Source organism: Pteropus medius, unplaced genomic scaffold, assembly GCF_902729225.1.
Source record: "Pteropus medius unplaced genomic scaffold, Ma_sr-lr_union100, whole genome shotgun sequence".
NCBI classification, from domain to species: domain Eukaryota; kingdom Metazoa; phylum Chordata; class Mammalia; order Chiroptera; family Pteropodidae; genus Pteropus; species Pteropus medius.
In genome coordinates, this window is record NW_024340696.1 from 20,720,704 (window position 1) to 20,789,586 (window position 68,883).

General features: G+C 36.4%; 1 protein-coding gene and 1 pseudogene across 2 annotated transcripts; both read right to left on the minus strand.

Annotated features, from left to right (window-relative positions):
• Positions 1–34,127: 34,127 nt before the first annotated feature.
• MCHR2 (melanin concentrating hormone receptor 2) lies at positions 34,128–58,076 on the minus strand. 2 transcript variants are annotated; one of them, XM_039865145.1, is made up of 7 exons: positions 58,065–58,076; positions 50,602–50,604; positions 49,350–49,541; positions 43,882–44,091; positions 39,215–39,409; positions 36,922–37,041; positions 34,276–34,601 (listed from the first exon to the last, which is right to left on the minus strand). In XM_039865145.1, the coding sequence occupies exons 3-7, from the start codon at positions 49,529–49,531 to the stop codon at positions 34,286–34,288; spliced, it is 1,023 nt and encodes a 340-aa protein (XP_039721079.1). In that variant the 5' UTR covers positions 49,532–49,541; positions 50,602–50,604; positions 58,065–58,076; the 3' UTR covers positions 34,276–34,285. The 2 variants fall into 2 exon arrangements, with proteins under 2 accessions (XP_039721089.1, XP_039721079.1); XM_039865155.1 differs by lacking the exons at positions 50,602–50,604; positions 58,065–58,076 and having other exon boundaries at positions 34,128–34,601; positions 49,350–49,562.
• Positions 58,077–68,484: 10,408 nt separating this feature from the next.
• Positions 68,485–68,603, minus strand: LOC120610862 (uncharacterized; annotated as a pseudogene).
• Positions 68,604–68,883: the final 280 nt, after the last annotated feature.

A 68,883-nucleotide genomic window follows, 5' to 3' on the forward strand; every position in this document is an offset into this window, starting at 1 on the left:
AACTACTTGTGAACCCAGATGTCAACTTAGATTGGAGTGGTGAATATAAATAAGAGAAAAGGAAGGACTAAGGTAAACTGGCTAGCCCAACCCTTATAATATGAAGGTGGATTGGGTATTGTTTTGGGAGAGAGCTGAAATTTGAAGAAACTGATACATGGAACTATAAAAAATAAAAAGTCTTTCTTCTTTTCTTTACTGATAAAAGATCATTTTAGAGTTAGGCAGATGATATTCATACCTACCTCCCATTGAGCTGTGAGCCTCATGGTACCAACAAAATCTCCCAGGGTTCTGTCAGCTTGACCAATACTTGGCCTTCTTTCAAGTAACTACAAGACTCCCAAAGGCTCTATACATCGAAAAGAGGTTTGGGTGACTCATTTCAGTATTACCCAAACAACAACCTTCATGTAAGTCTTCAGGAACCATCATCAGCCACTCGAATTGCTAGTTTGGCAAAAGTCACACCAATTTTGCACGGTCAGATACTGAGATTAAAATACTTTAACCTTTTTCCTAATTACCTCCAACAAATATTGAGTGCCTATTATGGATGAGGTATTGTGTTAGGCACTGAAGATATAAGGGCGAAGAAGATATGGACGTGCCCTCAAAGAGTTTATAGTATAATGAATACAGAAAAGGCAATTATTGAAATGGTGATAGAGATAACTATTGGATTCCACTGAGCACATTTTTGGAAACTTGGGAATGACTTTATGGAGGAAGGACTATTTAAGCTGAGTCATAAAGAGGTAGTAGGAATTAGCCAGGTGAAGAATAAAAAAAAAAAAATGTAAAAAGACCCAAGAAGCATTAGTTCTTCTGGAGAAGTAATAGGCGTACTACTAAAACTTACACCACTACTACTGTATAAACAGGCTTCCATGGGCTATAGTATTGTAAAAAATAGTCCCCAAATCCTGTGGGTAACTCACTAAACCATCTGTAATCTGGAGACTGATGGACCTAGGCTCATACTTTAGCTTTGAGACATTAAAGAATTTATTCAATATCTCTGAGCCTCTGTTTCTTCAACTGTAAAATGAGGATAATAACTTCTTTCAAGAATTAATATGAAGATTAATTGAGATAAGTATGTGAATCACATACATATTTCCCTTCTTTCCTTACTTTAAACAGTAGATGGAGTTCCTCAGCTTTTAGGATATTACTAGGTTTTATCTGTTTTGAAGCTTATAGTAATTAAGTTTTTTTGTTGTTGTTTCTCTAAGAATGCCAAAGTAGACTTTAAGAGTAGGGACCAAGGGAGTGATAAACTTCTTCCACAAGCGATTTTTAGCAGCTAAGACAAGAATGTATTCCTTCTGTTCATCAAAGAACAGAAGAGCTACTCAGGAAAAAGACCAGAAATGACATAATGGGCAATACTCATATAAGGCATATTCTTGCATTTCATGACTTAGGAAGGCAGTGACGATTAATACCTCCATGCTGAGAGGAGGCTTCAGGATTTTTCTCAACATGGTGTTCTCCAGGGAAAACAAGAAAGACTTCCTTGAAGAAAGAAGAGATTTCCTTTTCTACCCAGAGATGTCTTCTTCGGCTTGGAGTCAGCTTCCCGGAGGGGGCTTCTTCTGGGTTGGGTTGCTGTGTTCCAACCTTGATCAGATCAATAGTTGGAGCAGCTTAAGTATGTAATGGGAATTTTTGTTGTAGTTGTTGATTTTGTTTTTGTTTTTATTTTTTATTCAGAGGCCTAATTTTTCTTCTGCCTACTAAATCAAAACCTGATTTACAAATAAAACTTCAAACAAATGAACAGGACAAACAGAGACTCATGGTCATGGACAATAGACTAGTGGTTACCAGAGGGTAAGAGGTAGGGGAGGAGAGGAAGATAGACGGGCTAAAGGGGGTCAAATATGTGGTGACAGAAAGAAATCTAACTATGGGAAGTGAACACACACTTTACATATATATATGTCTTATTGTTAAAGTGTACAGCTGAGACATATGTGAGGTTATGAAAAATTACAATGTTGATATCACATTTCAAAACATGTTATTTAGAAGAAAATTTCTTAAGATAAGATGGTTTTTCTTTCCTATCGAATTATTCATTAAGGTAACAGTCTTATAATTGCATTTTTTATTTTCCTAGGAGTGATTAGAATAGATGACAAAGTCCTCACAGCCTGACGCAGATTTATAACCTATAGTTTCAAATGGATGTGGGTCAAAAATAATTCAACGATTATTCTACTACTCATCACCAGGCAATTACCAAGAAATTCTATAATACTGGAAAGTGATAGTAACTCTTACTAATTGTTTAGAGTCTTCATATTTAAGTCTTCAAGGTTACCCTAAAAAGCTTGTAGTTATTATTCCTAAGTTTATACATTGGGAAACGTTCACACAAACAAATCAGGAACTTGAGACATTCAGAGGACGTATTGATATTTTTTTCTATTCTTGGTGGAATTCATCATAGTTTAATATTTTTAAGTATTGAGAACAAATGTAACAGTCCTTATCATTATTATATTCTAATGGTATGCACTGTACCTTACTATGCTCCCAGAAGTTAGGATTTGCCTGATCCCCAGTTTGCCAGGCCTGACCATAACAGATGCCCTGTAAAACAAACGTGCCCTGAATGGATCTTTCCTGTTCAGTGTTATGGTCAAACTAGGCAACTTCCTGCAGGAGAGGTAGTTTCTAGCCTAAACATTTATATTAAATAAAATATGTAACTTATCTGGCAAAGGCGCAGATGGGAAAGTTAGGTTTTATTTTTGAGAAATGTTGAAACGTTTGCAAAATCAATCTGATTATTACATTTCTCACACCCACTAGTTACAAAGACGTTGATGTATAATAAAGGAATACTTCTGTGTATATATAATTGTACTCATTGCACATTAATTATATCTTAATGAGGTTTATAACTGTGTATCAGGACAGAAATATTGATATTATTTGATGTTTGCTGATTTTTTTTCCTGAAAATTATTCTCCCTGTTGTTATACTACATCTTGTTTGCCTATAATTGTGGGCCTCCCTCCCTTTCTCTTTCTTTCTACCAAAGAGCTTTATTTCAATAAGCGCTACTAGGTGGGATTACAAAGGTGAATACATTGACATGGATGCAGAGCGCTGTAATGAAAGCCATGAAGTGACAACTGCTTTGAGAGGGTTAATCTAATGTGCTTCCAGGATTCTCAGTGTGGTGGGGTTGTTTTAATATAAGCTCCAAACCAGTGTGACTTAGATTATTGTCCTGGTACCAGATTTTTAGCCCAGCTAACCATGATGCCATGAACCTGATCATGAGCTAAAGAATGCTAGGTGCCAGAACATTGCTTAATCTCGCAGAACTTTATTTTCTTCATATTTCAGCAAGATATACTTTTCTTTCATATCACTTATCACAGATACACATTTAATTGTGTGGTATTTAACAGTGTTGGCCAATTTCGCTAAGCCTTAAACCCTACGTGTATAGGGCTTTTGTGTGTTTTTGTTCACCTTGTGATCCCAGTTCCTAGCACAGAGGCTTACATAGAGGAAGTGGTCAGTAAATATTTACTGAGATTACAAATAAATGAACAATAAAAAATTAATAACTTAGAAGTGTTTTTGTGAAGATTAAGGTGAATAACAATTTTTAAGTAAATACATGAATGAATATAAAAAGTCTAGATGCTCCCTGGCTCAGAGTGGGTATTTAATAAGTGGTTATGAGTTTCAGGTTAAATCATGCATGAATTGTGTAAGGGTAAATATCTAAACTAAACACTTTTAAAATTTCTGATCACTTTTTGTTTGATATCGTGCAGTGACACGTAAATGTCACAGAAGCCAACATTTTACTTGTATTATCATTAGGACAGTGTTCATGTTGGAAAACTAGGGAGATTTTTTAGGGATATTGGGTCTTTGGCAGGTGCAGAAATTATCTGGATTAGAAATAGAAATGCTTCTTTTATGAAGGCGTAGATTGACGTCAAATATTTCATAAGTGAATCATTTTACGTTTCTAGTTAAACAACTTTTAGCAATGAAAACCCAGATTCCTGTTGTATGGCTTAGCAAACAACTGGGAAATATGCATTGTAATGCAACTTTGGGACATCAACTTCTACTCACCAAATCCCACTTAGACTGAAAAATCAGTTCATAGACAGAACCATCACATATAACACTGAAGCATTCTATGTGATGGTTCTGTCTATGAACTGATTTAGCAATCTTTTAGTAATGATGATTGTGCATAGAAAATTCCACAGAAGGCTGTCAGCTGGGGTCTCCCACCTGTCAGGACCCTCAGTAGCTGAGGAATATGTCTTTCAATCTAACAGTGAAGTTAGGATGACAAGATGGAGAGTGGTTGGCTGGTGTGCCTGGTAGGTGTGTGGTGACCGGCAGTGGCTCATGGCTAATGATGGGAGGGGCACACTCAGCTGCTCAGTCTCCGCTCAGCACTAACTTAAGAGAAATTAGAGTAGATATGATTTGGAAAAATGTAGTCCCATATATTAAACCTCAAAATATCCATCTCCATCTTCAGTCATCTTATTATGACGATTTTCATCACACTTTTTCAATGACTTGGCCAGGATGGGGTCTGGCCTAAGTCTACACAACAGTTGACCTATCCTTTACTGTCTAGGTATCTCTCACAGTTGTTGTGGCTGTGAGAGTTAGGGTTAGGGGAAATTACTTTCCTTTGTTGTTACTTCTTTCTCTTCTTGAGTACAAAGGATCCCCAAGTGCTCTTGTCTTTGGTGATTCCTCCTTCTATATTCCCTCTTTCTGAGGGAAAGTATTTTTTATTCAAGAATTCCTGATTCTGTCAGAGTCCCAAGAGAAAACTGAAGGTATACTCAAATTAGGATAATTCTAGGAGAGTTTACTTAGGAAAGATCTCAGATAGGTGTGAGTGGAGTCTAGGGGAACCTCAAGGGATGGTATAGGGAAATGGGGCTGGTGTAACTATAGTTGTAACCCCTTGAGTCTGAAGGGACATGGTGAGAGAGTTTACTAGAATCGATAAAGAGAGAGGGGAGTAGATAGAGGAGTGCTGACCGTCTGTGAGGGGCATGGCCAGCCTAAGGCAACTTCATAGGGAGGAAACCTGGGGAATAAACACCTTGACCTAACTCTCCTTCCTCCCTCCAATTTCCTGCTGACAGAGCCCAAAGAGAAGCAGAGGCACCATGATTCACGTGCGTCTGCACAGGTCAGGCTCCTGGAGCAGAAAGCAAAACCAAAGAGGGTGGAGTGGATTTGAGGAACAAACAAGGTATCTGGCAAAACTCCCATATTTACAGTTCTAGCTCCCATCCTTTTCCTGGGCTTGAAGTCCAAAACACCCACAATGCCTTACTCTCCAAACTAACCCTCTTTACAGTTTTCATGGTTCCATTGATAGAGTTTTAATTTCCACAATTCCTTAGGTTCATAACACCAAAGTCTTCTTTAAGGTCAACTCATCTCTTTCACTAAATAGTGAACTTGAGGGCACGAGCCATGCTTTGTCTGCCTTTGTATCTTCCACAGCATCAAGCAATGTTTGCAAATAGTATCTAAGTTATATTTTGAATTTTCCTGACTTAATTGGCTCAGTGTTTATTGCTAAGTAGAATAACCCTGGAGGTATTTTTATGTTTCATTCGGTTGTTGCAAGGTTGCAAAACTGGCAATTGCAACAAAAGGTGACAGTCGGGTAAGAGTATCAGGATTGCACGGAGGACTCCTGTTCAGCCACGATGGAGAGGGGAGAGGAGAGAGTGAGCAGGTCTGAGGGACTCAGTAAGTGGCTGGTGAGTGAAGGTTTCCTCTGTCCGGCTAAATAGGAGGGAGGTTGCTTGCTTTCAAAAATGATTACTTGTGTGTTTACGTTACCTTTTATTAATTCTTTTAAGTACTTTAAAACTAGAAAAAGCTCATCTTGGTTGCCCCAGGGTAGTTTCGAGATGTTTAGCTGTCTCCTTCCTCTTTCCTTCTTATGTCCACATTCCCTCAGACCTTCCACACTTCCTAGCCCCCAGCCGAACCCTCCTTTGGGTCAATATCTTGGGCCATAAATTGCATTCTCTACTCTTGTAGAGATATAGAGTCAGTGGTCAATTCCAGTGGAGTCTGTCCCCAGCAGGTGGCACAAGGGAAGGAAAGTAATTTCCTCTAATCCTAACCCTAACTGTCACAGAGGACACCGATGCCTTAGTTATAGCAGTGAACTTTCCTAATCGCCTGTTGCGGTTTTCCTGCAACATGTAGCACTGTAGAGCCCTGCTTCTTCTATAAACTTGCCCTCTCTCTGCCTCCACGTCAGTGCCTTAGTATGTTTTGCCTCCTATGGCTTTAGTGAACCTTATACTGTCTCCTTTGTCGGCTTTTCTTTCTCCTACCATCCATACTTAAACGTACAGTGGAATCAGAAATGAGGTCATTACCAAAAAGAGGTCGTAACCACAGTCCAGTCTGGAGATAATGACACCTAAAATAAGGCAAAGGCAGAGGACGAAGGGGAGCGGATCTGGGTGGTGGATGCAGGAGCCTCAGCTCTGAGCAGTGTGAGGAACCGAGTGTTAGGGACTCTTAGTTAGGAACTCTTGGTTAGGGAGTTCATGAAAGAGACCCATGTTTGTCTTGTCCGCTGATGTCTGCTTGAGTCTAGCATCTGTCTGGATAAAGGATTTCTCAGTTTCTGTCTGTGAGGGTCAAGGAAAATAAAACAAGAGCCAAACTATTTTGTGCTACAATAATGAAATAATTAATCCCAAGACCTGGAAACAAGAATGTTTTAAATTTTAGTATTATTAAGCTTCTGTAGTACTTTTAAGTATTACTAAGCTTTTTCTTTTAGTTTTAATTTTTAGTATTTATGTTACAATTAAAATTTTTAAATTTCTAAATTTTCGTGCTTTCGAGCTTTGTCTGCTTCAGTGAGATAAGACAGTTGAGAAAATAGACTTTAGTTTCTAACAAGCAGATATTGGAAATAAATTATACAATGAAAAAATAATCACTCTCTTTTGTTGTAACAATCTGGAAGAGGTAGACCAATGGGGAGAGACCAGGCTTCTGACAAATACCAGAGGGAAGCCACCCCTTAAGGACAGAGCCCCAGGTCATGAGACAGTGTTGTAGTGTTGGGTGTATCTTTTCTGCCTGAGTGATGCTAGAAGATCTACATCGGTTTTCTATTCCTTTGATGCTGCCTGGGTTGGAGCCTGGAGGAGGTGGCAGGCCAAGGAGCAAAATCTTAGAGGATTGACTAATACCACATTCTTGGTCCGCTATGAGTTTTCTGAAGAGAATGCTTGAACCAGGAGAGTGAGTGGGGCAAAAAACAGAGGGATACATGTTAATGTTATCTCCTTCTTTGTTCACTGCACCAAATATGAAGGTTTCCCTACTTCTCCGACTTTTATAAAGTCAGCATTGAATGTTCAGTTTAATCAGCCCACGAGGATAGCCGGGAATGCTGAGATTAGCTACTTCCCCATTCCCTCATCTCTCCCTTTCTTTAGCTAGCTCACAGGCATCTAAAACACTGGCACATTGCTTGCGCTTTTTGCTTGCTGGGTGAGCGAATATATATAGAATAGGAATAAAGGATAAAGAAAAATAAAGAGTCTAGTTTGAGGCCCTTATGGGACAATGAGAGAGTCACACTGGGCACAATGTGTCTCATATCCTTGCTTTATTTTTTTCAACTGGAAAATGGCTGAAAAATACCATTTAGTTCAATATCAACTTTTCAATTGTGATCTCAGCACTGAGTTATGCACAGCAGTATGTAGGAGGAAGAAACTAAAGTGGTTATGGGGGTTTGAGATTTCATTTCAGGGAAGTGTTGCTTGGAATGAAAAGTTCCATCAAGGCAAATTATGTTATATGTGACGTGTAATGGAAAAAGTCTAGATACTTTCCCATTAATATTGTCCCATGAACATTAGTCACTATAAATATATTACATGAACAATAAAGCAACAAAATACTTGTCATCATTCTTAATTTTTAAAATGTCGACACTGGATTTTATGGATTTGGGGAATATATTAGGTTGCTGATTTTTAAAGGCAAAGTCAAAGCAACTTATTGCTGAATCAGAGTGAACTTGACAGAAAGGGTGGGTAGGGTAGAGAAACCATCACTATCGCTGCTTCTAAACCTTGGCACATTTTAATCACCTGGGGTGCTTTGAAAAACAGTGATGCCTAGGCCTACTCCTAGAGATCTTGAGTTAGTCGGTCCTGAGGTGGGACCCGGCAACCACACCTACATGCAGATCTATCAGCTGCACATGCTTACCCAGTGGACCAGCTGCTGAAGGAAGGAGAAGTTGCTCCTTATTAACACTAAAAAGTTTCTCTCCCCTCTATCCTCTCTTGGGACAGTAAAAAAGTAATAAAGTGTCTCTTTCCCTTAAAACAATTACACAAAAATCACACAGTTGTATGCTAAAGTTGCAGCCAAAGTGTCTGTTTGACTTATCATTGACCTGGTTGACTTATCATTGACCTGGTTGGCTCATAACTAAATGTGTCATGAGAGCAAGTAACATCAACGGAGAGTGACACACAAAGGACTGACTTATACCAGATGCCCTGCACAAGGAATAGTCGCTTTCTTCTACTGTTTACCATCATGCTGGAGAGTTGGAAATCCAAGACCCACAAACAGAATAGACAATATGAGATAGTTTAGAAATCAGTGTAGAGGTTAGTGATCAAGACAACACTATTAACTATGATGTTGATTTATAATCCCTATGGATATATAGTCAATCCTTATTCTAGACAAAATTTTATTAAAACAAAGGTTTAATTCTTCTAAATTCCACACAAGTCTCAGAAGGAAAAGCTGCACTTGTCCATGACACAGCTGAAACTCAGAGTCCCTAAGAAGTCAGAAGTATGCTGCCACCCCCATATACAATTTAAAACAATTTTTTTTTTTTACCATGATACAAGATTTAATACATGCTGGAATTAAAACAACTTCTTTCTAGATTTTTTTGAAAGTAAAACTCTAGATAAAATTTATGAAAGATGATGATTTAAAAGTTCATTTTATTGGTGGTCTTTTTTTGTCACTGTCTTCAGTATAGGCCTATTAGGTTCAGCACTGGGCCTACTTTAATGGCTTCTGAGGAGGACTGTGTACCATTTAACTACTATACTCGAGTTCCCAGAGGACTGCGACTGTGTCTTGTTCATTTTTGAATGCCCCGCAATGCCTGTTAACTGTATTTATTGACTGAATGTATATATACACAACCTCATTGATTCTGAACAATTTGCTTCTGCATTTAAAGTAAAATTCCATCTTTCAACACTAAAAAGGCCTTCCAGTAATATTTTTTTGAACCATTACTTTTCTGTCGTTTTGCAGCACTAATATTCTAGAGATGAAGTCATACACTTAATGATACAACTGTGATTCATCCTTCACCACAGGTTAATTTCTTTTAGGAAACAATGGGTATTCGTTGCCAGGGAGAGGGGAGGAAATAGGAAGATCAGAGGAGAATATATTCATCAAGATAAATAAAGATCAACTTGTACAAGCTCTCAAAACATGCTGTCTGAAATGGACATTTCTAGAATTGTTCCTCTATTTGTTTTCAGCTTCTATACTTTAATTTATTGAAAGTTTTGCTAGCCAAAACCTGTTTCCACTCCCTGGAAGAACATTGCCTCTAGAATGAAGAACATTTATTGCCAACTGTGCCCTTTGGATTTTCTGCATGTTGTTCATTCTGATGCTCAGCATTAAAATTGGCTTTTAGTTTTTATCTGAGTTTGTGCTGTTGTACTTATGTTTTCTTTTTTTAAAAAATTAAATTTTGTTATCTGAGAAAGCCACTAGTGGGAAAAAGGCTGCTTTGTAAGTATTCTGATATGAATTTAGGTTTTGTAAATAACTTGCCTGTATAAAAAATGTATATTTATTAGTGCAGCTTCTTCCTATATCCTGTATTATTTGTGTACTTGCAACCTAATGTTAAAGAGCAGTGGCTCATAAAAACCAGACTCACACAAAGTTATCATTGGCTCTTAGTAAAATTTAGCAAGTATAAGTAATACTATTTTTTCCCCCATAAGGCTAAATTTTTTCACTTTAAAAGAATATCCTTTATTCTGTGATTTTGGTTGAATAATCGTTTCACACAATGATAACGGTAGGGGGATGACAGCTATTTTTAAAAATGTTCTTATTTAACAAAAAAAGTTGGAAACCTCACGGAAGTAGCTTTTGTGTGTGTTTGTGTTCTAGGCCATGAGAATGCATAGAAACTACTGTAATAACAGCGGCAAAGACTATTTCTAATTCTCGGATTAGCAGTAATAAAATGAAAACTGATTGTTTTCTAAAAGAAATGTTTTGACCAATCCTATTAGCCTTGGAAAAGGTGAAAGAACTGATGGCAACTCAGTTCTTCCTGTAGGCTGGAAATCTTCCCCAAAGATTGAGAATTAGGTCTTTGTGGACAAAAACCCTGGCCCAAGCTAAAGGGAAGTCAGCTCCAGCTGGGAGCACATTCAAAACTAACTGATGCTGGACTCTTATGTGCAACACACGATCCCCTACTGGGGAAAGATGAAAACTTTTGGGTGGGGCTGTGGGTCCCAGATCTGGCTGTGATCCAGGCTTGCAGCTAGGGATAGGACTCCGGATATAAAATGTTACATTAATGTAGTAAGGCGCCTGCGCCTAACTTGTGCAAATATGACTTGGCTTATTGTTTATCATGCATGTGTGGCAGAATGCCACTATTGTTCTCTGACACATATAAAGCTCATGTGGCCTCCTAGTGCAGAAGCCCGCGCTCCCCACAATAAAGGTGGTACCGGCCGTTTCATTCTCATGTCGGCTCCTCATGCATTTTTTTCAACTGGGCATCTCACCACTGAAGCCTTCTCTTCTTGATCAGCTCGGTGCTGACGGGGGGAACAAGTTTTTGGGGGTCAAGTGGTAGCAGAGAAGACAAACAAGAACTTGTGAGCTGGCTGTAGTTTCACCATGGCCCAAGACCTGAGATGGGTATATGACATTTCTATGGGGGGCCCACTGGCCTCAAGAGTAAACAGAGCAGTGGCAGGCCCTGAGTGGCATTATTCATGGAGGACAATTTTCTGCAGCCAGTTCATTTTTCACCACAATTTAATTCCTCCTGGGAGTTGATAAGTCAGTGAGAGAAGTGTAGAAACGTTTTGTCAATAAGAAACTTGAAGCTTTTTAACATTTGCTTTCTGAAAAGGACTTTGTTAACATTGTTTACCTATTAATTTTCTAACTTTGTCTAGATTCGTGGTTAACTCTTAGCATAAAGCCTGCTCCCACAGAGAGAGTAAGCATCTTTCCAAGCACACACCAAGACTATCACCCTCCACAGGCACTCACACAAGCCCACTGTCCTGTGGTGACATATGGTGAGGGGGAGTTGGAGCCCACCAGTTAGTGCCTGGTTGGGGCTATGCTGGGTTGGGGATGGCAAGGGACGTGGAAGATGCTTGGGGCTTCTTGTAGTTCTCCCATTCTCTTCTCAAATGTTCCCCCTGTGGATCTACTGATAAAATATTAGCTGTTCCAGTGGGCTGTGGTTGTCTAGGAGGCCCTGAATATCATAAATACCACTTTTCCTTTGGCTCCAGTTCTGGCGTTCTCTAGTCCAGTCACCCATTTCTGATACAGACTAATGCATTGATGTAACCATAGGTTCCTCCATGTTTCAAGAAGCTTTTTCAGTTGGCCAACCATTTACTTGGTAAAACGAAATCCAGCTGACGATTATGCCAAGAGAACTAAATCCAGGCCATAAAGGCCTGGTACTATTCCCCAAGAGGATCTGACTTTGAACTTTTGTATGTGGTAGGGTAAATGCCCTCCCTTTCTCCCAGCTCCCTATGTCCAACATTTCCAATTTGGATGCTTTTTATTTATTTTTATTCTCTAATTGCTCTGGCTAGGACTACTATGTTGAGTAGGAATAGTGAGAGTAGGCATATTTGCCTTGTTCCGAACCTTAGAGGAAAGAAAAGCTTTCGATTTTTCACTTTTGAGTATGATGTTAGTGGTGGGCTTGTCATTATGACCTTTATTATGTTGAGATAATTTCCCTTTATTCCTAGTTTGTTGAGAGATTTTTTTTGTTTGTTTTAATCAGAAAAGGGTATTAAATTTATCAAAAGCTTTTTCTGAATCTATTGAGATAAGCATGTGATTTTACCTTCAATCTATTAATGTGGAGTATCACACTAATTAATTTTCATATGTTGAACAATCCCTGCATCCCAGGGATAAATTCCACTTGATCATGATATATTATCCTTTTAACACACTGCCGAATTCAGTTTTCTAGTACTTTGTTGAGGACTTTTGCATCCATATTTGTTAGGGTTATTGGCTGTTAATTTTCTTACGATCTCTTTATCTTTCTTTGGTATCAGGTTAATGATGACTTCATAAAATGAGTTTGGACATATTCATTCCTTCCTCTTCAATTTTTTTTCAGACTTTGAGAAGAATTGGTATTAATTCTTCTTTAAATGTTTGGCAGAATTCACCAGTGAAGCCATTCGGTCCTGGAATTTTCTTTGTTGGGATTTTTTTTTACTGATTCAATCTTAGTAGTAACTGGACTGCTCAGATTTTCTATTTCTTCATGATTCAGTCTTAGTAGGCTGTATATTTCTAGAAATTTATCCATTTTTTCTAGGTTATCTGGTTTGTATATAATTGTTCATAGTAGTCTCTTATTCTTTTTTCCCCTGTGGTATCAGTTTTAATGTTTCCTTTTTCATTTCTGATTTTATTTATTTGAGTTTTCTGTTTTTTTTTTTTCTCGGTTAGTCTAATTAAATATAGGTTGATTTTATTATCTTTTTAAGAAACCCACTCTTATGTTTATTAATCTCTTTCTGTTTTTTTTTTACTCTCTATTTTGTTTGTTTCTGCTATAATTTTATGTATATTAGTTTACCCTTTTTCTAGTTTTTTTGAGGTGTAAAATTAGATAGCTTGAGATATTCTTTTTTTAAGGTAGGCATTTATTACTATAAACTTCTCTCATAGTACTGCTTTTGCTGCACACCTATAAGTTTTGCTATGTTATGTTTTTCTTTTCATTTGTATCAAGATATTTTCTATTTTTGCTTTTGATTTCTTCTCTGACCCATTGGTAGTTCAAAAGGACAAACCTATTATTGACCCTCATGGTAACTTTTAGGTCCTGGACAAATCTTGATGCCTGAAGGTACATCCCTCTTAGCAATCAGATATGTCTGTGTGGAAGGCCATCCTGCTGAGAATGTTGACCTAGCCTATGAGCCTTGTATCACCTAACATCTGCTTATAGGTCTAGCACCTATCTGAGTTCCCTCCACTCTTCTTACCCCTCCTGGCCCATATCATAGTACATTCGAGTACATAATACTTTCTAAAACTTCTGTGCACATGATATTCTTTCTTTCTGCCTAGCATGACTTGCCTCATTTTGTTTACCTGGTGAGTGTGTACTCAGCTATCAAGACCAAGTAGTCCCAATTCTTTTCATTCTTTGCTGATGACTTTCCTGCTCTCACTCTTAGGTAGAGGTAGAATTTATTTTCTGTGCCCTAAATCATTTTGCATTTATCTCTAATATATAACATTGATTGATTAGTCGATTGATTGATTATTTTTTACTGGTCTGTTTTGACTTTGAGGGCAGTGACTTATTTATTTTTGAATCTTAGTGCTTAGAACTGTCTTTGCCACAGAGTAAGCACTCAAGACATTTGCTGAAAGTACTCGAGATGCATTTTTTCTTCTACTACTTTTGGGCAGAGAAAAGTCTGAAACATCTAGAACCTCTTTGAACTTCTTCTGAGGACTTCTGTTAAAGAAGAAATTATGACTGTCATTAGAAACCATTTACACTCAGCTGACAACTTTTCCCCAATTAACTGAAATCTCTCACGCTGAAGTTTAAACTGCTTTCTTCTGAATGTATAGGTATGTGTGTGTGTGTATGTGTGTGTGTATATGTATATATGTGTGTATGTATGTATATTCCAACCCCAATATGTTCCACCTGGAGCATATTTTCTTTTCTTCTCCTTCTGTCCCCTCTTTCTCTGCTTCTGCTTCCTCTTTTTCTCATCCTCTTTCTCTTCCACCTCAATCATCTTTTTTGTTTGTTTTCTGAACTCAATAAAATAGAATTGTTAAAGTAAGAAAACAAAAAGCGTGAGCTTGATCCTGTAACTCTCTTGTTGGAGAAATTACTGTGTGTGACACTGAGGCCAAGCCTCTGAGCTTTATGCAGGGTAAGGGGAGTGCCCAGACTCTCTATGAGAGGAGAAAATAGTGGATGTCATGGCACTTTTTTACAGAGTAAATACTCTAAATGAGTTCAGATGGGACATTGTCTTAGCAGGATGCTAACGAGCTTTAGTGTACCTGCTATGTCATCTTTGCTTTCAGAGAACAGTGCCTGAAATTTCCAGCCAGAGGGATTAATATTGTAGCAAAACCTCAGTTTGCTTTAGCCCTGAGTCATGGTAAAATCAGAGTCCTGTGCCTGTCAGCCTGTCTTCTGTGTTCTTCAAAGGCTCGCACAGTTTGTTGGAGAGTACTTTAGAGAGTAACACTCTTTAACAACAAACAAACAAACAAACAAACAAACAAAATATAACAAAACAAAGCTAAAAAACCTCCTTGAATGCTAAGTGTGAGATAAGAAGATTCTATTTTATCTATTCTACTTATTCTTAGGGAATTAATTAAGATTTTGTGCAAAAGAGGAAAGATGAATATCGATAATAACTAAAGCAGAAATCACAAACTCAGATACCTTCAGATGACAGATGTGTAACTTAAAGGGGTAAGGTCCCAAGGGATAATACCAGCAAAAGGTGGCCTCTGAGCGAATGAGTCTATGTTCCACCTAAAAAATTCAAATTCAAACTTTTGAAAAACATCATGCAGGCTATAGCTCATAGTCTGGGGGTTTGGTATTTCTGAACTAAGATGATGCTGTCAAATCAGGCACATGATGATACGTATTCCCTGAGGTCTAGTTAAAAGCGAGAATATTAGGTCTATCACCAGAACTTCAGGGAAGAGTCTTCAGAATTTGTCTATCACTTGTCTGTCTATTATCTATCTATCTATCTATCTATCTATCTATCTATCTATCTCATCTATCATTATCTATCTATCTATCTATCTATCTATCTATCTATCTATCTATCTATCTATCATCTATCTACTATTTATCTAGTACCCAGATGATACTTATGATTGGGAAATATTGGGATGCTCTGAAGTACAATGTATAGTCTAGTGTTCTATAACCAAATTCAGGTCTACCAGATTGGGAAGAGTGGAAGCTGAATGATGGGTTCATTTAGGGTAAGAGTTAGGAGATGACAATGAAGTCAGAAAGGACATCCTGAATAGAGAGATGTGGATACTGTGAATGGTTTGAAAGGTAGTCAAGGAGAGTGATTAAAGCTAGATACTGCATGTTAGATACTGCATGTGAGCCAGTGGGTTTACTAACATTTCCATAGTCACAGGGACAGATTTGAGGTGTTTGACATCCAATAATGGAACTGCCTTTAAAACGCATTTTGTCCTCCACAGGAAATTTATGCTTAGGACAGGGAAATGGAGGCTTCTGCTGATAGACCAACTGCTTTTTGAATGCCTCAGTTGTTGTAAGGTCTATTTGGCATTTTTCTGGATCAAAAGATTCCAGAAGTTGTGTAATTTTTATTTTTCATTTGTAAAGGTCATTGGCAATAGATCACTTGTTCTGCCAACTTTTGAAGGCAAAATTAACTTACCTCATGAAAAATTGATGGTTTTCTCTATTTCTTACTAAAATGTCATGTAGGTGCCAAGACTGAGATTAAAAATGCCCCCACTACAACTTTGCATATCAAAAGTAGAACTGTCGTCAGCTATAGTCACATGTACTTTGCTGAAGAAAGATAAAGGAAGCTCATGATAAATGGAAAGAAGAATCAAATAAATGTAGTATGGTAAATAAAAATATTGAAGAAAATCCTCCCTTTGTAGATTTCATAGATACAGTGCATAAATACAGATATTGGCTGGTCAAGTTTGAAAATTTCAACGTTTTGTTTTGATAACCATATAAATATTGGATAGAGGAAGTAAAGAGAATTAAAGGGAGTCAAGGTGTGGTTTATTATTATTAATGACTAATTTATAATCTTGTTCACAACAGCATGGTTATTAACAATGTTACTTATATTTTTGTTAATTATAGGAGCTACTGCAATTGAGCACTAAGTATATGTCAGCTATTGTCATAATTACTTTGGTATTTCTCTTTTTTCTCACAGCAACCTTCATGATAATTATTATTTTAATTTTATAGTGGAAGGCTGAGACTTAGAAGGGTATACCTAGGGTTTATAACAGTCAGCCTGACCCCAAAGCTTCTACTTTTCACTGACTGCCAAAATCAGTGAACAATTCATTAGTTGCCTACTATGAGCAGGGCATTATGCCCAGTGTCAAAATATAAAATAATAAACTGGGAATATGAGTGTGAATAGGGACAAATAGCAACCCAAAGTGAGATACAAAAGCCAATCAAGCAGTAAAGACAACGAGTGACAGGAAAAGTCAGTAGAAGAAGTTATAATTTAGGAGTAAGGACAGACTTTATTGACCCAGCCTGGAGGGAAAAGCAGGATTTGAACAAATGAAAAGACAAGAGGGGTAAGTGGGGCCATGACGTAGTTTTTGAAAATTAACCTGACTTCAGTGGGAAAATAGATTTTTCCATTTGGAGCAGGTGGGTGGGGAGGTGCCTCTGGAATTTCGCTCCTACAGTACAGCCTTCTTCCTACATCCATGTCATGGGGTCTCGATTATCTAGAAAAGTGAAAATAGAAAAAGAGAGGCTGTGGAAATATAAAGTTATAAACATTGTATATTTTGCCTTAGCCTTGTCTAGGGAATATGTTAGAGCAGAAGCTGCTATCCTTAGTTGATGGCTGTAAGTGAAGAACCTTGGAAAAATGAAGACTGTGGACACAGGTGCTTTGGGAGGACAAGCATGCTGTTAGCCATTACTTATTCTTAGATAAGAATAATATTAGTGAGTGTTTGCATATCTGTCACTAAAAAGTTTAATCGATATTTGTATCCTATTGCTATAAAGTTATATTTCTAAGACTCTTTGCTAATCAGAGGAAAGAGCTTTCCTGTAACAAAAAATATTTTTAAACTGCTGATATATAATCTTTAGATTAGAATGTTTGTTATAAGCAACTCCATTTACGAGAACATTGTTATACAAAATTGTGTTCACCTAAGGTTATAAGCTGTATTTGGTTGTACCCATCAGTTTTATTAATTTTCCATTTCATTACTAGCTTTGATAAACAACCTGGATAAAAACTGTATAAAATTTTTCTTAAAAATAGGCAGATGGCTGAAAGCATATTTTCTCTTTGAAAATGAATTCAGAAGTAAAATGCAGGGTCTTATAGGATGACTTTCAGCCACAACTCAGAATTTGTCAGGGTAGAATGGATTCCAAAGACCTAGGATGGGTAAAGGAATAGGGTGTGTGATTGACTGACTGAGTAGGACACCCTCTGAGTTTCCTGCATGTGGTGACGTGTTCCCAAGATTTCCATCCGCATGCCTGAGGCAGAATAAACTGAGTCAGGACTTTTGGGTTCCTGTCCTGACTGCCCAACTACCTGATGTGGAATAAAACTTTGGATAAATCTTTTAATATCTTGAAAAGATTTCTAAGAGCTGATGAAGTTCAAAAATGCCACAGTTCTTTGATTCTTCTATTTTCTTGGGATTGGTGTATCATATTTGCAGAGTGGTTTGGGTTTGAGAGCAGCCCACTGCCATGAGACAGTGCAACTGACAGGCGCTTACAGGGAATGAGACCATGATTCTGTCACCATATTCTAACTGATTGCTTTCAAATATATCGGAGAGTTCAAAGAAAGGCAGTAATTGGTTCTCAAGACAGCATAATCTCTGACTCCTCAGGCAGCAACACTGTTAGTTGCTTGTTATGGACAAAAAGATGCCTTTGGAAAATATAGTATTGTCATTTTATCAAACAAAACAATTTTTGGTATTATTTACCAAACCGAACAATTCAGGCTCAACTCTAAACACATTTAGACTTGGTTTCAATAGTTTCAGGTTCCACATGTGTCTCCGAGATAATTTAATACCTTACTTCATTTAATGTTCTGCTTTTGCCACACTTCCAGGTTAGCGTTCTAAATTGATTCAGAAGAATTAATCTTCAAACACTCTTGCCTCCTTCTGCCAGCTGGTCCCTTTGTAGGTCCTTTAGAAGATATTGGACTGGTAAAAATGAAGGCTTTACTTTGTTAAGTGGTTATCCTATCATCAGAAGATCAAAACAGATGCTAGTCAATTTTCAGATCAATCAACTGAATCTTCTTGGGCATAAATGGGCAATATGATAGCTATTTGAGAGTTATAAAATTAAGGAATAAGGAATAATTTATTTGCTTAAAGTTTCTTGTAAAAAAGATTGTTTCTTATGGCATTGAAGGGTTAGGCTATATAATCAGGATAATATTTTTAGATGTTTTGGTAAAGATGAAGTTTTCCTCTTCTAGAAAAAGGATACTTTTCAAATCATCATGAGTAGAATGCTTAGCATTAAGCATTCAGCTCAAGCATTCTGTTCTTTTTCTTTAGTCAGAACTACTATACTATATCATATTAAAAAGATGTCCAAGCTCTTAATTTGTTTTAACTGGCCCCTTTAAAGTGACTCAGGATATCTTTCTTCTCGTGAGGAAAAAGTCAGTATCAAGTGGGTATTATGCTAAGTGAAATAAATCAGATGGAGATAGACAAATACCATACGATTTCATTTATATGTGGAATCTAAAAAACAAAATAAATGAACAAACAAGATGGAAATAAAGCTCATAGATACAGAGAACAAATTCATGGTTGCCAGATGGGAGGGGTGTTGTGGAGATAGGTGAAAAAGGTGAAGGAATTATGATGTACAAATTGCCAGTTATAAAAATAGTCATGGGACGTAAAGTACAGCATAAGGAATATAATCGATAATATTATAATAACCATGTATGGTATCAGATGGGTACTAGACTTATGGAGATGATCACTTTATAAGTTATACACAGGTCTGTCTAATCACTATGTTGTACGCCTGAAACTTATATAATATGGTATGTCAATATGTAATTACAAAATAAATTTTAAAAATGGAAAAAAAATAATCACACATTAACTTGTCTCCAACAAGGTCTTTTAGTCATACTATTACATATATAATGGGAAGTATGAACACTTTTATCCTCAGATACCAAATCTTCTCTTGGAGAAAGGATTGGGAAATGATATAATAAAGGCAAAAGGTAAAAGAAATGTGCCTATTTCTGATTCTATAAATTTCATGGGAGTCCTATAAATTTGAACTAAACATTTAATTTGCAAATTAATGAAATATAAGAAATAATGGGGGAAGTTGAGCAATGAGGATAAATACTGTCTGTATTAGTCAGAGTCTGATCAGGAAAATAGAAACCACTTTCTAGTAGAGAGGAATTGTTGCAAGGAGGTGGTGAATAACTTATTGGAAGGATGGAGGAGCAAATCAGAAAAGGGCATGTTACCCAGAGATCAGCTGCTATCCCGTTACTCCTACTGATGTCACTGCTGTTAGAACCCAGCTGCTGAACTGCTGTTGCTGCTGCTTGCAGAGGTACTTACTACCAGGAGGTAAGAAGAGATGAGGTGTTCTAGCTGAGCAGCCAAAGATTCATAAGTGAGACATGTGTGCAGAGAGACTTGGAAGAGTATTCTGATGATAAACTGGGAAATGATGGCTCTGTAGTTCTTATAAATGAGAAATGTTGAAGGAGGTGGACTCAGTGGGACTGAGACATAAGAATTTTTTATGGAAAATTGTTGAATCAATGATGTTGTAGCCCACCTTAAGAATTTGAGAAATTAATTGATTTTGACACTCTAAAGCTTTTTAGCCAGCATGGGGATGTTATACTTCCTATAGTTACAAAATGCAAGCCCTCTCACATGCCCAATGTCTAATCATTTCTTGGAGTTTCTCTCTTTATATAATACTAAGGTTAACTTAAGAGTTAATGAACTAGTCCTTGTCATTCATCTATTGCAACTGTTCAGGAAAGAAGGAACTTTAACACACCTTTGAGGACCAACACATCCTTGAAGTCCACATAACTGCCTGGGCAGTCTGTTTGCTGCTCTCTTCTGCCTCCAATAAACTTTCTGTAGAATCTTTCCTTCCTGGATTTTTCTTTTTTCTGTTTTGTCCCATATATTGGTCCTGAAAAATGGGTGGACACCACACATCCCTGCTCACACTATGATAGAACTGGACCTAACACACTGGCATTAGAAACAAATACTATGAAATCGAATTCTTGCTTTCTTATTTTTTGGAGGTGCTGGAGGTGTGGCTCTATGTAGATGAAGGAATCAACCATTTAAACTGGCTTGGCTTGGTAAGCCAAATAACTACTTGTCTATTTCCTTCTTCGCTAAATTGACCAAATATTTAGCAGAACTGCATGATTAATATAATAAAAATGGTCACTTCAGCACATAAGTTCATCCTACCCCTGTTTGTTACTAGGAATTTTTTTTTATAATCTGAATAACTGAAAGCTGTTTGGAAACGATTTGCTTTGTATGACAAGATAACCACCAGACATTATTATTTTTCCAAAGATTCATCCAAGATATAGGGACTGGCTTGAAATGCAGGTCACTAGCACCTATATTTTCTTTATATTCTTCACTTATCTATCACTTCTTATGGACTCTTCTAAGTCCAGTTGTTTCCCAGTATTTGTCCCCCATATTGTCTGTCCTCCCTCTACTTTTGCCTGGCTCTACAGTTCTACTGGGTGACTGCAGTGCCTATCTATGAATACTCAGATCTCTTTCTCATTAGTTTGGCATTGGGGGAACAGCACTTTGGGTTTACCATTATAGAAAATAGGAGTTATCACAGTCTCATGGCTCCCAGTTAAGAGGCTCTTTCTTTTGTGCAGTTAGTGGGCTTGATTATAGCCTTGAAGGTCCATTGAAATTGAAGGACTAATAGAAAAATTCCGGATATGTTTAATTCCACCAATACCACAAATGATGATAACGCCTTTTCCCCTGACTAAGTCCTTTAGAAATTGTTAGAATGTCAACATGATCTGAGGAAAAATTCCAAGTGCATTTAGACCAGTACACAGATGGAGTTCATTGTACTTGAGGAGCCTCACAGTTTATTCTATGAAGTTTGTAACTTGTTATGAGACTCCACAATCAAATGCATGGCAGTGGTGCATTGAGACACGGTGTGATACAAAAAAGAAATAGTCAGGAAAGCGGGCATAAAGTCAGGAATGGACAGGCACAGGGTAGGGTAGGAAGTGGGGCTGGCTAATATCAGAGGCTCAATCAAGCAAGTCCGGGATGGTGATCTAGGAGTTTGCATTCCCAGCTATAATTTAGGCAAGGATTTCATAACTTATGTCCAAGCCAAAGAGGAAAGGGAAGCATGGCAATGGTGGCTGTATGGGCATTCCTTGGCTTTATCTGTGAGAGATTTACATGAATTGTTGGCACTGCAGATAGTTCATTTCTAGAGAACTGAGACTTGCCTGCTGAGAGAACGAAGCTGAGAATGCCTTTTACATAGATGGTGTTTTATGCTTTCTGAGTCTGTGCTTTGACTTGATCTAAATTGTTCAAGAAATAAATTACCACTGACGTTTTATTCTTAGTTGGAACTCTGAAATCTTGTTTGATGTTCTTTAAAAATCTTTGGTTTGGCACATTAAATTTGGCAGTTACTATCTGTAAAAATGTATTCACTTTAGGTGAAGTTGACAGTGCCATTTAACATAAATCCGGTTCTTCCACACAGGAGAGTTGTGAAGGAATTTAAGATTTTTCTTTGATAGTATATGGTAGAAAAAATTTTCAAGAAAAATATTATTGTGTCTGAATTTTGGTAATAAGGACACAATCCTTTCTTAAATAAGTAAGAATCTAACATTATCTATCAGTCGATTTCTTTATTATCCATTTAATCTAATCTAAAATAGAATGTCTTTCAAATATATTTGACTTTGGCCTAGAATGAGAAATACATTTGACATCACACATTAGTTCATGCATGTGCATACACCACACACGCACAACTCTCCTACATTCTATTAAGGGGGAAAAAAGAGGAAGAACAGCTGTTGAGAGACATTAACTTGGTTTTATGGCCTGGTTGTGATCTGTAGCTTGAAAAACATATTAGTACATATCCTAAATAAATAGATAAGCATCAAAAAATATATATGCCAAAACCCTTTGTAAAGATAATTTAAAGCAGAGCACAAGACTCAGAAAAGTGTTTAACTAGAGCAGAGTTCTTTTCTTTAGGGACCTAAAGGTGGTGGTGAATCTGTAACAGGTTACCTCTGAGTTTATCCTAATTGAGCACTGACTCCTCAATGGGGTTTCTGATTAAACTTTTCCCTTCTTTATTGCTAGGAGTTATGTGGAAATTAACAAGCTAATTCCCATAGCTAGTCTGTATACTATTTTTTTTTAACAAATAATTTTAAAAAGATTGTTTAAAAATAAATATTTAAGGAGATCAAAGTTATTGTATCCATATGCGCATTTGTATTTGAAGATAACAGTACACTCAAATCTGCACTTTCTTCTATTGTTCTATGGGAATTAAGACAACAGTCTCTTTATCCAGTTATAATTTGGTGTTGGGAACCCCCAGATAGCATTCAGACATTTACCATTGGGGAAGTTTCCCAAGAGCGTATCTTTGCTCATTTGCCTGGCCAGTTTTGTGGAAATAGCCTGACATCCTTAATGATCACCTACACAGATTAACTGCTGCCCCTGTTTCCCCAAGTTGGAGGATCTAAACACCAGTATAGCCCGTACTTTACTACATGTTTTGTATAACTTAAATTTTACCTTTACTTCTAAGGAGTATTCTATTCAAAATCTCACACTGTTTCATAAAACTTTCAGCAAGAACCTATATGGAGCAGTGACATGCTGTTTTGATTATGTTTCAGCTCATCCATTTAAGAAGAGAGAAAAGTTGTTTTAGTAAATTTCCTGCAGGTGTGTCTGATTACCCGGGCTCCATTGTTTTAGCAAGATAAATGGAAAACTTAAGTCTTCATGCAATAAGGGTTGGAGGGAGAAATTCTGCAATAAATTGTGTTCAGAAGCAAAGAGCTCCCCATCCCTAGAAATGTTTAATCATAGACTTGGTGATTGCTGTTGGAAATATTTTGGAGAGGTTGGTGATGCAGGATTGTAAGGCTTATAGGCTTGTAAGGTCTTATCCAGTTGGGAGATTCTATGAGTCTAGATTGTGTGAAAAGATTGACAGATTAGGCCTTAGGATCTATTGAATTTTCAATGACATAAATGTAGGCTGGCACCCATGTAAAACTGGCATCCAGCGTTCTATGGTATCACTGGTATAGTTTGGGTTCTGCATGACAGCAGCTTCACAAATACTTGTGCTGAATTTATTCTTCAGCTTAGAAACTTGAGTTACTATTCTTCAGCCTATTCTTCCTTTTCATGGATGTCAAACACTGGATTTGAAATTCGTTTGTTAAAATTTAAAGATTAGAGAATCCAGGTAGTGTCAGACATGAAAATTCTTCAAAGAACTCCTAATGATTCTTAATTATTTTGAAATCGCAGATCTTTTCAGACTCTACCCAGAAAAGTGCACACTGAATTTTATAGGCTCAGAGGACTCACTCCAGATTAAGAATACTTGTAAGGAAAAGTGTATCTTCTCCAGTCGCACATTCTCACTTCTTAGGGACTGCCGGGACACTAACTAGTCCTCAAGTTAGTCTCGCAAGGCACTGAATCTCTTAGTACAAATTAAGCACATTTACAGAAGTTATAAATACCCTCCCCCAACAACAATAACTGAATTATGTGAATTACGTTTCTCGAGATTGAAAAAGAGTTCATAAAGCATAAAAACAATCGAAGAAGTCGCAAAGTAAAAAAGCCAGTGGATGACTACATGAAAATGAAAGCTTGCTCATCAAAAACACCAAGATTAAAAAGAAAATGAGAAATTGGTGGAAAATAATTGGAACAGACATTTAGTGTATAAATGATTTTTAGAAATCAACAAGAAAAACATTAACAATTAAAGTAACAATGAAAATACCTTGTCCCCACAGAAGTTAGTAAGTGGTTCTAAGTGGCAGACGTAGAGGGTCTTGGAAGAGACAAACACCCCTGTCCTCAAAGAGCTTAATTCACAGTAAATGAAACACAAATGTCCAATCGACATGTGAAAAATGCCTAACTTCACTTCACAATTAAAGAAAAGTGCAACATGATTGCAAAACAAAGTTGGCCTATAATATTAGTAGGAATGAAAAATAATAATATTGAATGTTATTGAGGAGGTGGGAAGCAGATGCTCTTATCTATTGCAGGTAGGAGGTCCCATGGTAGAAACTTTTTGGAAAGCATCTTTTCAACATGTATTAAGGGTTTTAAAAAGTGAGTATTCTTTGATCTATTTATTGCTCCTTAATGAATCTGTTCCAAAAAAAGTAGTTAAGAACTCAAATACTAACACACAAAGTCTATTGCAATATTAATTATAATCTCAAAAAGCTGGGAGTAACCTAAGTTCTATTTCAAAATATATACCCTGGTCCAAACTGAGTTAAAATATTATGTATAAAACTAATGTAGAAAACATTGTGATTTTCATTTTATTTATTTCTAAATTTTCTATTTATATTATTTTTTAATGAAATTTTATAATACAATATTAACGATAATTATCTTGGGCTGTTGAATTTAAAATGACTTTTATTTCCTCCTAAAGAAAATTACTTATTTGTTTTTGAAATTCTCTATGGTGAGCATTTTTATATCTTTTACACATTTGAAGAAAAAAAGCATTATTTAAAAACACATCTTGACTGCAAGAATATATTTAAATCATTTTTCAAATGCCCATTAAATTATAATAATTTCATGGAAGCAAGAAAAAACATATTCATGTAGGAAGACACCCAGTAGAACCAGCCTATCTTTAAAACTTATAGTTATTTGCTTGATGACATTAATAGGATTTTTATGCATTAAAAAAATAAGACAGAAGTGAATGTTTTCCACTTGATACTTGATGTAATTACATAATTTTGGAAAGGTTATTCTTTGAACTTTCAAATGTTCTTAAAATGTACTAGGCATTTTTGAAGCTTAGAAATTGGTTTATAGAGATGCAGGTTTAAAGTTAAGCACTTGCATCATTTATTAAATATTCTCATAGATTCACAGTAAGGCCTTTGAAACCACATTAAAACATTTGATCTCAATTATTTATTTATTTTTCTTATTAAGTCTTAAAGAGTGCAAATCAGTTTCCTTTTAGAAAAATCTACTTAAAACCTAAGGGCAAATTGTCTGAAAGTATTTTAATACACTTTAATACAGTGCTTTATTACTACATTCAGAATAAAAAAATAAAAAGAGATTTAAAGAGATTTGTAAGGCATCTCAATCACAAAAGTCTTTTCATAGCTTATGTGAGAAATCTTCCTATTTGTTAATATCTAGATATACATCTTTCCATATCCATGTATAACTATGACTATAGATAAAAATATGAATATTTATACATAGCACATGCACTCAGACACATACTTTAACATCCTTCAAACATTTTTTGTCTTTTCTTCTTTCTCATTAATTAATTTATATATTCCATCAATTGGATGTTTTCTGAATACTTGTTATATGACAGATACTTAAACACCACCGGTACCAAGATGAGTCAGATATATTCTGGGTCAGAGGAGCTTACAATGTGCTGGGTAAGACAAGAACACAAATGCTATTACTGGTTAAGCTTTAACAGATGCAACTACAAAGTAGTATCAAGTACCAACAAGGGGATGATGACTAATTTGGTTTGCTTGGGAGTATAAAGAAATAACATTTAAATTGGGTCTAAAGAGTAGGAATTTGTTAGGTGGAGGGGAAAAGGATATTCTAGATAGCAGGAATGGCACATAAAAAAGCATGGGTTTGTGAATGTATACCCCTTGTGCAAGACGGAATAAACTGTAGGGTAAGTGAGAGGAATGGCTACTGGGGTTCAGTTGTGAAGGGCTTTGTACACCAGGCTATATTTAAGTCTCGATTACGGTGGCCTGAGACAAAACCATTATCAAACTCTTCAAGGCCAAGGGTCCTTTGTTTATCTGTCTGATCCAATTATCCAGAGCTTTTCCCTTGGGTATGCAAATAAGGCTAGCTCTGTGCGGAAGGCAACCCTCCATTCCTGCTGAAGAAGTGCTTTGCCTAAGCCCATTGGTCTGTTCAGGTGTTTGATTCTTTCAGAATCAAATAGTAAACAACACCCAGAGTGCTTTTACAAGACCTTCTCATTTGCAGTGACCCAGGAAACCCAAGCTCTGTTAATAAGCAGTGAACACCTACTCAGGCTGGCAACTGGGTCAAAACGTTAATTACTCTCCAGTAGCCACATTTTTTCCTCTTCATTTGCTCTTTCACCTCTTCAGAGACTTTAATCGAGTTTGAATTTTCCTTACTGCTGAGACTACTGTGGTGTTAAAAATAACTTAGCCCTTTGCCTGTCTCCTGGGCTCCTATGATCTCAGGCATCATTGGCTTCTCTCCCTTTCCAAGTTAATTATATTCAGTGTGAGCTTGAATTTTCAAATCCATCTGTTTTCTCCATATCTGTAGATTACTTACTTACTTCTATCTACTCTTTTAAATAAAAAAGAGATGGAAAAACAGTTTCCTCATACTTTAAACATTTTGAGTTTCATGCAATTGCCATTTCTTTTAGAATAAAATCAATGGGAGAGCATTTATTTCATAGCTGTGTCTAAGCACAAACAAAAGTCTATCCAATACAGCTAAGGCATGTCTCTGTTATTCTCTTCTCTAGGCACCTATTACAACTTATAATTATACACTTATATGTTAGCATTCTTAATGCTAACTGGACTGTAAGTAAACTCTGTAAAAGGGCAGGAAATATCTCATTCATCAATCTATACCTTAAACTCAACATATTACCTGGGATATGCTAGGTGCTCAATAAATAGTAAGAGTGAAGGAAGAAACAAATGAAGATTAGTAATAACCGTAATACTTTAGAGACACAACTTTTTTTAATTACTAAGGACCATTTTATTAATTTTTACTTTCATGGATGCTATTTCATTTACCTATTGCTGTGGAATAAATCGCCCAAAAGCTTATGGCTTAAAACAACAAAAATTTATTATTTCTCCTAATTCTGTGGCTTGGTTGGATGGTTCCTCTGTTGCTTTCACCTGGGTCATGCACATGACTGCAAATGCTGGACAGTCAGCTGAGCTATAGGATCCAACATGGTCTTTCTTGCATGTCTGACAGTTGGTGTTGGTTACCTGCTGGGGTGCCTCAGTAGTCCATGTGGCCTCTCATCTTCCAGCAGGTTAGACTGGCTTTCTTACATGGTGCTTTGTTAGAAATGGGAGTTGGTTAGAAATGCAGAATTTCACACTGCACTTAGACCTACTAAATCAGAATTTGTATTAAAAAAAAAAAAAGGAGAGAAGGATAAATAAAATCAGAAGTAAAAGAGAAAACATTACAACTGATACGACAGAAATACAAAGGATAGTAAATCACAATTATGAACCATCAAATGCCAACAAACTGAATAACCTAGAAGAAAAGGATAAATTCCTAGAAATATGTAACATAACGAGACTTAACCAAGAAGAAATAGAAAACCTGAACAGACCAATAATGAGTAAGGGAATTGAATCAGTAGTAAAAAACCTCTCAACAAAGAAAAGCTTGGGGCTTCATTGATGAATTCTACCAAATATTCAAAGAATAAATAATATTAATTCTCCTCAAACTCTTCTAAACCAAGAAGAAGAGGGAACACTTTCAAACTCATTTTATGAGGCCAGCATCCCTGACATACCAAACAAAGAGACCACAAGAAAAGAAAGCTATAGGTCAATATTTCTAATAAACTTAGATGCAAAAATCCTAAATAAAATAATATGCTAACAAAATAAATTCAACATCACATTAAAAAGATCGTATACCATGATCAAGTGGAAACTTATCTTTGGAATGAAAGGATGGTTCAACATACCTAAATTGATTGATGTGATATACCACGTTAACAGGATAAGAGATAAAACCCACATGACTGTCTCAGAAGATATAAAAAAAGCATTTGAAAAAAAAAAATCTATTCAAAGTAAGAAATCCTAACAAAATAGGTGTAGAAGAAATTTACTTCAACACAATAAAGGCCATATATGAAAAGCCCCCAGCTAACAACATTCTCAATGGTAAAAACTGAAGGCTTTTCCTCCAAGATTCAGTATGAGGCAAGAATGTCTACTCTTGCCTCTTCTCTTCTACATAGTACTGAAAGTCCTACCCAGAGCAAGTAGCCAAGAAAAAGAAATCGAAAGTAACCAAATTGGAAAGGAAGTAAAATTATTACTGTTTCCAGATTACATGATCATATATGTAGAAAATCCCAAAAATGCAACAAAAAAATTGTTAGAACTAATAAATGAATTCGGTTAGAACTAATAAATGAATTCGGTAAAGTACAAACAAAATCAGTGGCCTTTCTATACACTAACAACAAACTATCTAAAACAAAATCAATGGCCTTTCTATACACTAACAACAAACTATCTAAAAAGAAAATTAAGAAAACAATTCCATTTACAATACCAATCAAAAGAATAAAATAGGAATAAATTTAACCAAAGAGGTGATTATCTTGTACACTGAAAATTATAAAACATTCATGAAGGATATTAAGGAAGACAGATTAATAGAAACACATTCTGTGTAAATGGATTGGAAATACTAATATTGTTAAGAATGTTCATACTACCCAAAGCGATCTATACATCGAATGCAATCACTATCAAAATTCCAATGGCATTCTTTACAGAAATAGAAAAAACAATGCTAAAATTCATATAAAAATACAAAAGACACCAAAAGCCAAAGCAATCTTGAGCAAGAAGAACAAAGCTGGAAGCATCATACTTCTTGATTTCAAAATCTATTCAAAAGCTACAGTAATCAAAAACAGAATGCATAAAGAAAGACAGACAAATGAAACATAATAGAGAGCCCAGACACAAACCCTTGCATTTATGGTCACCTGGTCTTGACAAGGGTGCTAAGAGCACACAATGGGGAAAGGGTAGTCTCTTTAATAAACAGTGTTAGAAAAACTGGATATCCACATGCAGAAGGATGAAATCGAACTTATATCACACCACATATAAAAATCAACTCAAAAATGGATTAAAGACTTAAATGTAAGACCTGAAACTATAAAACTACAAGAAGACAAAAAGGAAAAATCTTCTTGATGTTGGTTTTGGCATTGATTTTATGGATATGACATCAAAAGCACAGGAAAAAGCAAAAATAGACAAGTGGGAGTGCATCAAACTAAAATCTGATAGAGGGTTAACACCTAAAATATATAAGGAACTTAAACAACTCAAAAGCAAGAAAACAAATAACCCAATTAAGAAATGGAAAAAGGACCTGAATAGACATTTCTCCAGAGAAGACATACAAAGGGCCAACAGGTGGAGAAAAAGCTGCTCGACATTACTAGTCATTAGGGAAATGCAAGTCAAAATCACGATAAGATATTACCTCACACCTGTTAGAATAGCTATGATAAAAAAGACAAAAGATAACTATTGATGAACAGTTCAGAATGTAAATTGGTATATAGCCATTATGGAATACAGTATGGTGGTTCCTCAAAAAATTAAAAACAGAACTACTATACGATCCAACAATCCCACTTCTTAGTACACATCTAAAAGAAATGAAAGTATAATCTCAAAGAGACATCTGCATTTTTATGTTCATTGCAGCATTATTCACAATAGCCAAGATAAGGGAACAACCTAAATGCCCATCAATAAATAAATGGATAAAGAAAATGTGACACACACAGACACACACATACACACACACAGACACACAGAGAGGGGAGGAGAGAGAGAAAGAGAGAGAGAGAGAGAGAAATATTATTTAGCCTTTAAAAAGAAGGAAATCCTGCTATTTGTGGCAACATGGATAAACCTGGAGGACATTATGCTAAGTAAAATAGGCCATGCACAAAAGTACAAATACTGCATGATCTTACTGTGGAATCCAAAAGACTCAAACCACATAAAAGCAATGAGTAGAGTGGTGGTTGCCAGGGACTAGGATAAAGGGCAAATAGGGAGATGCTGGTCAAAGAGTACAGAGTTTCAGTTGGAAAGGTGAAGTTCTGGAGATCTAATACACAGCATGATGACTACAGTTAACGATATTATACCTTACATCGTATACTTGAAATTAAGTAAGAGGATGGATCTTAAGTGTTCTCATCACAATAAATATATAAATAAGTAAAATAGTAACTATGTAAAGTGATGGATGTGTTAATTAGCTGATTGTGGTGATCATTTTACAATGTATCAAAACGTCAAGTTGTATACTTTAAATACATGCAGTTCCTGTTTGTCATTTATATAGCAACATAGCAGGAAAAAATCCTTCTCTTTAAAAATTTGAAAAAATCTGTATTTTAACAATATCTTCAAGTGATATAAATGCATTATAAATTTTGAGAAGCATGGGCATAGTGGATAAGAGCATCAGACTGGGGTTTGAAGCTCTAGTTTGCCCCTTGCTGGCCACGTTACGTTAGGCAGGTTACTTAAGTCCAAGCTTGGAATTTCTCATCTATAAAATGGTGACAGTAATAGTATATAGTTCTGAAGGTTGGTGTGAGGATTGCATGAGATTAATACTCAATGTCTGGCACATTGTATACACTCAACAAATGGCAGGTAAATGTATACAACTTAATTGTTATTGTCCTAGTTGAAAACATTCTTTCTTCCCATCTGGACTATTCGGCCTGCTTTTCCAGTCTTTGGCTCTTTTTATTCATCTCATCATAACTTCAGTGCTGTTATTTCCAATAGTAAAGATTTGATTCTGATACTGCTTTACTCAAAAAAAATCAAGGTAGCTCATTACATTTGTAAGCTTCTCACTACATTTATAATCCAAACTCTGGGCATGAAATCCATAGCCTCCTACTCTCTGAGAGCAGCCTATTCTAGAGAGAAGATGTGGTGGAAATGGGGAAGGCATGTGTCAGGAGCTTCAAAATACTGCCTTTGTTTTGACAATAAAAAGCTGTTTCACTTTGTTTACTCTCCTTAGTCTCCACTTTCCTAATCCATACAATTAAGTAGTTTGGTTAATAGTTTTACACCTAGTAGTTGATGAAGCTGGAATTTGAATCAAGTCTCTACTGACACACCAGGAATTCCAGAGCTTTATACACAATATTGAAAACTGAGGAGAGGAACCTCATTCTTTATTTCTTATTTATGAAAATAATTTTGTCAATTGTTTGGGAACAAATCAACATGATGTTTTAGATCACTGTTATTAAAAAGTGCCCAGTAGTACTAAAATCCAGTAGCAAACGATGGATATTTGTTTTGAACGTTTTTCAGAGAAATAGCAAATGTATTCGGTTCTGTGATTTAAGAAGAACCACAGCTTTTATTAAATGTGCTACAGAAACAACTGTATTCTCAGTAAAAAGCATGCAATATTTTAGAAATGATTTTTGCTTTCGATTGGGGGTGACTTTGTACTTTTAAATAGGTTTCCTATAGAAGAGAATACTTTTGAAAGAGTATCCCAGAATTACGTTCCCAATTATGGTGTGATGAATCCCAGTATAGCCTTACTTCCTCAAGAAACTCAAAGCTTTATTTTCAGGATGCAATTTAAGTTTTTCAGTTAAGGTAGCAAGTACTTGTGGTTTGTTGCTACAGAAATACAATTTATTTCAAAATTATTCACATTTTCCCCTTCAGTTCTGTACCTAAAAATAAGTCAAACGTTTTGTGAGGTGTTTAATCAATTCTGACTCTTTTATTAGATCCATTTATGTGTTCAGGTTTAGGCATTTATTAGTAGTAAGGAAATTACTTGGTGGGGAATTCTTCTGTTGAGCGACAGAGATAAGTACACTTAATCTTAGAAGAAAATGGATTGACGAGTTGTCAATATTGTTTTTCTCAGTTCTGTGATGTGCATTTTCCCACATGCTAGTCTTTCTGAAATTAGGGTACATCTTACTATTAATGTGATTTTTAATGTATTTTTGTTTGCCAAAGGAAATCTTTATTCTTTGTTCAGGAGAAACTATATTAATAAAATATGACTTATTTTATATATGAAAACCTTAAAAATAGAAGCTACAAGCCAGAAGTAAATTAATATGCAAGCAATTTTTATTCACTGATTTACATTAATCGATCAAAATATAAATGAGTCACCTAAAATTGAACAAGCATAGAGGAGGGATACAGTTACAATTTTATGTAATGACAAATACCCAAGTATTAATTAGATAGGTGAAACTAATCATTAACTTCTCTTGAAAGTAAAGGCAAAACTACAAAAACACATAAAAAAGCTATATAAAGGCACAAAAATGAATTTAATAATCACCTTATTAAAATTTTGCACTATGATTAAATTTTTTTACAAATCAATAAATATGTTAAAATAATTTGCTGACCAATTTATGTACTGGAATTATTTGAGGCCTCTTGGAAATGCTATTAGAAAAATGTCTATTGATTTAAAACCATTTAAATCTTTAAAATCGTAATATTTTCTTATTAAAGGCCCCCCCTGCAATAGTAGCCATGACATAGCTTTTGATCGAAATTATAAAGGAGCATCCAGTCTCTATGTGTAGCTCTCCAGACCTCAGTTACAGAACTAAAATATTTCAGATGGGACCTGTCTATGTAGTTCTCACATTGTTTACACGACCTCTCATCTAGATATGAATTTAGATACTACCTTGTTCCAAAAGAGTCTTTAAAACATCCAGAACCAAATGCATAGGGTTAAAAGTAATGTTTCTTGACAATTGAGATACAAAATTGGAGATTAGGTTGTTTAAAAAAAACTGGTCTCTGTGGCTCTTTTATATAAAGGGCTGATTAAAAATCAGTTTCAGATGCCCATGGAGCAAGCCATTTTATGTATTTAGATGAAGGAGGTGGGTTTACAGATTTAATTCACAAACTAATAATATTTACCTTTGTTGAGGATACAGCTTTAAAAGCATTTTTTATTTCTCTACTATATAAAAGTGCATGTTTTATACAAACCAAAAGGGGAAAAGATGGATATATCTAATGAACACTCAAAAATTTAAGGGCTAATTACTTTTTGTACCCTTGAATATATTATAACCTAAAGAGGCCATATCTAAGTGTATGCTTAACATCCTGAAGAATACTCTTATTAAAAAGCAGGTGCTGGTTTTCATCAACTTATTTCTTTCAGACTGATTCTTTCCTTGTAGGGCTGTAAGAGAAAGCACTGCCCCCACCCGCTCACCAAATTATTGGTTCCTTCCTGTATGATAGGTACAGGTTGCCAAGGTGGTGCAGTAAGAAGACAGAAACAGGCAGATCTGGATTTCAACTCAGCTCTTACATAGCTGTGCAGCATTAGTCCTATCGCTTAACTTTTCTGAGCTCAGGAAACTGAGGGAATACTTTCAGCTTCGTTACTTGTTGCATGTGTTAATACATGGTAACTGTTATGCTAACAGGTGAAGCTGATTATCGAAGGCATTAGATTGGATCATACAAAATTGACATTTTTGTAGATTAAAAAAATGGCCAAATTTAGGTCCTTGTTGTAAGGTGGTCCCCTCCTAGGAACTTCAACAGTACCGTTACAAGTAAGACCAAAGTATGCACGGCTCCGTTAGATTTCTTGCTGAGTTTTCAGTCGATGGTCATAAATGGCCATTTTTATTGGTCACTAGTTTATAATATGCTGAAATAACATCTGCAACCGTGGAGCTTGGGTATATTAGACTATCTCATTCCCTACTCCCAATACAGATAAATATTTTATGTCTTGCTAAAGTTAGTATATCATACTCACTGCATGTGAATGGTTACACTTCTATTCTATGCTACTAAGAGTCACAAGTACGCTAGAAGAATAGACACAAGCCCACTGTTTCACTTGCCCTTTGTAATAATAGCAATAACATAGATGGTTGGTGAACCATGTACTCTCCTAAAAACTCGATTTCAAGGTGTTTCCTATATTGCGGATTTCCCTCTCAGTCACTCTCCTTTGCATTTGAGGCAGGCGTTTCCGGAAATTTCCGCTTAGCAGGATGTAGAGAAAAGGGTTAATGCTGCTGCTGGCATAGCTGAGACAGATAGAGAGGTAATAGCTCACATAGAAAGCCAGAGTGGGCTGCTCCATCTGTAAATTCACCAGTTGTATCACGTGATAGGGGGCAGCACTTAGGATAAAGACTGCCACCAGCGCCAGCACCATCTTTGTCAGCTTCATCACTCTCTGCCTGGGAACACTGGGGTTGTAGCTGCAAAGGAAACATTAGGATGGAACATAAACGACTTTAGAAACTATAGGGCAATGATCTCCTAGAACTTTTTGGATAGTTCATTGCTATGCAGTGCAATATGAAGCTCATTTTCTCCCCACTTATTCAGAGCATTGTGAAAAGATTCTTTTTCATTCCTGTTAAAAGTTTTCCAAAATTTCCAAAGCTGGAACATTTTGAGAAACAAATAACTTATTTGAGAAATAAGTAATGTAGTATTAAATAACATAGTATTCAAATTCACAGTATCAAATAAATATATAAGAGTTTCTACTGATATAAATAAATGATTGAATAAAATGAGAGAGGGGACAAACCTTTACAGAAGAATTCCAAAAATATATAAAGATATTCTCTTTTCCAGGAATGGGAGCTTAATTCCCACCCTCCCTCTTCCCTCTTGAGGGTGGGCTATGCTTAATGACTTGCTTCCAAAGAATGGAGAAAGGGAATAGTAACTTTACAGTGGAGAAATCTGGCAAACATTGCCTTAATCCAGTGATCATGGTTAATATCAACAGAGATGTCATGTGGTTATCATGTGACCCCCCTGATAAGTTTTAATGAGAAGGACTTTTTTAAAAAAACACATAACTACAGTCTAATCGTGATACAATATCCGATAAGCCCAGATTGGGGGACATTCTACCGGGTATCTCCTAACTAGTGCTTCTCAGGACTAATAAGTTCACGAGAAACAGGAAAGGGTGAGAAACTGTACAGACCAGAGGAGACTGTAGGGACATGACAGCTAAGTGTAATGTGGTACTCTAGATTGAATACCGGAACAGAAATAGAACATTAATGGAAAAATTGGTGAAATCCAATAAAGGGTAGAGTTTAGTCAACGGTGATGTACCAATGCCATTTTCTTTGCCTTGACAAATCCTCGATGGTAATAGATGTTAATGGGGAAACTGGGTGAAGAGTATATGCCTGTGCTATCTGTGCAAATTTTCTGTAAATTTAAAATTATTCTAAAATAAAAAATATTTTAAAATTCCAAAATTTTATCATGTTATGTCATAGTTAGACATTTTATAAAAATTTCCCTGGGACATGGATGAAGCAGATGAATAAGTCTAAGGAATAATATGAAAAAAAGCATGGCAGCTGAAAATCATTCTAAGACGATTCCTCTGCAGTTATCAAAGGAGGTACCATTATTCCTCTAATTTGAGGCATAACTGGACAGTATGAGCTTCGTTTTATAATTACTCTTAGCATTTCTGAGGAATGTGTTGGGAGCAAAGTGATCTGATTTGGAGAACTGTTTTAAAAGGGCTCAAGCATCCTTTCCAGCTGTCGGTGTCTTGATATTCCATGTGATTTCGTTTCAACCTTCTCACCAATTGAGCTCCCTGTGATACATTTAGAAGCTAATTTTTTCCCCATAACTGTGCCTGCTTCCATTTCTCATTTTTAAATAGACCACCCTTTAACAATATAATATCTCCAAAGAATATCAAGAAATTCTAAGTGGGGAAAAAATGTCAATGGACACCTAAACCTTTGGTACCAGGGTTTTCCACAAATTTTGAGTAATAATGTTTAAATTTTTCACCTATTCTTTTTTTTCTTTTTTTACCTTTAGAGTGTTACACATGGTATATGTGGGAAACCCAGCAATCTTGTCTTTCCAAAACAAATACAATAATCTATTCTAAAGACAAATTTTAATAAAGCCTTTTTTTTTAACCCAACATGTTATAAAATCACTGACTTACACATTTAAACAACTTGGTATGTACAGTTTCAAGCAGAAAATAATTTAGATTTATTCATGCAGTTTTAAAGACAACTATCTTTAAAAGTCCTTCCCAAGTTTACTGTCTTTATGTGTCTTTGGTTTTATTTAGTTCTAATTAATCTTGTCCTATGTATTCAAATATTAATAAGATCATTCTTCTCTAAATTGAAAAATTAAAACACAAAAATAAAAGGTTATACACAACATCTAGGACATTTAAGTATATACACAATTCTGCAAAATATACAAATAAAACAGTTAAATTACATTGTTAATGTAAATATAAAGTTATTCTTTAAATAGAATCTTGAGTTCTGTTTACATTTTTATGAAACTACAGCCTCAGTGATTTCAATATATATCACTGAGAGGTCTTCAAATAGCTGCTCCAAAATATGTCTTATTTTCAGGAAATGTCTCATATAGACATTAATTCCCATATGTCTAAGTGTGGTATGTTTTAAGTGATGTTTAAATTTCTGTTGTGGATGTCTTAGGATCTCTGAATTGTTCTTTCAATAAATAAAGCAAAATAAGGCAAACACTTACCATCTGGCATCCTTATTCTGTTGATACATCTCCCAAGTATAGCATAAAATTAAAATATAGCATGCCAAAATCAAGGGCAAAGGGAAAAAAAAAGTTGTTATCGTCAAATAAAGTGTGTACCTGTAAAATGAGAGATAGAGAAGACATGACTGTTACATTCACAATGCTAGGAACTGGCTTTTACAGTTTATGATTCTGATTTCTCAGGGCCCAGGATAAAGGATTTTCGAGAAAAGATAAGGATTTTTGGGTGCTTTCCTTTAGAGAAGTCTGCTTGCTCCTCATTGTTCACCGACAATGATGCATGTCTGTTCTTCAGCCAAGCTCAGAGCTACTGAGTACGGAGCAGGTAAGGATACTTATTATTATCATTATCTTTAGTATTATTAACAACAATAGACAACAGCAGGTAGCATTTATTATAGAGTAGGCACCAATCTCAGTGCTTTACATATTTTAACCCACTGAATATGTGTAACCCCATGAGCTACATGCCATTAGTATTCTCATGTTAGAAGACAAACTAAGACACAAAGGGGTTAAGTGGCTTGCCAAAGGTTACCCAGCTAGTAAGTGGCAAAGGTGGGATTTGAACCCAGACAGACAATGGAGCTGCATAGCCCTTGCCTGTAACCAAGGCTCAAGATGAGCCTCTTAAAGGGCATGTTGTAAAATCAGCCAATCCTTTCCCAAGTGCTCTGCCAAAAAGAATTCTCAAGTGAGCCAACTCCATTTCTACACAGATGCCAGGTGTCTTCCTTCCTGGCAGAACCTTGGCATTGGTGAAAGAAGACAGCCCAGATTAAGTGGGTATGGACGGGGTGGCAGAGAGTGAGCACCTGAACTTCCAGTCTCAGTTAACCATAAGGCTTTAATTTTAGGAGAAACAACAGAGGCTGAAACCTCAGAATATCCTTTATGATAATCAACCAAAAATAGCAGAAGCAGCTGATGGTGCAAAATAGTTAATCTTTGTTTCTTTGACACAGGCCAAAGTCCTATGATCATTTAGCAAGCCTCATGTGCTCTTCTTTTAGATAGGTTGTGGTCCATATTAATTTATCAGTGCCAGTGATTAACTATCATTTCATCTTTAGATTAGTTGATGGTTTTTGTCTGTGAGTGTAGCCAATGCTGATGGGAGAAATAATAAATAAATAATCAGTCCTATCTATGTTGAACTTCTCAGGGGCTTGCTGTTACTGGACTTGCAATCTTGTAAGGCTTCTACCTCCATCCCTCTTGGTATGTGTTTACATGATGCAGAAATGACTCATCTATTTGACAAGTAGTGAGTGGAAAAAAGGAATCTGCCAGATTGACCTGAGGTGGTATACGAATATATGTAAAAAGCACCTAGCGCAGTGCCTGGCCCTTAGTAGACAATCAAAACATTTTAGTCATAGACTCCAATGCTATGTTCAAAATTTCAAATGAGAAAATTTTGATTTAATTTTTCTTTTCAAATTAAAATGTAAGAAATGCCCGTGTTGGTTGCTGTATTAGTTACCCAGAGCTGCTGTAACAACTTACCATAAAGGGGATGGCTTAAAGCTACAGAGATTTATTGTTTCACAGTTTTGAGGCTGGAGTTTGAAATCAAGATGTCAGCAAGGTTGGCCCCTTTTGTAGGCTCTGAAGGAAAATCTGTTCCTTGCCTCTCTCCTCACCTCTGTAGGTGTTCTTTGGCTTGTAGACACATTATTCCAATCTCTGTCTCTGACTTCCCAGGCATTCTCCTCTCTGTATGTCTCTTCGAATCTCCCTCTCCCTCTCAAGACACTAAACACTGGATATGGGGCCCACCCGAATCCAGTATGGCTTCATCTAAACTTGGTTATATCTGCAAAGACCCTATTTCTAAATAAGATCACATTCACAGGTATTCAGAGTTAGGACTTGAATATATCTTTTTGGGGAACACAAGTCATTCGAATTCCAGTTGCATCTCGATAACGTTGCATCTTGGTGACCCTGAGGCCCTTGTGGAAATTCTGTCCCTCCCTCGATTGCTGAGTTCCTGCTGTGTCTGGTGGCGGGACTCTTTAACATTCATGTTTAAATATATTTGTGCCCACTGAGGTGCCACGATTAAACTCAAAATCTTTTTCTAAAGGTTACCCTCTTTTTAAAATCATGCTATCAACTTGACTGGAAAGCAGAAAACTAAGCAGGGAGACTGGCTGGCAGAGGATCCCCAAGGATACTGTGTGGCAGCTCGTGTGTTGACAAGGAGGATGAAGCACTTCATAACTTAATTCAACTCTATTTTTCTTAAGTTTTAACAACCTACCAGAGTACATCGTCAGGGGATGTTAAATCAAAAGCACAACTCTCCACGCCGTCTTCAAATTTGATGACTTTCGAATAGACCCAGACAGGCAATGCCAGAATAAAGGAAGTGGCCCAGAGGCCCAAATTGATGCAGATGGTCTTGTACCTCGTTCTCCAACTTATAAGTTGAAATGGTTGGACGAGAGCCAAGTACCTGCAAAGCCAGTTAAGAAGGGTTTGAGAACAATCAATAAAAGCACTGAGCTCCAAGGATGAAAGGTTCATGACAAGAGTAAATTATTAGTATTATTATCCTCCCTGAAGCACACCTCTATCAGGGTAAAGGAAAGTTATATTTTTTAAGAGCTGGCTGGTACCTGTAGAGAAAACAACTCTTGACCCTGAAAGTCTGAATAAACCACTCACTGAAATAGCTGTCACTTCCACGAACACACTGATGATGGTAAAATTCTGCCTTGGAAACTTTCTCTTTACAAAGGTTCTCTCTTGTACACAAGGATCTGGAAAACTTTGTCTCCGAACAGGGATTTCCTCCAGGAATGGGGCCCTGTGCCTATAGGATTTGCTGATGTAGAGGCAGGAAGGAGGAAAGCGTGCTGGCTGGTAGGACCCCCAGCAGAATGAGGTTCAGGCCCATGGGACAGGCATTTGCTCAGATGGCTTTACAGTAGGGTCCCCAGTATCTTGAAGGTTCAGTTCACAGAAATCACAGTGACAATAAACAAATGTGACTAGTATAGACAATGCAAATTCCTCAGGGAACTTGAGCTGGAGGTGGAGGGAGAAATGGGCTAAGGGGTTTTCTTTTTTTTTTTCTTCTATTTTTGACCCAGAAAAAAAAGGATAATCATTACTCAAAACTTGAAATTCTGACATATCAAATATATCTGATTTTCCAGCAAATCCAAGAAGAATTTTTCAGAGCCAAATAAAAGCTGAAGGATGAAAAAGAGAGCTCAGACCCCAAAGGAAGGGTATTTGAGATAGCACAGTTTTGCTGGGGGTTGGGTGGTGAAAGGCAGTACTTGTAGACATTAAATAAATGCAAAAAATGTTTCAATGGTCATTTAATTTCCTGTAAATTGTCGTAGAACTACTTGATGAAGATTTATAAAAATGAAAAATTTCCTGTCCCCTTGCTATTTCAATTTCACACAAGAAGCAGGATGTTTTGCATTCAGTTAAGGGACCCCTCGGCATGCAGGGAGAGGTTAGTGGCCCAGCGTTCCCCAGCCGCTTCTCCTTCTGCGTATTGTACCTGCACCACCTCCGGCTAAAGAGAGAAGGCCCCGTCCCGGGTGGGGAAGGGGGTGAGGCAGCGATTGCACAGCAGCCAGCCATCATACTGCCTGGGATTAAAGAATGATGGAGCCATGGCATTAATCAATTAGGAATCTTCTCTGATCATATTCCCACTCCAGCATCACTCCCCCTCCCCTGCCCAGCTGAAAACTCTTAATGGCTTTCCATTGCCTTTTAGATAAAATTCAGAATTCTTACCATGACTTGCAAGGTTTTTCTCCACCTGGTCCTGCCTGCTACTCAAGCTGAAGCTTGCACCGTCTCTCCCTGGCTTCCTACCTGCCTGACAGGATCTGTCTGTTTCCTCCTGCTCTTGCTTCGAGTTCTCATTTAATGGTCTGTGTCTCAGAGAAGCTTCCCGACCATCACTCACACCAGTCACTCTTGAGGAGGATCCATGACTGTAAGTACAGATCGTAGGGAACCTCTACATTTTCTTCCTAGTATGTGTCGCTGTCACTATGTTACCCATGTGACCCTTCAATGGATGTCTTTTTACACCTCTGGAATGGAAGCCGCAAGAAAACAGGAACCTTGACTATTGGTTTAATGCTGCTGTATCTTCTGTTTTGGCATAGTCCCTAGCATATGGTCCATGCTCAATAAATATTTATGAAATGAATGAATGAATAGGGGATTTTGCTTCTACTTACTGACTTTTGAAGTTCTAGAGAATTTATTTACAAAAGTTGCCACCTATGAAAGTCTAGGTAGCTTTTGACTGGAGGCAATTATTTTTAATGTTTTGGATGTTTGCATTTTGTCAAATTGCTTTTGGAGGTAGGAATCACTATTATAACATTCCACACACTGACAGTTATTACTAATTAGAGAAAAAAATGAAAAAGTTGTGAGAAATTTAAAACTTATGATCTCTTATATTCTCAATTAAAATGACTTAAATGTATAAACAATAAAGCATACAGATGGCACTGACATTTGGTTATGGCCTTACAAAGAAAACTCTATTTCTGTTTTATAAAATTGCAAAATTCATTGAATTTTTATGATTTTGGTACAATTAAAACTGTAAGAAATGCAGAGGAGGAAAAGGTTCAGTTTTACAGAATCTTCTTTTGTTTCTGGCTACATAATTCCCTAGAGTAGGGGTCCCCAACTCCCAGGCCGAGAACTGGTACTATTAAGAACAGGGCTGCACAGCAAGAGATGAGCTGCGGGGGAACAACACTTCATCTGTATCTGTAGCTGCTCCCCAGCGCTAGCATCACTGCCTCAGCTCCATGTCAGATCATCAGCTATTAGATTCTCATAGGAGCACCGGACCCTGGTGCCAAAAAGTTTGGGGACCGCTGCTCTAGAGTGAGGTGGGAAGAGGGATAAGGGTCTGAATATCTTAATTCTAAAGTAAAATTTCAGCATACTGTGTTCGTCAGGTTAAAAAAAACCAAAAACATGCTATTCAGGAATATAAGACACACATGCACACTCACACACATGTACACTCACACACATGCTTATAGAAGAAAAACCCATGAACATGAGGAAATACATATAGTTGGCCTGTTCCAAGGCAGACAGTGTCCATTCACTTAATTTATAGTAAAAGATTTACAGAAGAGGTACTACTTCCCCTTTTTAAAGGAAAAGTCAATACTTTCCTGCATTCAGCAGACAGGTATGAAGCAGGTTTTATTATGTCCAGGAGTGGGGTTATGACTGGTAAGGCCTGTACTTTAGGTTGCTTTTCTGCAAGGGCCTGTCCTGTGCTGGGCCCTTCCCCTAATGCTGCAACTCTGGCAAGCTCACCAGACTTTACTCAAGACATTGTCAGCATCGGCTGGCATCAGCTGAACTAACCAGAACTACATAGTATATTGATTAAAAAATCTGATGTTAATTATAAATTGAAAAGCACACTCTATATTTGGAGAATTCTTTTGCAGAAAAGCAGCAGAATATAAAATATGCATTAAATATTTCCATTGGTTTTCATGTCTGAATAACAATCCAGTGAATGATTTATATGTACCTTGTTATTCCTTTGTTTATCCATCTGAAGAACTGTTCATCATTTTTCTACCTCAAAGGCCTACTTGGAAGGGTAAAAGAGGCAGAGCTCAGGAAAACTTCTGGGTGGAGCCAGGGAATTTAACACAGCACTCAAGATTGACAGTTATTCATTCATCGATATGTTTTGAGCACCCATGTGCCAGGCACTGTTCCATAGACACCTGGGATGTATTTGTGATCAAAGACCCTGACTATATGGAATTTACATGTGAGGGGTAGCTAAACAATAAACAGTGCACACATACATTCACACACAAAGTAAGTTAAACTATGTAATATATTTGATGCAAGAGAGAGAGAAAAAGTAAATCAGAACAAGGGGAATCATGTGTGCTGGTTTGGGGTTGGGATTGGAGTGGGAAGAAGGTAGTTGGAGATTTTCAGTGGGTTGTACTCTAAGACAATCCTGTTTTATATATTACTGTTGTCTTTAGGTCTTCTTTCTGTTTGGGGAATGCTGCTAGGACCCGGTGTGGAAGTTCTGGTGTCTAGATGAGGCAGGGCACATCTTACCTTGTATGCTTCTTAAAGAGGCTAGATGGTGGGTTAATTACAAGCTACTTGCCATCTCTAGAGACAGCCTGGGTCTGCAGTGGGCTCCACCACTCACTGGCTCCATAAGTATGCACCATCACCACCATCTGCTCAAATAACATTAGTGTATATGGTGAATAAATATGGCTATGTCACATTCCAGGTCACGGTCAAATAAATTTCTAATCATACAAAATAGCAGCATTTGCATTAAACAATCATAATGATAAGTGTAAAAGAAGTAAAAGATGGTCTTCTTCATACTGGGACATCTCTTCACAGTACATTTCTGCTCCACTGATTCCTTCAAGCTGCTAGGTGATAGCAAGAATATGTGAGACATGAACATGCCAGACATAGCTCTGGACAGAAAGTAAGGAGACCTACTTCAGTTCTCAGCTCTGCCTCTGACTCTATGTGCCTTCAGCAAATCCCCTCACTTCTTGGGGCCTCAGCTTTTTTGTTGCAAGAATGTTGGCAGAGGGAGCATTCATTCTGGTCTTCAACATTTCATGATTTTGAGATCTTTTTATCTTGCAGTGAATTGTAAATAAAACAGAGGTCAAAAAATAATTAGAAAAAATGGTATTTTAGTGTTTTTAAGCTTTCTATTTAAAAATAGATTTCTGTGAAAGTTGGTGCAAAGTTTCTTAAGTAATTAATCCTACAGTGAAATAAGCAAGGAAGAGGAGCTGTGCTGTTACAAACCAGCACTTATGTTGCTTAAACTGGGATGAACTTGGGGAAGCACAGACAACTCTGAATTATGCCAAGATATTTCAAAATCTCTTCACTTACCTGTCCACACTCATTACAGTCATGATGGCACTACAGGCAAACTGGTTGCAGGTATCCAGGGATGTAATGATGGTGCAGAGAGGCCCCCCAAAAACCCACTCTCCTCCCTTTGCCCACTGGTGAATAAGAAAAGGCATTCCAATGATGTGGACCAGATCAGCCACAGCCAGGTTGCAGATATAAATGTCAGGAATAGTTTTATTCCTAGACCTGAAAGAAATGGAGAGAAACTGAAGACTGACATTGAAAGCATGCACCTTCTTCAATTTATGCCACCTGTTACAATTTTTCAATTGCCAAATAGATTTTAAAAGTTAAAAGAAAACCTTGTAAAACTAGAATTACAGTTCCTACCTCATGGTGGTACTGTAAGGGTTAAATAAGAAAAAAAGGAAAAAATTAAAGGAAAACCTTCACAAATGCCTAGTTTTGTGTATATATAAACATTTTGATCTAAATAGATGATAACTAACTGAAGTGGTTTAAAAATATGTCCACACATTCTTTGATACTACTTTCAAAATATGGAGCCTAATTCCCTCCCCTTGATTGTGAACTGAACTTAGTAGCTCACTTTTAACAAGTAAGATATGGTGCAAATGACAGTGTGTGACATTCACAGTTAGGACATAAAAGCATCGTGGGGTTTTCTCCTTGCTCTCTCTTGGGTCACTTTCTCTGGGGAAGCCAGCTGTCATCTTGTGAGAATACTCAAGTAACTGTCTGGAGAGGTCCACGTGGAGAGGAACTGAGGCCCCCTGCCAGCAACTAACACTGTCTTGCCAGATGTATGAGTGAGCTACCTTGGAAGTCAGTGCTCCAGCCCCAGACTGCTGCCCTCGAGGACTGCTTGACTGCAACTTTTTGAGAGATTCTGAGTCAGAACCACCTGGCTAAGCCACTGCTTGGGTTCTTGATCCTCAAAACGTGTGAGATAATCAATATTTATTGTTTTAAGCCACAAATTTTGGAGTATTTTCTATATAGCAACGGTTTATACTAACTCTAAACTCACTCAGGAAAAAGGCTTAATCTTTATGTATCCCTAGCACAAAACAAAACAAACAAACAAAAAAACAGCTGAACAGGGAAAATAAATGGTTTTGTATTGTGCAAAGCATTTTTCCCACTGAAGTGTAAGTTCAAATCCTGAGACCATTGTTTAAAAAAATTTCAATCACTACTTAGAAAAATTTCAATAAAATCTAACCCAATAGGAGAGCCTATTAAAACTCTGAAATTTAGACAGTGTGAAGATATCTGAAATGAGTGGACTGGTAGAGAATGAACTCATGTCTCTTGCTGGGGGAGTAAATTCAATGTTACCTAGATGTGACACTTTCCGCTGTAGGTAAAAGAATTTTCCGAGGGCAGAAATTTCAATTTTAAAATCAGTTAGTTCCTATCATCAAGGATTGGGACATTCAGTAATAAACAGGCATTATCTTTACCTGGGAGATGCTTTCATTAATTTAACCAACATTTCATTGAGCACCAATTATATGTTAGGCATAATATTATGCCGTGGGACTGCAAAACTAAATAATCTATAAACTGTAACATGGAGGAGCTTGTAGTCTAGACAAATGATCACATTACAATGTGATGAGAGAAAGCTAGATAGAGCAAGAACAAGGAATACACAAAAGGGAGCTTTGCCCTCTCCTTTGGGGACAATCAAGGCAGATTTCTTGGCAGAAGTGGCATCTGAACTGAGGACAAATTAGAATTTAAATAGCACATAAGAATTAGCCCTAAGGTTATGCCACAGTTGCTAGTTGACTCTAGATTCAGAGCTATTACTCTATGGCTTGGAAGCTAGCGTGTGTCTTTATTATTCATGGGCTGCAAATTCTATGGGCTGTGAACCCTGAGCCATCAAATCCTCATGTGAGACATCAGTCTGAGTGAGGATATTTTAACCAGCACCTGGCAACATGCACTGAGTGGAGAAGTTACTGCTACTGAGTCCTTATTCAGCAATCGTGCTCTGAGCACTGCTGACGCTACTACAAAGCAGGCTGGTTCTTTGCCCCAGGAGATTGCTGGCTCATGTCAGAAAGACCAAGGAGAAGAGACTAGAGGAAAGGAACGTGTCAACCAAAAGAGCAGCCAAGTGACTGTCCTTGGTCTCTCATTCTTGGTCTTTCCAGGCCATTGAGTGTAGAAGATGGAGAGGGAGAAAGGGATGGGAACAGATACCAGAGGTCAGGTAGAGAGAGTTCCACATTCAAAAACAAAACAAAACAAAAAACAAATTAAAAAACCCACATATCAAAACAAAAGCAAAAACACAACAACAAAAATCTTACAAATCTTAGACTCTAAGTAGATGCTTTTTCCATTTGAATTAGGATATAAACTGTAAGTGGCTGCTTAGGTCTAATCGCAGCAGTTAGATCTGTGGCCCTTGCTCTTCTTTAGACAGACACTGTCCTTTATCGATAATATATTATGGTAATTCCATTGATGAGGACAGAGCGGGCCATTAACTGGCAATTAAAAGGAATGAAATAAAAGTGTTTCTAGATGGTATTCTGTACAGAAAAAGAGAATTCTGAAACAAATGATGTATTTATCTGGGCATAAAATATGAGGGCAATAAAATAACACATACTTATTATTGCTTTCTTTACTAAAAGTGACAGCATAGAAAATATAAATAACTTGCATTCTTTTTTTTAGGTCCAAGTTATTTTCATGTGTCCTATTACCAGATTTTATTAGATTTCTGTCTCTCATGACTCAAACATTTAAAATTAAACATGTAGAGTACTAATCATTTTGGCTAACATGTTTTCCATATTGTTAACATGGTCCTATCTAATGTTCACTAATTTGAAGAATGATGAAATAAATTATAGTATCCCATAATCCTATACAATAAATGATGTAGTTGTTACAAATCATAGTTTGTAAGTATATATAATCAAATGGGAAAAATACTTATTAAGTAAAAAGGTCCCAATCGTGTACATAGTATGACTCCAAATTTATTTAAAAATTTGTTTAATAACATGTCAAGTGATCACAGTGATTATCTACTTGGTAATAGTAGTATAACTGATTTTGACTTTATCTTTTGTATATTTTTATGTTTAAAAATTTTTTCTTTTAAAAACATGTTTACTTTTTGCATCAGAAATAACAATATATGCTATGGATTAAATGAAACTAACAAAACATATAACATCACACATGTAGAAGGCTTTGCTAATCAGCTTGTTCTCAAATTCATTTCCCACCCTTCCCCAGCTTTATTCTCTCATGACTCAGGTCTCCTTGCCAACTGGCTATTGGTTAGTTTTGGCCAATAAGAAGCGCTATCAGAGGGAAATTGGAGGGTAGGAAGAGAGGAGAGGCCAGGGTATTTCCTTTCTTTCTCTGTTGTTGGCATCTCTGGGAGTGGCTGTGTCTACTTCCATGGCTTCACCTTCTCCCTACAGCCCCCACTTCATGGTCCCAGATCCCACTGTGACCACAGGTCCCACCAGGCAGCCCAGACTCCTGGGATCTGTAAAACCACTTCCTCTTCTCTATGCAGCTCAGGGCCTGGAAAGAGGTTGTGGTGTTGGGGTGAGAATGGTGGTAAGGTGTGGTAGTACCTTCCTGCCTTTATATCTGGGTCCCCTCACCAGCCCTTATTTGGCATTTAGCTCTAGTTGCAATAAATTCCTATTGTGAGCCAAACTCCATGAATTCGTAGTGATTTAGTGAAGAGCTGTGCTGAGAAGACTTCTGAGTCCTCACACAGGCTCCTACTATAGGACAGACCTGTGTGACTAGAGAGGACTGCCAAGGAGGGGAGAGTTTAGAATAGAGTGGCATATTTGCCAACTCTGCTCTAGATACATAGTGTAATATAGTGGTAAGAGAACCTAAGTGGGATTCTATTTTTATTTGTATGCCCTCATTTGTTGTGTCCTTGGGCAAGACATTCAACCCGTTTAGATTCCAGAGTTGTCTTGGTGTATTGGACCATAGTAATAAGGGTCTCCCACCAACTTTCCAATTCATTTGAACAAATGTGGCTGTGAAGTTCTGCAGCATCCAAAATGTAGGGTGTATGTGCAGAAAGTTATGAGTCAGTCCCAACAAGAGCTTACATATGGCTGACACTCTGGGAACAGTAGAGGGCTGGATGAAAGGGAGCCACTAGTTATGATTGAAGCTGGGTAGGGAAAAGGAAAAGACCTTGTTCTAAGCATTTTCTCTTCCTTTCAGCAACTGTATTCCATTAGACCGTTTGTGTTCCTTTAGGTTAATGCACTCCCTGTTGTAATCTCTGTTTAAAATGTAGACACCATTGAAAGGGTTAAAAAGTACGGAGTTTTAGTAATTCATGATTTAGTGTGAATTAGTTGATGACAGGGAGTTGAGGGCAAGGAATGATAGAACGGACACTTTTATTTATTGAGAGACAGGGCACCCCTTAATCTCTGTTCTCTTGAAGCAGTCTGTCAGTAAATAGGAGAAAGATGTGTTCAGGAAGTAGAGATGAGGAATGATACAGAAAAATGTCATCTCTTTTATTGAGTTACTTTCTTAGGGCCCACTGTGGCTGTGGAGAACAGCTGAGTAATAGGATTGAGTTCATCTTTCTCCGAAGAATAAAAGAGGAAAATATTATAATTGGTCTCATTTTCCTCCTACACTTTCTAACCTGGCTTCCTTTTGACCTGCTATGTATTTAAAGTATGTAAAGACTAATAATGATCTGGTCTTATTTCTTTATAGTCACCCCCTTCATACACAAATCACTTCTTTATTTAAAAACAAAAACAAAAACAAAAACAAAAAACCACATAGAACATTCTATTCTGGAGGCTCCATCTTTTTTAAAGCTTTTTTTTTTTGTATATATGTTTCATATACATTTCTAGTCTTCGTATGGCCAAGTCAGAATTTAGTTCATTGCTTGCTTCCCAGTGTCACTATGTCTCTCAGTTTGGCCTACTTGGGAGTGATCTGTGTTGAGGGGGACAATCCACCATCTATGACTGCCTTAATCTTTGGATGATCAGGTAGAGTTTCTCTCTTGCCCAAGTGAGTGAAAAAGAGTCTCTTTCACAAGTCAGCTTCTTGTTGCTGGAAAATTAAATGGTTGCATTGCAGTTTCAATCTTTGCCTGGGCACCACCTCCAGAGATTCTGAATTCATTGGTCTGGGGTGAAACTGTGTTTTAGGATTTTAAAAAGCTCCCCAGGTGATTTTAATATGTAGCTCAGATTGAGAATTGTTGCTCTAAAAATTCACTAACCCAGCAGTAAGATTTGGCTTAGGTCTTTTTGAGATCTACAACTCAGATGTTACTTAATACATAATGAAAATATGTGTGGAATCTTCTTTAATTATCTTAAACAAATATTTCCCAAACCTAATTTCATTAAGAAAAAGTCCCACAGGAGGGAAAGGATTCACTTAGGGAGTATGGAATGTCCCTAAATGTGGAAAAGGAGAAGCCTTACCTAATTATAGTGACTACAATGAGGATGTTGCCGATCAGCCCCATTGAGCAGATCATCCCAATCATAGAAGGGAGGATGACTGTGTCCACAATGCTGAAGGTTTGATAAGCAAACTCTTTATTCATAGATTTGTTCAAAAGTTCAGCAGAAGTGTTCCAACAGGAGGAGTGAAGTGATTTCATTGTTCATGAACTTCCAGTGGTTAAAACTATGAAGGAATAGGAAGTGATTTATTTAATGGATTTTTGAGGCAGTTCCCTCAATATAGATTTTCTTTAACTTAACTCAAAAAATATTTATTGGGGCCTTCTTTGCACCAAGAATCCATGCAACAAAAGATTTCAGGGTGAGTATAATTGCTCCGATCATAATGATATCACAGATTACCAGAAGAGATATGTAAACAGCAATTGCAGAATGGTGGCCCATGATAGTGTGCACATGTTATCACACTTTACTGTGGTATATGCTTTGAGCATACTAATATTTGCTCAGTGCACACTAGTGCTGGTTGTTTATAGCTGGCATCTGTTCTTATTGGCCTATGTATCTAGTTGTACTGGCTAGTACTACTAAAACACTTAGATTGTTAAATATATCTTCCCTGTCTGCTATAAAGTACAAGGGGGATACCAATTCTGATTGGTTAGGAATGGAATGGGATAAGACCTCCTGAGATGATTCCTGAACTATCTTGAAAGATGAGGAAGACTTAGCTCAGGAAAGGACAGTGTGGGAAGGGAAAATTATTGTAGCTAACGGGCGTACCATGCATAATGAGGAATTATGGTACAAGAAAATTTGCCCACTAATCGACCTAAAGATAAACAAGTAAACATACAAAACCAAAGAGAACTGGAAAATTATTGGCTGGACACACCATCTTGATAAAAGACATTTTAAAAATGCCATCTAAGTCTGATTTCTGGTAATGGTAAACTGGGTAACTCAGATTAACCCTCCCACTGAAAACAGTAACATATGCTGGACAAAATGTATATCTCTGTGTGTGTGTACAGCAATTTAAAAATACTCAAGCTCTGAAAAGTTAGTGGGTCCTTCCTGGCCAGTTTTTGCATGAGATCCCGTAACTGGGAGGTAAGCAGAATATTGAAGCACCAAGGCTATCTTTATCCAGAAGGTACTTATCAATGACACAACAATTTGTACCCTGGTTCCATGTCTGTATTGTGTCCAGAAGGAAGTCAAGGCCCACGGCCTATTGAAGGTGAGGAATTTTGCAGGAGAACACTTCCTCTGAGCTGGAGCCCCGGGTTCTACATCCTCAGGTATGATTGAACCAGATTTAGATCTTCCTCGTCTACCTCCACAACTATTGGCATCTGCTGAGAGAGTTGCCTTGGCACCTTTGCAATGGAGAAGAAAAAGGGAAGAAAAAGAAAAGCAGACTTCTCTGGGAGGTTGTGGTTCCTGGAGGCCCTTCTCTGGGAAGATTCAGAAGAAACCTCTCTAGATTTGCATCCCGAGTAGGCAAAACTTAGTTAGGCCAGGAATTCTCAGGCTTAAATTTAGTATGAGGTGGTCCAGGATGGTGAAGACTGCTAGGTACCAGGCAGATGTAAATGAAAATCTTCTTACAAAGGAAAAACAGCTATCCTAAGGTCTCAGAGAATCCTCACAATATTTTTGAAGGTAATAGCCATTAAGCAGTCAGATACAAATGTTGCTTATATAGCTCAAAATGGACTAAAGATGTAAACGTAAGACCCTAAACTGTAAAACTATAAGAAGAAAGCAGGAAAAAGCTCTTTGACACTGATCTTGCTAACAATTATTTGGATATGATACCAAAAGTGCAAGGAACAAAAGCAAAACTAAACAAGCAGGACTACATCAAACTACCAAGCTTCTGTACAGCAAAAGAAACAATCAACAAAATGAAAAGGCAACCTATAGAATGAGAGAAAATATTTGCAAACCATCCATCTGCTAAGCGGTTTATATCCAAGATATATAAAGAATTCATACAACTCAATAACGAACTATAGTTTGATCAAAAATGAGCAAAAGACTTCTATAGATATTTTTTTCCCCCAAAGAAGACATACGAATGGCTAACAGGTACATGAAAAGATGCTCAACATCACTAATCATCAGGGAAATGAAAATTGAACTCCACTGAAATATCTCTTTATACCTGTTTGGATGTCCAATATTGAAAAAAAAAAAACCCCAGAAAATAACAAATGTTGGCAAAGATGTGGAGACAAGGGAATCCTTTTGCATTGTTGGTAGAAATATTAATTGGTACAGCCACTATGGAAAACACTATGGAAGTTCCTCAAAAAATTAAAAATAGAATGACATATGATTCAGTAGTCCCATTGAATGGTATATATCTGACAGAAATGAAATCGGTATCCCAGAGATAGCTGTACATCCATGTTCATTGCAGCATTATTTATAATTGCCAAGATATGAAAACAACCTAAGTGTGCACTGATGGATGGATAAAGAAAATGTTATACACACATACCACACACACATACCATGGGATATTATTCTGCCATAAAATGAAGGAAATCTGCCTTTTATAACAATGCAAATAGACCTTGAGGCCATTATGCTAAGTAAAATAAGTCAGAGAAATCTGTATGTCCTTACTTATATGTGAAATCTAAAAAAGCTGAACTCATGAAAAATAGAGAGTAGAATGGTGGTTGCCAGAGGCTGGGTGGTGGCTAGTGGGGAGAAATGAGGAGATTCTAGTCAAAGGGTAGAACTTTCCAGGTATAAGATGAATAAGTTTTGGGGATCTCATGTACAGCATGGTGACTATAGTTAATAGCATTGTATTATATACTTGAAAGTTGTTGAGAGAGTAGATCTTAAATGTTATCACCATATAAAAAGATAATTATGTGAGTGAGTTAACTAACCTTATTACAGCAATCATTATGTATTAACTAACATTATGACGATCATTTTGCACTATATTCATGTGTCAAAGCATCACATCGTACACCTTAAACTTACATATTTATATGTCAGTATATCAATAAAGCTAGAAAAAACAAAAGAAAATGTGGTATACACACAATGGAACATTATTCAGACATAAAGAAGAATATTCTGTTATATGCTACAATGTGGATGAACCTCCAGGACATTATTCTAAGTGAAATAAGCCAACCACAGAAGAATATTGCATGATTACACTTACATGACATATCCAGTGTAGTCAAACTCATCAATAGGAGAATGGTAGTTGCCAAGGGCAGGCATAAGGGGAAATGGGGAGTTGCTGTTAAATGGGTAGAAAGTTTTAGTTGTTCAAGATGAAAAGGTTCTAGAGATCTGCTGTACAACACTGTGCTTATTCAGCATTCGACATCATACTGTTCACTTAAAATTTTCTTAAGAGGATTGATCTCATTTTTTTTTTATCAAAATAAAAAATATGCATGTGAGAGGACAAAATGGATGTTTGAGAAATGAGGTAGGGTGAATGTTTCATGTTCTAGATTGACTATTTCAGTCAGTAGCCTATTCGTAAAATGTGATCACAAATTAAGACAGTAAAAGAACAAGCCTCACAGGATATTTCTAAGACATATGACCAACAAAAGGCTGTTGTTCAGATTAAATGAAATATATACACACCAATAAGAATAATATAAATAATTCAACAGAAAAAATGTCCAAAGACTTCAACAGGCATTTACAAAACAGGTATCCAATGGTCAATAAACATTTTATAAGACATTCAATATCATTGCTGACAAGGAAAAGGCAAATTAAAAACACAAGGGATACCTATACATACCTATCAAATTGGTAAAAAATTTCAAGTCTGACACTTCCAAGTGTTGGTGAAGATATGGAGCCACAGAAACACTCACCACTGGTAGAAGTATAAATTGATACAGCACTGTGGAAACCAGGGATGCATTATTTATTAAAGTTGAATAAATACCTGGTATCCTATGACCCAGAAACTTCCCCCTAAGTGCGTTATGCTTAGAGATATACATGCTTATGTATACCAGGAGAAGTGGTTCAGAAATGTCACAGAAATATCTATTTTAAATATTTTAAACTGAAAATAAGTCAAAATGCCTATTAGCAATCGGATGGTTAATTAGATTGTGATATATTCACACAATAAAATACTATACAGCACTAGGAAGAAACAGACTCTAAGTACACACAATAACATGGATGAATCAAATAACTTAAGGTTGGGCAGAAAGCAAAAACTCATACAGTATGATTCATTTACATAGAATTTAAAAACATGAGCAAAAACTAATCTATATAGTATTAGGAATACATATAATTATGGTAAAAATATAAAGAAAAGTACAGAGTGATAACTGGAAAAGATTGATGGTCACCTCTAAAAAGACTTTCCAGGTTATATTAACAGTAAAAGTAGTTTTAAGAAAGCAGTCTAACATCTGATCATATGTTTTCAAGGTAATAATCTAAATCTCTGTTCTTTCTTCTTTATTAATACTTACCTACTCTTAATTTTCCTACTATGCTTCTGTTCTCTTTTACTTTTCCATTTAGTTATTTCATACTTTAAAAATCATCCAATATAAATGTTAACTTTGATTATCCTACTGTTAATGCTGAAATTTGATGCCAAAATGTATGCAAAAATTCAGCAAAAGGCCATTCTCAGGCAAATCAGCTATATATGTCTGACTGGCTGATCTCACTGAAGAATTTTATGCAGAAATTCGTGCTTCAATATTCAGTTATATTCACAGTCCGTTACTTCATGTTTTTTTAAGACAATAAATGTGGCTATTTAAACAAGTCAAGATGATCATTTATTTAAATTTTCATTATGTTATTTAAATCATGAGAAACCAATGTTTAAGAGAGATGGGGGGGACACACAAAAATCCAACATTTAAGATGAGAGATGAAAATTAACTTTTATGACAGTTTTGTTTTTAACAGTTCCCACAAGTTTAAAAAAGAAAATATGATTACATATTCAAATTAATATGGATTACATATTCAAATTAATAGGTTTGGGGAACATATTAATTTTGGAAATGATTTACATTTAAGACATAGGCAAACTTTTCCCAATTAATTATGTATAGCAATATCTATTATCTCCCAAATTATTTATGTATTTCAGTATCTCTTCTCCAAATATAATCTATAGGAATATGACTCCTCAAATTTTAGCCAACAGTCATGCTAGTGTGTCTCTAAGACTAATGGTCTCACATCTAAGATTTGTGAGTATAATCTAAATGGCTACATGTTAAGATTTTTTTCTTTAATTTTTAACAAAAAAATTTGCAAGGTCAGAGGGCTCACTTGTTATTGACAACTCATAGGTTATTGAAATTTCACCCCAAATCTCTTCAGCCTCATGCATCCATCTCTGTACCTCTTGCTTTATCTCCCTGCTTTCAAGTTCTCTGAGGAAGATGGAAACTTCAGGAAGTGGGAAAAAATGATCTGTAAAATAATAATTATACGTGGAAAGACCTCTGAGAGTAAACTATAATCTTTAATCTAAAACCCGTACTCATGCCACTAAAAACCTGACAAAGTAAGAGCACTGTTACCTTGGCAGTCGCTCTTTTTCCCTGCTGTCAATTAAAATTTCGTGTTTAACATCTCCTATAAATGTTGAAATTCGAAGTAAAGGCAAATTGGCATATCTATGAAAATTACATATAATTAAAATTTTGTGAATCCTTCTGTCATATTTATAAGAAATTTCTTGTTTTACCAATTCATTTAATTTTAATTTAAAAAAATTTAATTTAAGAAACTCCTCATTCAAATAATAAATCCATCTCAGGGAAAATAAACTTGTCTCTCATCATGTCTCGTTAGCTAGCTGTGTCAGGTAGCGGCCTGTTTTCCTTTCAGGTTTATGACTGCTGAACATGAAAAGCTAGTGTCCAAAAATATCTGGTGCTTCATAAGGCTCATCAGGTACTGTACAATTATGTTCCTATCCTTAATAGACATTGTTCATTAGTTAAATATACTGATGGTTATTAAATATTAGCTGTTGAAAAAGTTTTAAGCATTATTATTTAAATTATGTTCATATTTTAAGTATTGTTAATATTTACTCAGAAGGTTATTTTTTTGAATCTTTTATGCAAAGAATCTCTCAATTCTTAAATATGATTTAATTATATCTAAGGGCCATTTTTATCCAGGACAACTCTCTTTAATTTTATAATGAAAACCAATGCTTAAATAAGATTAACTTAATAAATACTCCTTTGCAGAAAACTCCCTGTGCATTCTCTGTCTGTCCTCATGTGGTTCCTCTGGAATGAACACATCCACCCAGGTAGTAGAGTAAATACCTTCCCCTTGAAACTTTTCTAGGTATAAAACACTTTCTCAGTTGTTAAATTGCAAAATTTGACACTTATTTGGAATATAACCACAGAAAATTGGTCTTAAATAGTTGAAGATGCCTTTATGTAGGTAGATATTTTTCTTAAAAAAATGGAAATTTATGCTCATGAAGTCGTTACTGAAAGAAGACTGACAGTGTCAGTTTAATGTATTCTGATTCACATCGTTCATCTATATAAACTGACATCTTCATACATACACAATTTATTCATGATGACTAGGACAAGCAAAAGGAGGAATAATTTGAAGGAAATTAGATTATTTTTTTTTAAAAAAGAGAGTGTTAAGAAGTCTAAAAAGTGATAAGAAAATGTAGATGACAAGTAACAGGATGCAGAGAATACATCAAAAGAACTAACAGATGATGAGTTTGCTTACATTGCAGTGATAATTTCACACAATTTTGATTATTTTAAAAAATAAATCCTAAAATAATAATTCTTAACTATTTTTCAGTAAACATAGTCATGATGATAGGATTGAGTGAATCTAATGAGCCAGCTTTATGGTTACTTGCTACTATTTTCAAATTAAATAACAGAAAAAATATTATATGGGGAGAAAAGCCTAATAACTAGCAAAATCAATAAGGATGTTTAAATAGCCACCAAACACAAGATATAACAATTGCTTTTTTACCTGCTACACCCCTGACTTCTCCCCGCCCTCCACACATAAACCTGTGGGTCCAAAGTTGTATAGATTTGGTCTCCAAGTTATGGTCCAACTATCTGGGGCCTCATTATTTTTCACCGGATCCACCTATCTCCTTCCATTCTATTAAATATCTTTTTGGGGAATCTCAATTTTAATTATCTCCAGGCATGCTAGTTTTTATGTCACTCATTCATTCAACAATCATTATACTGTCTATTAAGAGCAAGATGGACAAGATTTCCACCTCCTGGAGTTACATTCTAACATATTAGAGTTCATGGTTGTATTGGTGGTTACATGAGTTTATGGTTTATATAAATGCACTGTGTTCTGACACTTGCAACCTGCAACTTTGTTTAACTAATCTCTTTAAGTCTCAATTTCCTCTTTGGTAAAACAGTAATAACAGTATCTATCTCAAAGTATTGTGATTAATATGATAATATGAATAAGTGTTGAGCATACTGTGTTCTAGTAAGTGTTCACTTAATGCCAGTCATTATTATCATTATCATCATCATCATTATGCAGTAGTTTGCTTAGTGGGTTACAGAACCAGGGGATGGGGATGGAGTGGTAAGAATTGTACGAATGAGTTGTGAACCAAGGCAGGAGTGAGGTTAAGGCTGCCATCTTTTAATCTTTTCTCAACAGTGAGCAGGTTTAGAAAGGGTAAACTGAGGCATATTAGAATTTTTTTTCAAGAGTTTAATTGAGCAAACATTGATTCAAAGCAGGCAGCACCAAGCTGAAAGTGGTTAGGAGCACTCTGTTCACAGGAGCTAGGGCTAAAGGTTTTAAAGAGAAGATGCAGAAGCAAAGCACGGAAATTATTTGATTGGCTATAGCTTAAGGTCATCTATTTAGGAAAGCCTAGTTGGTTCTTTGTGATTGGTTGTTCTTAAGTGTTATTTTCTCAGATTCAATGCATAGACTCTGGCTCAGGTTTTTGGTTTGTTTACATAGGCTACCAAGGGCCACTTCAGTACAATGCACTTCTTGTTTATTATTTTAACATAATGCAGTACCAGTTTTTAGCTCAAAACATTTTAGACAATAAAGAAAGCCAGAGGGCGGGGGACCACTTCCATGATCCCGTTTCTATCTATTGATCGTCTAGACTGTGGCTACAATGAATTGATCTAGACATGGGAAAATCAGTCTTGATCACCTCTCACAGCCGGAAGGAAAATCTTCTAGGGGTCACTCCATCTCTCATTTCTCAGTTTTCCATATATCTCTAAGCAACAAGGGGAAGCTGTAGAGATAAGACTGTGGAGTTTATCCTAACGATGAATACACCACGAGTTGGTGATAATGATGTAAAAATATGGCCAAATTGGGTGTGTTTTAAACATACCTACCACTTCATTTTTATACTCCTTAGGATAAGGAGTAGACAAACACTGTAATCAGTGCAGCCTAAACAACTGAACATTATGCTCACCCTTGATTGGTACAAAGGTATTTCACTTTTTATCCCAAACATTCACAGCCTCCTTCATTTGTCTTTTTTTTTCTAACCAGAGAGAAGTTTCTCTCCACTAAAATGATGAAGGAATTGGACCTCACATCTAGTTGTAGGTATGCAGACAGAAACAAATGCAGGAGAATTCGTGAGTTCTTTAGCTTATATAATGGAGAGGAGTGCTCTTCAAGAAAAAACAAAAGTACAAAAACAAATTTAAGTGCAAATGTTTATTTAGAATGAGAAAAGACATGACAGCACATTATAAATTTTAAAAAGCTAAAGATTTTCCAAATACAAAATCCAGAAAAGTAATAATACTTTTATTAATTGTTTTACAAACCTCCATAATACTTTTTACGTACGTGTTTTGGTTACATAATCTTTAATTATCTTTTCAAATGATTTCAAATGATTTCAAATGATTTTCCCGTGACAATGATTATAAAATAAAATATATCTTACAGTTCAGAATTTGCAGCCTTAGGAAATCATGTGATTTTACATAAGTCTCAACCTTTTTATATTTAAGGATTTTCAGCCTATATAAAAACCAGCTATAATTTGGTGGAGACCAACTCTGTGTGTAATGGGGACATCTCAGATTGCCATTAATACTGAGGAAACGAAGCCACTGATGGTGATTGAGGGCTGCTGTAGGCTCAGCTTGTGTAGCTACAGCTGCTCCACAACTCAATCCTTCAAACTATTCACGCCCTTGTTCAAAAAATGATGCCCCAGGTGTGGCTGCTGCAGGTTAGCCAAGTCTCAACTTTCATTAAGCATCATCTTTGGCTCTTTGACAGCACTCCCCAGCTACCTCGTGTTTGCTGATGCATCCACCTGACCTCCAGGTGTCTTGAAGCTCCTGGATCCTGCTTAAGCTCATGTTCTGGCAGCTTTTTTTCGTTCCGGTACCTTTTAGTCTCTGCACATAGACTGCTCAGGCATTGCTAAGGTAAGGGATGCTGACCGAAATTCAAGGTCTGCTAATCAAATTTGTTTTGCCTTTAATTTAAGAGATTTGCATCCTTTGCTAGTGTTCTTGCCTCACACACTTGCTGGACCCTTGCCAAGCACATTTCTTTGTCTGCAACTCACACATTCCACAACATCAAAAGTGATCTAGGCTTATAGAGGCTATAATGCTAATACTTACCTGACTTATTGATTTTCTTTTAACTTTAACTTCACTTTGTTATGAAGTTGTATTTAGTGAATTTGGTTTAAGTAAATGCTTAATTTTTGATAAGCGATTAAGGTTTGGGATACAGTCTGACATGTTATCCCACTCATTCATGAATCACTCTCAAAATGTGTGAATAAAAGTTAGTTTTCCTCAGCTCAAGCATATCTAACATTTTAATTCTCACGTTCAAAGTCTCCTTTGACCTTGAACTGTATTAGCTGAGGGAATGTTCTTTGTGAATTTGAGAACAGGTTAGAGAGTCCAGATCTTTTAGGCCTTCTTTTTCTAAATTCTTTAGAGTCTTAAAAAAAAACTCCAGTTCATTATTTTGAGAGAGAAGTTTTTGGGTTTTTTTTGTTTGTTTGTTTGTTTGTTTGTTTTTTTTTTTTACACAATAGGTGGAATAAAATTCTGAAGGAAATGTACTCTTTGCTTAGGAAGAACAGAGTATTTTTGAGACTGTTCATGGGAGTTGTGGTATCAACTGCTGTAGGGCTGTGTCATTACTTGCATGCATCCTAGACACTTTTGCTTTCATAAACCCCTTCCTTCATAAAAAAGTATTAAAAATTCTATTTTACAATTGCGTTGGTATAAAGACAAATATAATCCAGGTTGGATTCTATTTATATATATTTTTTGAATTAAAAAAACATTTAAACATTTAAATTAAGACATTTTCATTAGCTTCTTAAAGTATCATGGGTCCTGGACACTGTGGCTTTTGTGTTTAATGGATAAATCAGTTCTACTTATTTTATTAAAAATACAGCAAAGTATTACATTAGAAACTCAAGATGCTATACTATTCCCTCGGCTTTAAATGAAGAAGACACACTTAAAAACAAGGTTATTACTAGTTACTTCAATCACAATGAAATTTACTAGAGAATAAGTATCATTTATCATACTAACATTCAGTCTTAGGCCATATTGTTGCCTTCTGGAAATAAATATAAACTAAATATAAGTACTTCTAATATGTGGCAAACTCAGTAATTATGCCCTAAAATTGAGTAGCAGGATAGAAAACACTTTAAGAATCAACTTAAGTAGAGAGTCCAATGTTATGTGGCAAAGGTGTGGAGGAATGGGAAGGAAGAAAGTGCCACTGGTGGGCCTGTCTGGTAGGGCTACAACCAAAGGCAAGGTGGGTTTCCCCTTAAACAGCAACATTCAGCAGCTCCAGGAAGATGCCTTTCCTCTTACTTGCTTGGTGATGCTTGTAATTAACTTGACTGAGAATGTAGACTTTCCTTTCTATAGTGGACATGGTGCTTATAATGTGAAAACCACTGAGAAAAGGAAGTATTGTAGGACATGTACGATGCAGGATTCAGGATTGCCATCTGAACCATCTCTGAAAGCAAGTTTTGTTAAGAGGAATGTCCTCGTTTTGCTTAGCTTTTAGAATCTGAAAAATCTGTTGGAGGGATGGAGACAGTTCTTTAGAAGTGTAGGTTGTCCATTGGCCTTCCTTGAAGGATAGCATGTGGGTGAGGGGATACAGATAAAGGAATCTGGGATACCAAAAAAGCACCCGTCTTCACAATCTGTGCTACAATCAGGGTGGGGGTGGGGCACAGTGGATTTTCTGAAGCAGTTTTAGAGTCTTGTTGTTTTGATGTTGGTTGGAGTGTGGGCAGAAATGGAACTGGGGAAAGGAGAAGGTGCCATGGCCAGAATTAGGCCAAGGAAACCAGCAGGGCTCCTGATACAATTGTGCAGGTTATGTACTGCTCGAAGCTGCCACATCTAAGGGAGGGTGGTTTGTTTACTTTGCAGACATCTTAGGTTTACATATTTATTAAAAGTTTTCTGGCAGTTGGTGGTGGGTTATCTTGTTTTAATAAAGTTAGCATATTATGTTCATTTTCTGACAGATGGGAATTAAGTGACTTGGGGTAAGAGAGAGTCTCTAATTTACAGAAAGGTACATTTAGGCTATTAGCCCTCTACCCCCCGGAAAGGTCACCAGCTCAAAAGAATTCTTGCACTTCGCCGTCACTGAGGGAAGGAGTCATGTTTTAGTCATCATTTTTCCTATGACCTAATATAGTAAGAGAGTATGTATGTGAAATTCAACTTTCTCCAGAACTGTGGTTGCCACTAGTCACATGAAGGCTATTCAGCATTTGAAACACAGCATTTCTGAATTGAGATGCACTCTAAGTATACGATACACACTGGATTTTGAAGATTAAGTATATAAAAAATATAAAATAGTTCCTTAATACCCAGTTTATGTTGATTATATATAGAAATAATTTTAATGAGTTAAATAAAATATATCATTAAAATTAATTTCCAATTTGTGCACTGATCTGTTTTGTAATTGATAAATTAATGAGAAAGTAAGCATTCTAAAAGCACACTAGCAGGCTTTACTCAACCAACTATGGACTTTTGTTAAATACCAGTGTCAAGGCATATGAATTTTCATCAGCACCACAAACTTTCCTATGGGGACGAGTGAGGTGGACTAAAGAATAGTCAATATATGCCATTGAATCCAGACTGTTCTCATGCTAAGTAGAAATGGCTTTTCCTGGGAGAATCTAGTTGCCAGGTGTGGGTGGGGCAGACTGAGACTGAAGGTGCTTTTGTTTGGAGTGGTGTGTGTGTGTGTGTGAGTGAGAGAGAGAGAGAGAGAGAGAGAGAGAGAGAGAGAGAGAGGGAGGGAGGGAGAGAGAGGGAGAGACAGGAAGAGAGAAGTGGAGAGGTGGAGAGAGTGTGTCAGGGGAGAGAGTAAAGGTAAGGGCAAAGGCAAAAAAGAACTCTCTGATATAACCTTTCTAGGACTAAATACTATCACCAACATAATACCATCTATACTGGAATTTTCAGGGTTGAATCAAACTCTGGCTGTCCTAAAACTTGGGTGTGATGTATATAATGCAATAAAATTGTGGAAGAATTTCTTATTCTGTCAATATTCAGTGTTCCACTGATAGGTACTGATTACATAAAACTAATGTCCAAAATATCAAAGAAAATATACATTTGTTCAAATGGTACAATACCAGAAGGAAGCATGAAATATTTACTATTCAATTCTGTTGCAGGTTTTATGATAAAAAAGTTATTATATTTGAGTGGATGTCAAGACAGGATTGTGAATTTAACAAAGGAACCCCTTAGGTAATTTATACTTCTTTTGAATAGGTCAAATGCTTATAAAATAAGAAACGTTTTAGTTTGACAGTCAGAAATCTAATACAGTAAAAACAAAGGCCTTTCGAACTGCTAATCCTTAACTTGGTCATCAAAGATAATAATTCATTTGCTTGTTTATTATTATTTTTTCATTTGAAAAGTACCAATTGTTCTAAGCTGTGGTCCAAATAAAAATTTAGCAATTCATATACGTATCACTTACTATTCTACATTGAAGACAAAAAACAAAGATGTTTTAATTAAAAAAAATCATGGGTGCTTGAGTCCCCATCTCAGAAAGAAAAAAGAGGCTGTTAGTTGCTGAAAATCTGTCAGCATTATTTAGTTTAAGTAGTTTTATATGAACAAGATAACTCTTATTTTCTTTTTTCTTTTTGAGCACATATTTGGTTTTCATCCCAGGTTTTAGGATAAAAAGTGTTTGTGGGAAAGGATGCTTGATATGAACCCACACATAGCCCAGAAAATATTCCTGAAACCACTAATATATTAAAATAATGTCACAAAGAAGCTAGGAGGACTTAGAGGTTTGTATCATGATTAAGAGTGTAAGCGCTGGAGCCCGAATACCTAAGACTGAATCCTGACTCTGACACTAGTTGTGACCTTAGGCAGGTTACTTCACTTTATGCCTTAAAATCTTCACCTGTAGAATGAGGGATAAAACCTCATGAGGGTTGTTTTGAAGAGTAAATAAAATAATGCATGTAAAGCACTGTGCCAGACATATAATAATTGCTCATAAATATTAGCTATTATTTAATTCTTCCACAGTTCCTCACAGTTCTATGCCCATAGTCCTTAAAGTATTTGTGGGGCAAATAAAATTTGTGGGGCAAAAAATATTAATTTATTTAATAGATTTCCTTAACATGCCCTTAGCCTACCAAATTTCCAATAATATGAGGATATCTGTTGTTAAAACAGCCTGGCTCTTTCCTTCAAACTTTGTGGTCTTGCCTTCCTTTTCCAAAATGATTTGCTAGCCCCATCTTTGCCTCCTCTCCTGCTCAGTGAGACTTGCCTCTACACAAGTACACTGTGTCGCTTTAAGATTTCAGATGGTCAATTAAAGAAGTGTTTGCAGATGAAAGGGGGCACTCCCCCTTTCCCACCACCATATTCCATAATTTCTTTTTCTCCTGTGTATCTAGAAGATTGCTGGAAACAGAAAGGCTACCACCAAGAGAAGGTTTTATAGGTGTTTAATACAGTTGAGATAAAATTGATTGGTACTTTCCTTCTAAACACTTCCTTGCAGGGGTAAGACTTTAAAAACAAAGAGCAGGTGACCATAAGGAAAAAAGTTCCAGTACTGGGCATCAGCTTGTGACTAGAGCTGTTTTCCTCAAACTGGGGCCTGGCCTCTGGAAAAATCCTAGTCCTCTAAGGAGACCTGGCCAGTGGTGTTTGCGTGTGTAAGCCTGGGATGCTGGGACCGAATCCAGTTTCTACCCTACCAGTACTGAGAATGCGGGCAAATTAATTAACCTCTTTTGACATTGGTTTCTCACATGTTACATGAGAATAATACAACTTATAAGATCCTTGTGAGGAGATGAGATGGTAAAGGTAGAACACCTGGCACATAGTAACTATGAAATAAGTGTTGGTTATTGTTACTGTTATTATTAATTTTATATCCGTGCCTTTGCTTGTGTTCTCTCTGCACAAAAGCTTCTTCATCTCTTTGTTGATGTGAGGAACTCCTTTTAGGAATGGCTCACTTTCTTGGAGAAATAGCCCCTGATTTTTCCTAGTGTTGTTGAGTCTCACCTCCCTCTATACTCTCAAGTTTTGTACATATCTCATGATTTTTAGTTTGGGGTTCTTATTCCCCTTCCCCGAACTGTAAGCTACTGTAAACACAAAGCATAAGTTCAACACATGCTTACTGACTGAATTAACAGTTTCTTTCTCCAACCTTATCCCTCCTGACAACTCCCCATATAAACTGCATCTAATTTCATATCCTAGACTCTAATTTCATGGCCCCTGAGACTTCCTGCTCCTCACACATTTTTGTGTCCTATTAAGTCAAACCCTCTTTGTGTTCTGTTCTCTTCCTGTAGGTCTACCATGTCCTCTCCTTGTGGCAGCCTCCTCGCCCAACTCAACAAAATTCCTTAGTCTTTCATCATGCATTTCAAAGCTGCCTCCTAAATTAAGCCTCAGTTAATGATTCACATTAACTTACCTTTCCAACTCCACTCAGGATGACTGCTCAGAAATGTAACATCTACGGCATAAAAACAATCTCAGTAGCAGCACTATTATTACAGGTGTCGGATGAATAAACTCTTTCCACTCCTCCCTAAACCCCCAGTGTGGGCTGATCAAACTGAGCACTCAAACACTAGATGTCAGGTATAACAGATATGTTTGGTTTTTGCTCTGGAAGGAAGATTAAGGTTTCTCGCAGGGGGCTTCTGGTTAGGAATCCTTTATCTGGTAGGCGAATCATTTGAGATGCCCTTGACAGCTGGTTTCAAGAGACCCAACATAATGGCTTAAACACGAAAGGGGTTTATTATCTTGCATAAGAAAGAATCTTAGAAGTCTTTTACATTTCGTTTTCTGTTACATGCATACACTTGCACATGTGTATATGAAATATATTTATCTGCCTATGTTTTTCATTTTTTATCTTATTTGCTTTTTAATGCATTTAGGAAGATAAATATTTTTGATCCATATGTATGTTTAATTTTATATGCTACTTTTAGATTTTAATTCTTTTGACATTATCTCTTAGTTTTTTAATATGGGCAATGATAACAGTATATTTTCTCTTCCTTCCTCCTTCCCTTCTGGCCCTCCACTACTCAATTTTGGTCAACATATTATATTTTTAGTTTTTAGCTTTGTACTTTTTAATGTTCTTGTATTTTAAATACTTGTTTTGTCAGCTAAATAATATGTCCTTTGATTCACATTTATTACATATAAGACCATAGGTGAATTTACTCTATCACGTACCTTCTTTCCTTCTTCCTCTTCCAATTTTTTTTTGGCATATAATTAAAAATTTTCAGGACATATAGCATGCCATTTTAATCCCTTCATTTGCTTTTGGATTGGTTCTACAGTTAACTATCCTACATGCCCACTACCATTCCTTTTGCTTTAGGGTAAGGAATTTGCCAAAAGCTACACAGAAAGTAGGCAATAGAACCAGTATTTAAAACAAAGTTTGACAGAAAATTTCATGTGTTTTCCACTACTCCATACCTTTTTTGAAAGTGGAAATACACATACACACACATTTAAAAGATAAACTATTCTGAAAGCAAAAGAGATCAAAATAGTACATGGAAAAATGAGCAAAATATAAAAAGAAGTAAAAAGGAAACAATAAAATAGAAATAAATATACGAAAGAGATAAATACATGAAAAAGACAAAGTCACTTCAATGGCATAAAATATGCAAAAATAAATGATTTAAAATTTTTCACGTGAGTATAAAATATTACGTATTTCTTGACAAGATATTTAAAGCCAATCGTTAGTAAAGAACAAAGGATTAACAAGCATATAGAGGGTTAAATTTTTTTTCAAAAAGGATTAACAAGCATATAGGGGTTAAATTTTTTTTCAAAAAGGTGTTAAAATAGACAGCAGGTTTGGTTAAAAATCCTTGAGATAATCTGCATCCCTTGAACAAAGGCAACAATAGACTCTAGCATAATACTTAACCCATTTGCTCTCCTAAGGGATAGGTTTCTTGCAAGAGATTTCTGCTTTGGTTTTCTTTGACAGTTATGTAAATCCTTTGGGTTGCCATCAACTGCCAGTTTCAGAAGATCCAAAACAGCTTAAACATAACAGGGAAGTCCAGAGATAGGGTGGTATTTCCAAGATTGTTTATTTCAGTGGCCTAATGGGGACATCAAGATTCCAGGTTCTTATCATCTTTCTCTATTGTGGCCACTGACATCAGGTTAGCTTTTTCCCAAGGCTGTTCCCCTCAGGGATACAAGATGGGTGCAGCAGCTCCAAAACCACATCCTTACAGAACCACAACAAAGATCAGAAAAGAAACCAGCACTTTTTAGTGGACATTTTAAAGAATGTGTAATCCTGTCCAAATGGCCTTTCCTACAGACCTCCCGAGTATCAATGACTGGAACTGTGCCACATGCTCACTGCTAAACTAATCAACAGTAAGAGAAGAATAGTTATCGTTATTGCTCTAACATAATCTAGATTCCCCTTTACATCTTTGTGGCTAAGGATGGACACAGACTCTTCTGAAGCACATAAATACCCAAATTCAATGCAAGAAGGAAATAATCAGCCCACGGCATTTGTGTGTATGGAGACAGAACAGAAAGACTTCATCTTTTACACTCTACCAGTCTGCCTCTCACTTTTAACTCTCAAATACCAGTGAGAGTCAAGATGGTCTGGGTGAAGGCACACAACTTTATCTTTTTTGCGTATATCTTGTAACAGCTGATGGTTTTGGGTGTAAGTTGCCAGCATTAGATATATAACTTTTTCCATATAATGAATGACACGGTGGATTTCTCTTCAAGAATGGCCATAATGAAGTATTTACCCATGACTAATGTCCAATTCTTAAGGTATTTATGAGTCAACAAAGTGATCAGGCTTAATGTCTCCATGAGCTGGATACATATATGAGCAGTCACACTCACACACACCTGTGACTCCAGTGAGAAAAATAAATATACAGCACATGTTAAAAACAAGCCTTTCCAATGGTTGAAGAGGGTCCAAGATCACATGTCCAGAAATACATACAAATTCAAAATTACTTCCAAAATGTTCATGAAAAAAAGGAAAGATACAAAAGCCAACACAGAGAAGTAAAATGTAAATTATAATAATAAGCAAAATTTATAGAATGTAATGTGCCAGATACTATACTCAGCTCCTTATGTACATTATCTCATTTGATTTCATAATAACACTCATAGGCAAATAGTACCATTATCTTCATTTTACAAATGGGATACTGAGGCTACAAAGACATTGCTGAAGTCACCCTGTTAGTGAGTGGTAGTTCCAAAGATTGAACCCAGCTTTGTCTGCTCCAAGGCTGTGTGGTTGACCTTTGACCTTATCTGAAAGGATGGTGGAAACAATCACATACAGTCCCCCTGAAATGTTTCTTCTCTCTTTAGGAGACTAAAAATGCTCCTAAGACCTGCTTGGACATTGTGTTTATAGATTATCACTGCTGCTTGAAAAGAACTAAGAAATATTTTGAGAACATGACATGTGTCTGATATAGAAGCTCTCTATACAGAACAAACTTTATAAATAAATCCTCCTTCTAGCTTTAAAAATATAAAATACTTTAAGTGGAATTTATGCAGAAAAATACTTTAATAGTATATAATTTTATGCCATTTCTATTTGAAAAGAAGTTTTTATTTTGTTCTATGAAATAATCTCTCCCCCAAAAAGCAACTTCTCTTTTAAATTTCTAAAAAAATTTAGTTGGAGAAAAAGTTTGCCTAGACCTTTTAAAAAAGTGGCAATACATTTTCATGATTAAAGGCATTATTCATGCAAGTATACTTTTGCAAATACATTAGCCTATATAATATATATGTCTATAGGCTTAAAAAAAACCAAACTAAGTTCCATCTTAATAAAATCGAGCAATCAGAGCCTTATAAAATGAGTAACTCAATTATTTAGAAAGTTTAGGATGCTGGGTATATTTAGGACATGGTGGAACTGAATTGATGACAATTCAGTGTTTTAATGCTTTGCAGTGCAATGGTACTTAATTTACAAACTTCAAAATTGGGGTAATTAGCAGTTAAATTTATGAGACTTGAGTTCAGTTTGGCAAAAGCTTTGCCAGTGTTTCACATACTTCATATAAATCCCCAAGGATAAAACTCTTGCCATGAAGCAAGGTTTCAATCTAGGTCTTTTAGAATGGTAGAGTTACAGGAGAAACACATGATTTTCTCTGTGTGTGTGTGTGTGTGTGTGTGTGTGCGCGCGCGCGCGCGCATGCTTGCACATGTCAATGTTTATTACAATGGGTGATATGATAATCATGCCAAATCTGGGATCGATGAACAGTTCTATTAGATTTGAGTACATAGAAAGAGTTAAAATTTTATTTTAATTAAAGGTAACACAAAGTTATTTGGACTTGTAGTTAATGAAATACACAGTTGGTACTGTGCTGTGTGGTAATTAGCTGTAAGTCATAAGAAATTTAAAAAATGCTGTCATTATGTCAGCAACTATTTTACTCATTTTTATTATTTTTTTAATGCTACAGCACCTGGTATTCTTAGGTGGTCTCCCATCCAAGTACTAACCAGGCTCGACCCAGCTTAGCTTCTGAGATCAGATGGGATCGGGCACGTTCAGGGTGGCATGGCCATAGACAAGTCTCATTTTTAAAAACTTCTCTGTAATTATAAAGTTTTCCCTGGATAAGAACCATTTTCTCCCTTTGTCTCTCCCATTTCCTTTTCCTCCTGCCCATTCCCAAGACAGAGGGACCCAAGTTCTGCCCAAGCATTTCCACTCATTCACCCTCTCCCCCTTCCCACTATATCAGGGGATCCAGCTGCATGAAAGCACCAGCCCCTGGATTCTGCAGACCTTGAAGCCATGCTTAGTTTGGGTCCTTATATGTGCATCATCTGCTTTATTTGGAGGCTTT

Bases quoted from the DNA above. Each gene is read 5' to 3' on its own strand.
- MCHR2 (XM_039865155.1), bottom strand. From the start codon at position 49,531: ATGAAATCACTTCACTCCTCCTGTTGGAACACTTCTGCTGAACTTTTG. The intron at 44,092-49,349 runs GTAAGGCTTCTC...CATTTCTTTCAG, and splicing joins ATTGTAGTCACTATAATTAG to GTCTAGGAATAAAACTATTC. The intron at 37,042-39,214 runs GTAGGTTGTTAA...CTCATTTTACAG, and splicing joins TCCCCTGACGATGTACTCTG to GTACACACTTTATTTGACGA.